The 64,494-nt window shown below is 45.5% G+C and overlaps 1 protein-coding gene across 3 annotated transcripts; it reads right to left on the bottom strand.

The window, feature by feature from the left end:
* Positions 1–5,785: 5,785 nt before the first annotated feature.
* On the bottom strand, positions 5,786–27,518 carry LOC311125441 (semaphorin-6D-like; the record flags this gene model as incomplete). 3 transcript variants are annotated; one of them, XM_084199489.1, is made up of 18 exons in its annotated part: positions 5,786–7,038; positions 11,472–11,740; positions 12,889–13,119; positions 13,752–13,808; positions 14,338–14,396; positions 15,440–15,517; positions 15,809–15,949; positions 16,994–17,167; positions 17,401–17,556; positions 18,661–18,792; positions 19,054–19,271; positions 22,805–22,893; positions 23,271–23,390; positions 23,570–23,660; positions 23,791–23,892; positions 24,398–24,460; positions 26,470–26,642; positions 27,407–27,518. In XM_084199489.1, the coding sequence occupies 18 exons, from the start codon at positions 27,516–27,518 to the stop codon at positions 5,836–5,838; spliced, it is 3,468 nt and encodes a 1,155-aa protein (XP_084055615.1). In that variant the 3' UTR covers positions 5,786–5,835. The 3 variants fall into 3 exon arrangements, with proteins under 3 accessions (XP_084055615.1, XP_084055614.1, XP_084055616.1); XM_084199488.1 differs by having other exon boundaries at positions 5,786–7,047; positions 11,496–11,740; XM_084199490.1 differs by lacking the exon at positions 12,889–13,119 and having other exon boundaries at positions 5,786–7,047; positions 11,496–11,740.
* Between the last annotated feature and the right edge of the window lie 36,976 nt (positions 27,519–64,494).

The raw sequence follows: 64,494 nt of genomic DNA, 5'->3' as shown, positions 1-64,494 counted from the left end.
CCCATTCTTCAAGGCAAAACTGCTCCAGCTCCTTAAAGTTGGATGGCTTCTGCTGGTGTACAGCAATCTTTAAATCATACCACAAATTCTCAATTGAATTGAGGTCTTGGTTTTGACTAGGCCATTCCAAAACATTTAAATGTTTCCCCTTAAACCACTTGAGTGTTGCTTTAGCAGTATGCTTAGGGTCATTGTCCTGCTGGAAGGTGAACCTCCGTCCCAGTCTCAAATCTCTGGAAGACTGAAACAGGTTTCCCTCATTAATTTCCCTGTATTTAGCGCCATCCATCATTCCTTCAATTCTGACCAGTTTCCCAGTCCCTGCCGATGAAAAATATCCCCACAGCATGATGCTGCCACCACCATGCTTCACTGTGGGGATGGTGATGAGAGGTGTTGGGTTTGCGCCAGACATAGCGTTTTCTTTGATGGCCAAAAAGCTCAATTTTAGTCTCATCTGACCAGAGTACCTTCTTCCATATGTTAGGGGAGTCTCCCACATGCCTTTGGCGAACACCAAACGTGTTTGCTTATTTTTTTCTTTAATCAATGGCTTTTTTCTGGCCACTCTTCTGTAAAGCCCAGCTCTGTGGAGTGTACGGCTTAAAGTGGTCCTATGGACAGATACTCCAATCTTCGCTGTGGAGCTTTGCAGCTCCTTCATGGTTATCTTTGGTCTCTTTGTTGCCTCTCTGATTAATGCCCTCCTTGCCTGGTCCGTGAGTTTTGGTGGGCGGCCCTCTCTTGGCAGGTTTGTTGTGGTGCCATATTCTTTCCATTTTTTAATAATGGATTTAATGGTGCTCCGTGGGATGTTCAACATTTCAGATATTTTTTTATAACCCAACCCTGATCTGTACTTCTCCACAACTTTGTCCCTGACCTGTTTGGAGAGCTCCTTGGTCTTCATGGTGCCGCTTGCTTGGTGGTGCCCCTTACTTAGTGGTGTTGCAGACTCTGGGGCCTTTCAGAACAGGTGTATATATACTGAGATCATGTGACAGATCATGTGACACTTAGATTGCACACAGGTGGACTTTATTTAACTAATTATGTGACTTCTGAAGGTAATTGGTTGCATCAGATCTTATTTAGGGGCTTCATAGCAAAGGGGGTGAATACATATGCACACACTACTTTTCCGTGATTTATTTTTTAGAATTGTTTTAAATAAGTGTGTGTGCCTGACATCAGAGCTTAACAGTAAGGGGGGATGTGTGTGTAGCAGCCAAGTAGAGGAGCCATTAAATAGCACCACGTCATGAATCACACACATAAGCAGAACCCCATTGTGTGTTAGTGTGTGTCTGTAAGACAGACAATGTCATTCTTCAGCATAATTATTGTTCATTCAGCGAATCAAGCGGGGTAAGAGTAGTCTCCTCATACTCCCACCCAGGCCTGGTCTGCTCTTCCATATCTCATCTCATCACTGTGACGGTACTGGGTTAGTGTGCATGTGTACAGTGTGTTAGTGTGTGTGTTAAATTGCCTGGCACTGTGCTGAGGCTCAGATCTGAAGCCCAGAGCAGGGAGGGACTTGGACCAGATGTTCATCTCTACATCAACAAACCACTCTGGAAACGTTCCCACATGACCATGCATGCACACACACACAAATACCCTCTGCTCTGCAACAGGTCTTCTCTCCTCTCAGATGGCAATCATCAACCCCGCCCTGCCGTGACCAAGAGGGAATCGAACCACGTCAGACCATGTAAGCCCACTAAGCTAAAGCCTATGCATGCAACAGCACCACTTTGCTTTGGAAATGCAACAACTTAACGTAGTTGTTGGCAAGACAACAGCACTATACCATTGGCAAGACAACAACACTATACCATTGGCAAGACAACAACACTATACCATTGGCAAGACAACAACACTATACCATTGGCAAGACAACAACACTATACCGTTGGCAAGACGCAACACTATACCGTTGGCAAGACGCAACACTATACCGTTGGCATGACAACAACACTATACCGTTGGCAAGACAACAACACTATACCATTGGCAAGACAACACTATACTGTTGGCAAGACAACAACACTATACTGTTGGCAAGACAAAAACACTATACCGTTGGCAAGACAACAACACTATACCGTTGGCAAGACAACAACACTATACCATTGGCAAGACAACAACACTATACCATTGGCAAGACAACAAAGACTTCTTGGCAACCCTAAGCAGAAACTGGCTAGCAACACCAAATCTTAACAAATCTCCATCCACGTTTTGAATTTCTATTTCTGAAACAACATTGTCCTACATGTGTAACTGTAGATATGTAGCGCACTCAGTGCCAGAGGAAAACAGGACATTGTTTAGTAGAGGTGTAAATAGTGTTTGATGTTAGCTAGTGGTTTGTGATGATAGCAGTGGTGCATGGAGGCCAATAGCCTGTTCTTCTGCTGTGGGATATGTTGAAGAAGGAACCCTTTAGGATAAATATAGGCATTAGTGTCCCAGTTAAGATTTCCCTCATGAAACTCTAATAAAACAAAAGCTTGAGGAGTGGCTTTGCTAAATCACTACAGTTGAACATGAACAGTATGTTGATATCTGACTTCTATAGTGAGTTCAGTGATTGCTGCATCTTGTGCTCACTAACTGGATTAGAGAGTCACTGGTCTAATCCGCTGTCTTCTCGAGAACCATAAAAAAACAAGGATATCTCTCAGAATCAGAATTCTGTGCAGTAATATTTTATTTCAACTATACATGCCGTGTTAAAAAAAAATTCAACAAAAAGTCCTGAAACAAAAGACCATCATTATGTACACATTCACAGTTCCAACTTTACAACATATCTACAAACATCAGGATGTCTACTGTCCAATCAGAACAGTATTAGAAAGGTAATGTCAACGAGTCTGGTTCATCTGCACACGGAGAGCATAGATAGACAGGAGGGTAGAAAGGCTTTAGACTGACACTGCAACACAGAGACACAGGTCAATATGGCAATGTACAAGACATTAGAGCACAGCCCGTCTGTCTGGAGGAAAGGAACAGAGGTGTGTGTGTGTGTGTTCCTGCATGTGTGTGTGTGTGTCTCTCTAAGCCCAACACCGGTTAGCAGAGGATGACTGATAGCCAAGACTTTAATTAATACAATCATCTCTTTTAAACAAAATGTGGCTTCGGGTTCCAAACAGGCAGACAAATTCATTCCCAAAATAAAGTAAACGTACCCAAATCATGAACCTCATTCACAATGTAAGATCGTACCCAAATCTTTTTTTAAAGATTAAAAACATTATCCTGTTTTACATCATGTCCCTGTCACATGACCACTGCTCACTCTAATGTAACAGTTTATTAAGACATTAGATCTATAATAATTACCCGGAGTGTTTACCTTAATACTGGGTTGGATGTTTTATTGAGTACTGTATTGACTGTTTACTGTATAGTGGCTGTATCGTGCCTTGTTGAGCTGAGTGTTTCAAAGCAAAGCGTTTAGAAGAGTCAGTCTACATCCCCATGCCATTATATTACATTCACTGCATGGAACCTCAGCTTGGTCTATCAGCAGCCTTCTTCTTCATGAGGTCATATACGGATACTGTAATCCCAGCATGCTTTGCTTCAGCCTGCATTCTGTATTGGAATGTTGGTGAATAAACCGGCTCTTAGTTCTAGAATCGAAATAACTGCAGTTTGGTAGATAAATAAAAACCAAAATTTCACGCTGAATTCAAATAATCAGAGTTGCTTAGGCTATATTGTAACAACAATGACATTCAAGACCAAATCACTTTTTTTTCTCAATATTACTGTATATCGATAATTCGTTGAATAAGGCACACGATGCACAGATTGGGCTTAACTGGCCTAAAAATATGTATACTCATATTTATAATATGTACAGTATCTTGTCATTACCAGCATGACTCGGTAGGACACATTGGTAGATGTTGGTGTGATTGTACACTTGTCACTCACTGGGAAACTGCACACACACAACACTGCCTCTGGAACCAAAATGGCCACCAGAGAGCCAAAGTTCCCCCTAGACACTGATCTAAGATCAGTTATGGGTTTACCCTCTAAATGGTTAAGATTAGGTTTGAGAGAGGGCAAGCTGATCCTGCATCTGTACCTTGGGGCAACTACCACACAGAGAGCAGTGTGTGAACTCCCACAGGAGCACAGAGACTAACACTAGTGACAGACATGCAGTTGGCAGGTGAGACAGGTGAGACAGACAGACAGACAGACATGTTACAGAACGCCATTTCAACCTCACAGAACAAAACCCATTGGTGTTGCATAAAATGTTTACATCTTTCATTTCTGAATAAAATAAAGAACATGTGAAAACCAAACCAAAACAACACCAGCATGTTGAAGTGGGTTGGATGAAATGTTTCTAAATACCACTCTGCTACATTGAAAGACTGGAGGAAAGGTCTCTGCAATTGCCACCAAACTAAAGCCAGTCTGTATCTGTATGTGACAGGAGAAGTGGAGTGTGTTATGTGCTATTTCAGTAACAGAGAGATACAGGACTCTGATGTCAGTGGAGCCTCTTCTAACAGTGCATTGACATGGTGGAGGACTGAATTGCATGGTCTGTGTACACACACACACACACACACACACACACACACACACACACACACACACACACACACACACACACACACACACACACGTCAGGAGACAACGGCAGCTGTAGAATACAGACGCATAAGAGGACAAAATACACACAGCATACAGTACTCATCATAAACCAATAGCAATATACATTACTCATCATAAACCAATAGCAATATACATTACTCATCATAAACCAATAGCAGCAAACGTGTTTAGTAGATATCCCAGTGAGTTACAGAGGGTCCCTGTTAGGGTACGTAGGCAGCCAAGCCTTTCACCTCCCCAAACAAAGTGTGTGTGTATGTGTTCACTGTACATTGGGTTTTGCCCTCCAACTGACACACACTGATGTTCTCTGTTGCCTGCCTTCCTTCCTTCCTTCCTTCCTTCCTTCCTTCCTCCCCAGTCGTTATAGTTTAGTGAAACACCTCTAAAGGGACACTATGTTTACTGTGTCTCTTCTCTGCTCTCCCCCATCAGTCAGACAGATAAGATACAAACATTTATATCGTATTCCTCTCCTTGTTCAGTTCAGTCCAGTTCACATTTATGGGAAGACAGAGGGTGTCCCCCAAATGGCACCCTTATTCCCCGTATAGTGCACTAGGTTCAACCAGTCCTATGGGTCGTGGTCAAAAGTAGTTCACAACAAAGGGAATAGGGTGCCATTTGTGACACAGACAGACAGACAGACAGTGCTCAGTGACAGTGAGACATCAGACCCATTCTTCAAGTAGTTCTCTGAGTTAGACCTCGTACCGTCCACAGTCTGGGTCATAGGGCCAGGCTACACACTGGGGGCCACACTAGTCCCCTACAGGACCCCTACACATACTGGAGAGCCACAGACACCCCATCTACCCCCACCCTGCCTTATGTCCTGGGGCTGGGCTGGGGTTAGTGAGTCAGGGTCAGGGGTCAGGGTTAGAGGAGACAGACCAGTGTGTTGTGAGATGGAGAGAAACATGGAGCCACAAGACAAGACATAGAACTCCACGTCACAATTTTCGCCACTGGTGTGATATTCCCTTTTTAGAGTGAAAGAATGAATGTGCCTATCATTCCATGGGGAACACACCCCGACACACACACACACCCGGTCCTACTCCCTCCCTAAGTCTTCTTACAACTAGTCTGGCCCTAGAGCACACTCAGTAGAGGCCCTGCCCTGTCCCAGTTAGTACACTTGGTAGTACACTCCATAGTGTCTATAGTGTCCTAGTAGCTGTACTTGTTGACCACCCTCATCTGAGGAGTCTGTGGGGTGAAGGCGTTGGGTTTAGGGGGGACGTCAGGCTTTAGGGACGGTGTCCGTTTAAGCCCCTGGCGGGGGAGCGAGCAGTGCCCACTGTAGCTGCTCTGGCGGGACAGGGAGGGGGGGTGGGGGTGTTGATGGGGGGAGTGGAGCCCCCCCTGGGAGTCCAGTCTGGAGGGAGGGGTGGGGGGCATGTACCCCCCTCTGTTCATACTGTGTTGGCGGGACAACGACACCCCCATACTGACCCCGTTAGGAGAGGTGGAGGTGAGGGAGTGTCTGTGGGAGGAGCTCCTGTGATGAGAGCCGTACCTCCTCTCCAGGGTGCCGCTCATGCTTCCTCCCATACCCAGGCTGCCTGTGGGGGAGCTGGGGGTGGAGGGCAGGGGGACGTCCACCCTCTTGGTGGGGCTGTGCCTGGGCAAGGAGGAGGAGGAGGAGGGGGAGTAGAGAGAGGCCTCTCGGCTGGGGACCTTGGGGGGAACCTCAGTGATGTCCCCTAGAGGCTCCAGCATCAGGTGTTGCCTGCTGGGTCGGGGCGCTGAGCCGGCCCCCTCCTGGAGGATAGCCTTAGAGCTAGCATTAGCCGTGTTAGCATCGTTCAGGTGTTTCAGCAAGTCGTTCAGAGTGTTCCTGGCATCCAGTGACCTCTTCTGCTCCTTCCTGCTTCCTTTAGAATGAGGGGGTGTGGCCTGCAGGTGTTCCATGTTCTGAGGCTTCCTGTCCAGGGTGCGAGGCGGCGTGACGTCATCGGCCGGGTTTCCATGATAACCACTGCGGTATTCGTGCGTGGCGTTGGGAAGGACGACGGCGCTAGGGATGTGGGGGTGTCCCAGCGCAGGGTGGGGGTGTGGCTGGGGGTGAGGAGGGGGGGAGGAACTGGGGTGGAATTGGGGACTCTTGGCGATGGAGGAGGAGGAGGTAGAGTTGGAGCTCTTCCTGGATCCATTGATCTTCCCGTGGTGATTGGCTCGCTCCCACTGGTTCCTGATTGGCTGCAGGCCTTTCTGCTGCAGCACAGGGGTAGACTCGGGGGTGGGCAGGGCGGCCAGCTCGGGGGGCTGACAGCCGTCCCGGAGGATCATGGTCTTGGTGTCTCCATTAGGCGTCAGGTCCTTACCACTGCTCAGCAGGTTGGTGTACAGCTTGGGACAGTCCAGACCTGGCTGGTACTCCTGGAGACAAGACAGGACAGGAAGACAGAAGAGAGGGCTTTGTTCATTTGGTTCCTCCAGCCAACACATACCGTACATACATACATATATACATACAGTGCCTTCGGAAAGTATTCAGACCCCTTTACTTTTTCCACATTTTGTTACGTTACAGCCTTATTCTAAAATTGATAAAATAAAATCCTCAGCAATCTACACACAATAACAAAGTGAAAACAGGTTTTTAGACAATTACAAATTAAAAACAGAAAAACCTTATTTACATAAGTATTCAGACCCTTTGCTATGAGACTTGAAATTGAGCTCAGGTGCATTGTTTCCATTGATCATCCTTGAGATGTTTCTACAACTTGATTGGAGTCTGTGGTAAATTTACCTGTGGTAAATTCAATTGATTGGACATGATTTGGAAAGGCACACACCTGTCTATATAAGATCCCACAGTTGACAGTGCATGTCAGAGCAAAAACCCAAGCCATGAGGTCGAAGGAATTGTCCGTAGAGCACCGAGACAGGATTGTGTCGAGGCACAGATCTGGGGAAGGGTACCAAAACATTTCTGCAGCATGGAAGGTCCCCAAGAACACAGTGGCCTCCATCATTCTTAAATGGAAGAAGTTTGGAACCACCAAGACTCTTACTAGAGCTGGCCGCCTGGCCAAACTGAGCAATCGGGGGTGAAGGGCCTTGATCAGGGAGGTGACCAAGAACCCGATGGTCACTCTGACAGAGCTCTAGAGTTCCTATGTGGAGATGGGAGAACCTTCCAGAAGGACAACTATCTCTGCAGCACTCCACCAATCAGGCCTTTATGGTAGAGTGGCCAGACGGAAGCCACTCCTCAGTAAAAGGCACATGACAGTCCGCTTGGAGTTTGCCAAAAGGCACCTAAAGACTCTCAGACCATGAGAAACAAGATTCTCTGGTCTGATGAAACCAAAATTGAACTCTTTGGCCTGAATGCCAAGCGTCACGTCTGGAGGAAACCTGGCACCATCCCTACGGAGAAGCATGGTGGTGGCAGAATCATGCTGTGGGGATGTTTTTCAGCGGCAGGGACTGGGAGACTAGTCAGGATCGAGGGAAAGATGAACGGAGCAAAGTACAGAGAGATCCTTGATGAAAACCTGCTCCAGAGCTCTCAGGACCTCAGACTGGGGTGAAGGTTCACCTTCCAACAGGACAACGACCCTAAGCACACAGCCAAGACAACGCAGGAGTGGCATAGGAAAAGTCTCTGAATGTCCTTGAGTGGCCCAGCCAGAGCCCGGACTTAAACCTGATCGAACATCTCTGGAGAGACCTGAAAATAGCTGTGCAGCGACACTCCCCATCCAACCTGACAGAGCTTGAGAGGATCTGCAGAGAAGAATGGGAGAAACTCCCCAAATACAGGTGTGCCAAGCTTGTAGCGTCATACCCAAGAAGACTTGAGGCTGTAATCGCTGCCAAATGTGCTTCAACAAAGTATATGAGTAAAGGGTCTGAATACTTATGTAAATGTAATATTTAAGTTTTTTATTTTTAATAAATAAGCAACCATTTCTAAAAACCCTTTTTTTTCTTTGTCATTATGGGGTATTGTGCATAGATTGATGTAAAAAAACGATGTAATCGATTTTAGAATAAGGCTGTAACCTAACAAAATGTGGTAAAAGCCAAGGGGTCTGAATACTTTCCGAAGGCACTGTAAATGTTCTATCCAGGTGTGAATTACAGGGGAGCCAGGGGGGGCTCAGCTACCATGAATGAGACATTAGCTCCCCTAAATGAAACAAAAGTCCAACTTTGGGGGGGGGTCTCTAAATAATGCTAATTTAACCATTCTCCTTTTTGTTTAAAATGCAGTGGTAAATATGTTTTACAGTGGTAAATATGAAAATAAAAGTTTACAAATTAATCGAACACCCCCACCTCTCTGTCGTGGTTTAAACCATTTATTTCTCCGTGGCTGCACAAACCGTGGCTGCACAAACTGTGGCTGCACAAACCGTCTCCCTGTCCACAGCACTGTCCACTCAGTAGTGCTGAATTTCAGCCTCAGCTGAGCTCCTTTAAACGCATAGATTTTTCTTTGTACTTGCTCATTTTCGCCATGTGTTTGCCATGTGCCCTTGATAAAAATAGCCTTTGCCTTTATTCCAATGCATTAAATGTATCTGTTCATTCATCATTGTTTGCTTTTGTCAGTCAGCTGTTTAGGTGCGCGCGGGTATTGGTGGTCTCTGTGCCGTCCGTGACCACAAGTAGACCATTTATTTAGCTTGATTATTTTCTATCAATATTTGTTTTCTTGCCTGGATCCACTGATGATTGTCTCCAATATCACTAGACAACTAGCCTACAGCTAAACACCAATGCGCATCCAATCCAGCCAACATGAATGACAGTAGGCCTATAGTAGAGTCTTTAGAAGCATTCGATTTGGCAATGGCATAGGACTACATTATTTTGGATAATGACAATTTACGTAGCCATGGTTACACTTACAGTGCTTTTTCAGAGATCTCCAAGATCCAGGAATAGTACAGGGTTTAAGTTCAATGTTCTAAATCAATTGTTAAATGCTGAAGAATTACAAATAGCACGGTCATAAATGTCATTAAATGTAAGGAAGGAAAGGTTGTGGTTTATTTCACACGATCTGTGAAGACTCCAAGCATTCATGTCTTGAATTATGGACAACTCATGAACTATGGTGTAACCATGTTTTGATTCAACTTGTGTATTATATTGAATGTAGGCTACCTGTTCTGTGTGTGTTCATGTGTGTAAAATGGCCTCGGTTGAGAGGGTAGGCATAGGCCTAGTGGAGGGTAAATGCAACTAAACGCAGTTTACCCTCCTTTTTCAGAAAAATGCATTGAAAGGATAGGGAGCGTAACTTTTTTCTCCGCGACCAGCAATCAGAGTTTACCCACCAATTGTTTTACCACTACATCACTGGCTACCGGTAGTCCTATTTGAAGTTCATGTTAATAGAGCCCCACAGTGGAGATGTCATAAATGTACCTACATTTTACAGACGCTCTTATCCAGAGCGACTTACAGTTAGTGAGTGCATACATTTTTCATACTGGCCCCCCGTGGGAATCGAACCCACAATCCTGGCGTTGCAAGCGCCATGCTCTACCAACTGAGCTACAGGAGGCTTAATACCCATAAAACCTAGCGGTCATACAGGGAAATGGTTCCAATCGTTTTTCCACCATTCATTTTTCCCATAGGGGATTTTAGAAACACGTGTCTCCCGAGTGGCGCAGTGGTCTAAGGCACTGCATCGCAGTGCTAGCTGTGCCACTAGAGATCCTGGTTCGAATCCAGGCTCTGTCGTAGCCGGCCGCGACCGAGAGACCCATGGGTCGGCGCACAAATTGGCCCAGCGTCGTCCAGGGTACGGGAGGGAAAGGCCAGCAGGGATGTAGCTCAGTTGGTAGAGCATGGCGCTTGCAACGCCAGGGTTGTGGGATCGTTTCCCACGGGGGGCCAGTATGAAAATGTATGCACTCACTAACTGTAAGTGCTCTGGATAAGAGCGTCTGCTAAATGACGTAAATGTTAAAGTAAGGGCTGTGTTTTGTGTAGGCTTACCCTGGCGTGACATTTTGATATCCATGTAAATCTCTCTCAGACAAGGTGACTTTTATCAATATATTCGGCTCTATTTACTCTTACATTCTAAAACGCTAATTAGCATAAACATAGACATCATGCAAGACTACAAATCCCTGCAAGCTCCTGCACATCATCTCTAGCTGACACCTTTGCTAACAGGTATTGTGTCAATTTAAAACGTGCACAAGACAGTTTACAGAATTGTCAATTTAAAGAAATGTAGCCAATTTATTAATTGCTACATTTAGCTAACATTAGATAGTTAATCCAGAGATTCTTACCTTTGCCTCTATTCGGCAGTCTCGTCCAGATCATGGCATTTGTAGTTCTTTATGATAGCCACATTAGCAGCTAATTAGCGTTTCATTTTGGGGGGATAAATACAGGCAACTATATTGATAAAAATCACCTTGTCCTAGAGAGATTTATACGGTTATCAAAACGTCACACCAGGATAAGCCTACACGAAACAAAGCCCTTATTTTAAGTGTTTCTAAAATCCCCTATCGGAAAAATGAATGGTGGAGTGGACGAACATGCACAGGTAGCCTACATTTTGAAGTGATTTGTTTGACAATCAGATGAAAGCATAATGACTGGTTGTGTTCATGCCACATTAAAATGTAGTTCATTTTTTACCCTAAAATGATGTCTTTATTATTAAGCCCCAAAAAAAAGTAGAGACCCCCCCCCCTCCCGAATGTCACAGTGTAATTCGCACTCTGCTTCTATCTATCTACATAAGACACAAGACAATGTCAATCAGTAACACTCTGTTACTGAATAATGTGTTGACTCTTAAATTGCACTCTGTATTCAGGTCTCCAGGTTACCTTGACAGGACTGTCGAAGAGCCCGTTGAGTTTAGCGAAGGATCCGGTGGAGTCGCTGCAGGAGGGGGCTGACTCTGCGTCTTTGTGGGCGTGCCGGGGCTTGTGGCGGAGGAAGGAGTCTCTGTAGCAGAAGACCACCAGGCCTGCCACTAGCGCCCCCAGGAGGAAGGCAGCCAACACACAGCTGATCAGGATATTCATGTGGACCATCTGATTGGCTTCTCCCGCCTGGATCTCCCACACACCTGAAGTCACACACCCCATTGGTTAACGAACACCCCGGCACAGCAAATCATAGCTCTACACCACACCTCTATAGCAGGTGAGTCTGTGTGTGTTTGTGGACACTCAGTCATGCATGGTTTCTCTGCTTTTCCCCTTAAAGGTATTCTGTCCGCTATCCAACAGGGATTTTAACGTTACCAAAACCATTCAGATTGGCTTCCACTCTCGTCATTCTTAAATTGTAAATACATGGTGAAAATGGTTAGGATCCCACAACCAGTCCGGTGATGTAAGCCAATCTAGAAGAAGTAGTGGTATGTTAGTTTGAAGAGGAAGAATTGAAGTGTTGCTTTTTTCCTACCAAATGTCAAACATTTGTCCAGATAAAAAGGAGGGTTAGTGCATTCCTAACTAGGACAGAGATAGACTTGTTCTCCCAATATCAGAAAGACAATGAACCATTGACTCTCCAGCGTTGTCAAAGGGAAGAGGATTGTAGTTTGTCCTTGGTGAGGCTGTTCTGTTTCTAGACTGCAGCTTTGTTAGTAACCACAGACATGGAATAGTTAGTCATCCACAGAGCAGGAGAGAGACAGAGAGATGTCCCTTGGAGCAGGAGGGGTTAATGGACAGGCCTGGGACATGCTCTAACTCCTAACTCCCAGGGTTAACCCTTTACACCCAGGAACAGGGTTAACCTTAAACTGTACCAGCCAGGGTTATAGGGTCTACTGGCAGAGAGAGAAACGAGGGTCAAAGAAAAGAGTCTGAAGAAAGAATATAGAAGTACAGAAGGTTTGAAGATAAGATTTGAAAGAATTGTTTAATATGGGAGAAAATATTTTCACCATGTAGAAAATCATTATAATCATGACAATAAACCAATGAATAAATCAAAATACATGAAGTTGGATGAAATATAAATCATAACAAAATCAGAGAAAGAAAAATGTAATCTGCTATATCAGCTGATGGTAATCTCAAATACCTGCCACTGTGTGTGTGTGAATACTGCCCCTGTGTCTGTGTGAATACTGCCCCTGTGTGTGTGTGTATGAAGTGTGTCTGTATGTATGAGTATGTGTGTGTATGGTGTAGCAGCTATGGGACAGTCAGGGTTCCATACAGCATGGTAGCAGCAGTTCTCTCTCTCTCTGCTAGGCCTTACCCTCTAGGCCCCCTGGGAGTGACTCTAGTGAATGGGAGGTGGCCGGGTCATCCTGCTGCACAAACCCTGAGCCATACAGATCTGGAGAACCAGCCCCAGGCCCCAACCCAGGCCCTTCCCCGGGACCAAGCCCAGGATGGGGGCTCAGGGTGGGGGTGAGTACTGGGGGTACTGGGGGGTGTATTGGCCCACTGGGCTGGTCTGTGACTGACGTAGATGACAACTCCATGTCTGTGGTGACAAACAAAGTGTTAACACGGTGTGTAGACATGAGGCCAGCAGGCTGTTAGCTTACATCCTGGTTAGTAGGCATGGGTTGGTATGTGTACGCACGTATGGGTTAGTTTACACAACATAATAGGTTTTATGTTTTATGATAATGCTGTTTGAAAAAAATAATACATATTTTCTGATTCAAGAGCTATTTTATTTATCATAAACAGTAATAGAAATACAATTGTAAGATTCATTTTGTTGAGACAGGATACAGTTTGAAAGGGGAAAAGGGTGAGAGTTGTCTTAGGAAGGTCTCTGGTACACAGCAGCGATGATGTCATAGCAGTGATGACGTCAGAAGAGGGAGGGGCCGAGTGAGCATGCAGGAAGTAAACAGGAAGTGATGCGTGAGGAAGAAGAAGTGAGGAAGTGAGTCAGTGCAGCGGTGAGATGGAGATCTCTGACGTGACCCAGTGATGTTGTTGTTTGTTGTGATGATGATGAAAGTGAAGATAAAAAGGTGTTGAAGATGAGGTGTGTTAAGAAGATGAAGAGTGAGTAGCGTTGAAGGAAGGAAGGAGAGAGGGGTTCGGAGAAGCTGAACTCAAGGAAAGAAAGAAACCAGCGGAGTAAAAGATCCAACTAACCAGAGGTCGGGTCACCAAATGATTTGTGATCTGGCGCTGATGTAGTGGCCAAAAACACTAAAACAATTAGAGGAACAAGAAATCAGTATAAAGGAACCCTAAAGTAAAGTCCCAAAACAAAAGAAGGCCCTGATAACTAAGACTGTAGTTCTTCTTAATCAAATGATAAAAAGCTAAAGGCTGAGTAGGCCTGTTGCTCCCAGTCTTGTCTAGACTGGAGTAGAGACAGGTATGTATGGCCTCTATCCCCTGTTCTAGTTCTATGGTTCAGCCTGGTGTGTCTCCTATAGCAGCACTGTCTTAGTACTGCTACTGCTACTGGTAGAGCACGTCTATGTTTCTTCCCTCCAGGTAGGTAGCGTTAGTAACAGGTGGCCTGGTGTGTACAGTATCTGGATGTACAGTAGATGTGTGTGTTAATATTGAACATAGAACCATGTAGGGAGGGTTACTGATTGGTGTGTTGGTATGGTGTGGTTACTGGTGTTAGTGGTAGTGTGTTACTGGTTGGTTGTGCAGACTGATGGTGTGTGACAGGGAGAGAGAGAGAGAAAGAGCTGGATTGGTATGAATGGGAGGGGCTCACCATGGCAGTCTCCCAGTTGAACCGTGTTCCCAAACTCTACATCCTGCTCATAACCAGACCTGAGAGAGAGAGAGAGAGAGAGAGAGAGAGAGAGAGAGAGAGAGAGAGAGAGAGAGAGAGAGAGAGAGAGAGAGAGAGAGAGAGAGAGAGAGAGAGAGAGAGAGAGAGAGATTAGAGCAGAGAACAAAACCCCTCTAAAATCAACATTTCCTTTTAAATGGATTGAGATGTAGCCTATATGAAGTCTAGCTACTTCTGAAGCCCGTGTTGTGCCCTGCAAATACATTTGTTTATTATAAAAACCTAAAATGTTGATACAAATACCTGTCATTGAAATGAAAAAGTCATTTTGTGGAATATAAGGTTTCTACATTATGTAAAAGCACTATTTTCGTATTGAGATGCATTACATTGAAAATTGTACACTGTCTCTTTAAGAGTGTTTGTGATGATGACATGCAAGACATCTCATTCAAATCATATAACATTTTATTGGTCGCATACACATATTTAGGAGGTGTTATTGCGGGTCTAGAGAAATGCTTGTGCAATTTATTGTGCCATTCATTCATTGATCATTGATTCCCTGAAGAAGCTATCCCTTTCTATGTTTGGATATACAGGTAAAGTTAGCAGGTTGTTAGCTAGCTAGCTAATGAGCTAACAAACATGACTGAACAAGGTGTAAAACAAATGCGGCCCGCGAGTAGTTTTAGAATGGCCCGCGACATGGTTTATGAATGTAAAATGCGGCCGCCAATCCATGACCGGAAGAAAAAAACGTTTTGCCAGTAATATGGGTCAAACCTTTTGAACTGTTTGGGCTAAAAACAAGCAGTTTTCGCTGTATTAATGGTGCAAGCATGATGCTAACTAATCTGCGCTCAGGAAACAACAGTACAGCGAAGCCTTATCATTACAAACATTATTATTAAAATGAATTAAAAAACAAATATTGGATTTGTTTTGGTCGCACTGGTGATCCCAAATTAAAAACTCCAGGTCGCACAGCAAAACATGTTGTTGCATATGCGACCAAATTGGTCACACTTTAGAGCCCTGAGTATCCATACTATTTAGTATTGTAATACTTGGTACTCACAGAACTCCAGGCAGTATCCTCTCACAGGCTCCATGAGGCATCCAGCCACAATAGGGGTCCCTGGACGCTATACAAGACCTAGGGGAGAAACACAACACAGGGTTAACATATATCTGTAAATATACAGTTCACCATACAGGGTTAAATAGGCAGCACCAGTTAACCTCTGTCTGGCTGTATATTAACCAGTGTGCTGCAGGTGTTCTCAATGTTTATAACATGTAGATAGAGAAAAACACATCAATAAACCTACAAATCTGTGACCAGGCACAGCATAAAGTAACCTTTGAGTGGAGTGTGTGCACGTTTCTGAATGTGTGTGTGAGTCTGAGTCTGAGTGCACGAGTGTGTGTCAGTGTGGTGACTCACTTGTGGCAGTTAGTGTGTCGCTCACAGCGGCTGAGAGGCATGCGAACCACACAGCTGGAGAAAGCTACGTACACACTGTGTGTGTCTCTGTCAACATGGAGCGACAAAATACGCCTGTCATCCTCACTGTTAGACAGACACCTGGGAGACAGAGAGAAAAGAAGAATGGGAGGAGAGGGGTTGGGAGAGGAGAGGGAGTAGGGGAGAGCGAGAAAGGGAGGGTGGTGGAGGGGGGAGATGGAGAGGAGAGTCAGAAATCAGATTACAGGTTACTTGAACAGTTGTTTATCAGATAGGCCTGTCTACTGTTTCACTCTCCAGATGTAATCACAGTGGCACTGTTTAGCCCTGATACCCTTACTGACAGGAGAGAACGAGAGACTGAGAGGAAGACAGAGGAGAGAGAGAGACAGAGGAAGATGGAGACAGAGAGAGAGACAGGGGAAGACAGAGGAGAGAGAGTTAGACAGAGGAGAGAGAGAGACAGAGGAAGATGGAGACAGAGAGAGAGACAGGGGAAGACAGAGGAGAGAGAGTTAGACAGAGGAGAGAGAGAGACAGAGGAAGATGGAGAGAGAGAGACAGAGGAAGACAGAGAGAGAGAGAGACAGAGGAGGAGAGCGAGAGAGAGAGGAAGAGAGAGGAGAGACTGAGACGGTGAGAGACAAACAGAGAGACATTGAGAGGCACACAGAGGGAAAGAGAAAGAAAACACAGAGTGAGAGATAAGAGACCAAAAAAAGAGAAAGACAGAGACTAAGAGAGAGACGCAAAGAGTAAGAGAGAGACAGTGAAAGACAGAGACTAAGAGAGAGAGACAGAGACTAACATAGAGAGACATAGACTAAGAGAGAGACAGTGAGAGACAGAGACTAAGAGAGAGAGACAGTGAGAGACAGAGACTAAGATAGAGAGACAGTGAGAGACAGAGACTAAGAGAGAGAGACAGTGAGAGACAGAGACTAAGAGAGAGAGACAGTGAGAGACAGAGACTAAGAGAGAGAGACAGTGAGAGACAGAGACTAAGATAGAGAGACAGTGAGAGACAGAGACTAAGAGAGAGAGACAGTGAGAGACAGAGACTAAGAGAGAGAGACAGTGAGAGACAGAGACTAAGAAAGAGACAGTGAGAGACAGAGACTAAGAGAGAGAGACAGTGAGAAACGTGTAGTGAGTGTTCCGTACTTGGCTCTGTTGAACAGGTCAATCTCCTCCAATAGGATGCTGTCGTCGAAGGACAGAGGGGAAGTCTTGGCTAGAACCTTCAGCACCACGCCCGCCTCTGAACCAATGAACAGCACCGTGTAGTTACCATGGGGACCAGCCGCGTTGTCCACCGCCAGGGCTGTCAGCCTGTACCTAGAGAGACAGGGACAAGACAGGAGTACAGTCAGACTTCAGTAGGAATTATCAAGCCGGTATTTAAAGGCCCTCCTGTTGATCTACAAATGTGCATTTTTACTTGTTTTTGTTGAGTGTATGAAACCAAATGATTGTCCTTACAGTAGAATGGTGTGTTTGTCTTACGGTAACCCGGGAATTCCGATCACTCAAGCAACTCTTATGGTGTGTGTGTGTTTGTGTGTCCTTACCTGACGCGTGTCTTGGTAAACCAGGGCTCGTCTCCTATGTTAGGCACGGAGGTGTCCATGAGGGGGTGGGACTTGATGAAGAGGAGAGTCTCATCAGGGAACTCTATAGTGGTCTTATAGGACTCAGCCTGGCCATGACCCGCACAGCAGCCTGGCCTGGAGACATAGGGGTCAGAGAGGGGTCAAAGGTCAACACAGGTCACACATGAGCCCAGCTACCATCACCCTGTAGGGACTAATAAAGTTTACTCTATTGAATTTAACTGAGGAGAGGGGTTAGGGAATGAGAGAGGAGCAGAAGCCTGTCAGGTCAACAAAGAGACGTGCTGCTGTATCATTGTAAACATGAAGTGATAATAGAGGACTATAATCAGACGTTTGTTAATTATTTACCACGATAATGAGCAGCTCTGTGGACTTTTTGTGGGGCCAGAGAGCTGAGCTACGTGTGTGTGTGAATGGCCGTATGCAGGTTAAATATGCAACGTGTCTAATTATCTAGATTAATTATTTACTGCTAATAACCACCAGCTGTGTGTGTGTGTGTGTGTGTGTGTGTGTGTGTGTGTGTGTGTGTGTGTGTGTGTGTGTGTGTGTGTGTGTGTGTGTGTGTGTGTGTGTGTGTGTGTGTGTGTGTGTGTGTGTGTGTGTGAGTGAGTGAGTGAGTGTGTGTGTGTGTGTGTGTGTGTGTGTGTGTGTGTGTGCGGTCATAGACCATGTCTCTCTTGTTAAAGAGGGTTTATCTCAATGAGACCTAAACTCAAGGATATAGTGACAATAAAGCTCTGCGCAGCCTGGCATCATAAACTGAAGGGAGGGGTCATGTACCTGTTGTTGTGCAGACTGACATACACTTACTGAGACATACTGGGTTAGGGTTAGAGGTAGGGTTAGACACTGACATACTGTAGGTATAGTACCTGGGATTGGGTTAGAGACTGACATACCTGGCTTGAAACTTGAGACTGACATACCTGGTTTTGGGTTATGGTTAGGGTAAAGGTACATACCTGGGTTAGGGTAAAGGTACAGGTACATACCTGGGTTTGGGTTAGGGTAAAGGTACATACCTGGGTTAGGGTAAAGGTACAGGTACATACCTGGGTTTGGGTTAGGGTAAAGGTACAGGTACAGTACATACCTGGGTTTGGGTTAGGGTAAAGGTACATACCTGGGTTATGGTTAGGGTAAAGGTACATACCTGGGTTAGGGTAAAGGTACAGTACATACCTGGGTTAGGGTAAAGGTACAGGTACATACCTGGGTTTGGGCAGTCTCTCCTCTGGGAAGGCGGTCCAGACAGAGTCAGGTGTTTTCTGTTCTTTAAATCGTCCTCTGAACACCTTCTCTATGTCATCCATGGAGAACGCACACACTGCAGACCCTGGGATACTGAAGAGAGGAACACAACCACACACTGTTACACAACTACTATTAACTAGATATGGAGAACCCCCCCCCCCCCCCCCAAGAGATTCACAATAACAACACATCTATTACACCAATATTACAAAGAGTGTATCCCAGATGGCACCTATTCCCCATAGAGTGCACCACTTTTGACCAGAGCCCTATGCTCCCTAGTCAAAAGTAGTGCACTATAAAGAGAACAGGGTGCCATTTGGGATACACTCTCAGTGTGTCCATCCTTACCTGTTCATCTGTGTAGTGAAGACTCCCACCACAGAAGGAACTCCGTTGATGTTGATGATGTCAGTGATGGACTGTAGAACATCGAAGTAGAAGAAGGATTCTCCGGGAACAGAACAGTTGAGTCTGGCCTTGACGAAGGACGTCCAGTGTTTCTCCAACACACGCTGGGACCCGCCTACGTCGTTCTTACAGATACGAGCCACTCTGGAGTAGACCGCCTGGAGAGGAAAGGGGGAGCAGGGGAGGGAGAGATGAGAAAAAGTGAGACTCTGGAATCAACATCACTAAAACACTTCCACCCTCTAAATAATACATCTTCCTCATCCGGTGGCCTCACAGTGTGACGCACACTGACGCTTATCCAGGACCTTGTGTCAGAGAGGACATTTGTTTGAAGCGCTCCGATTGAACAAACGCCTCACACACACACACACACCTCTTGACCCTAAACCTGATTCACACACACCTCTTGACCCTAAACCTGATTCACACACACCTCTTGACCCTAAACCTGATTCACACACACCTCTTGACCCTAAACCTTGACCCTAAACCTGATTCACACACACCTCTTGACCCAGTCTGATTAACCTAGAACTAGGAAAGAGCTGGGCTATAGGACTGGGCTATATGATAGGGGTTGGGCTATAGGACTGGACTATATGATAGAGTCTGGGCTATAGGACTGGACTATATGATAGGGGTTGGGCTATAGGGCTGGACTATATGATAGGGGCTGGGCTATAGGACTGGGCTATATGATAGGGGCTGGGCTATAGGAGTGGACTATATGATAGGGGCTGGGCTATAGGAGTGGACTATATGATAGGGGCTGGGCTATAGGACTGGGCTATATGATAGGGGTTGGGCTATAGGGCTGGACTATATGATAGAGGCTGGGCTATAGGACTGGGACTGGGCTATATGATAGGGGCTGGGCTATAGGACTGGACTATATGATAGGGGCTGGGCTATAGGACTGGGACTGGGCTATATGAGAGGGGCTGGGCTATAGGACTGGACTATATGATAGGGGTTGGGCTATAGGACTAGACTATATGATAGGGGCTGGGCTATAGGACTAGACTATATGATAGGGGCTGGGCTATAGGACTGGACTATATGATAGGGGCTGGGCTATAGGACTGGGCTATATGATAGGGGTTGGGCTATAGGACTGGACTATATGATAGGGGTTGGGCTATAGGACTGGACTATATGATAGAGACTGGGCTATAGGACTAGACTATATGATAGGGGTTGGGCTATAGGACTGGACTATATGATAGGGGTTGGGCTATAGGACTAGACTATATGATAGGGGTTGGGCTATAGGACTGGACTATATGATAGGGGTTGGGCTATAGGACTGGACTATATGATAGGGGCTGGGCTATAGGACTGGACTATATGATAGGGGCTGGGCTATAGGACTGGGCTATATGATAGGGGCTGGGCTATAGGACTGGACTATATGATAGGGGCTGGGCTATAAGACTGGACTATATGATAGGGGCTGGGCTATAGGACTGGACTATATGATAGGGGCTGGGCTATAGGACTGGACTATATGATAGAGTCTGGGCTATAGGACTGGACTATATGATAGGGGTGGGCTATAGGAGTGGACTATATGATAGGGGCTGGGCTATAGGACTGGACTATATGATAGAGGCTGGGCTATAGGACTGGACTATATGATAGGGGCTGGGCTATAGGACTGGACTATATGATAGGGGCTGGGCTATAGGACTGGGACTGGGCTATATGATAGAGGCTGGGCTATAGGACTGGACTATATGATAGGGGTTGGGCTATAGGACTAGACTATATGATAGGGGCTGGGCTATAGGACTGGACTATATGATAGGGGCTGGGCTATAGGACTGGACTATATGATAGGGGCTGGGCTATAGGACTAGACTATATGATAGAGGCTGGGCTATAGGACTGGACTATATGATAGGGGCTGGGCTATAGGACTGGACTATATGATAGGGGCTGGGCTATAGGACTGGGACTGGGCTATATGATAGAGGCTGGGCTATAGGACTGGACTATATGATAGGGGCTGGGCTATAGGACTGGACTATATGATAGGGGCTGGGCTATAGGACTAGACTATATGATAGGGGCTGGCTATAGGACTGGACTATATGATAGGGGCTGGGCTATAGGACTGGACTATATGATAGGGGCTGGGCTATAGGACTGGACTATATGATAGGGGCTGGGCTATAGGACTGGACTATATGATAGGGGCTGGGCTATAGGACTGGACTATATGATAGGCGCTGGGCTATAGGACTGGGCTATATGATAGGGGCTGGGCTATAGGACTGGACTATATGATAGGGGTTGGGCTATAGGACTAGCCTATATGATAGAGACTGGGCTATAGGACTAGACTATATGATAGAGGCTGGGCTATAGGACTGGACTATATGATAGAGTCTGGGCTATAGGACTAGACTATATGATAGGGGCTGGGCTATAGGACTGGACTATATGATAGGGGCTGGGCTATAGGACTGGACTATATGATAGGGGCTGGGCTATAGGACTGGACTATATGATAGAGGCTGGGCTATAGGACTAGACTATATGATAGAGGCTGGGCTATAGGACTGGACTATATGATAGGGGTTGGGCTATAGGGCTGGACTGTATGATAGAGGCTGGGCTATAGGACTGGGCTATATGATAGAGGCTGGGCTATAGGACTGGGACTGGGCTATATGATAGAGGCTGGGCTATAGGACTGGACTATATGATAGGGGCTGGGCTATAGGACTGGGACTGGGCTATATGATAGAGGCTAGGAGGTGAGTTATAGGTTTTACCGTGTTGCGGTAAATGAGGCTAGGACCAGGTAGACGTCTAAGAGTAGAAGTCTAGGGTAGAAGTCTATGGTAGAAGTCTATGGTAGAAGTCTATGGTAGAAGTCTAGGGTAGAAGTCTATGGTAGAAGTCTAGGGTAGAAGTCTAGGGTAGAAGTCTAGGGTAGAAGTCTAGGGTAGAAGTCTAGGGTAGAAGTCTAGGGTAGAAGTCCAGGGCTGGGCTATAGGACAGGGTTGTGGGGGACTAGGGGTAGAGCTCGGTGTTGGACTAGGGCTAGAGCTCTGGGTGAGTATTGTGGTTTAAATGAAGTGTGTGAAGCAGTCAGCAGAAACAGCTTTAATAATTGACCAGTGCAAAGCTCCATCTGCCCAGGTGTCATCCCAGGCCCATCAGCATTGACACACACACACACGTACGCCACGCACACACAGGGACATACACAAACACACACGCCAGCATTACTAGCGCTAAAATATTTATCAGCCCGCGGTTTCAGCCTGGCCGCCCATTCTCTGAATGATGCATCATGGGTAAATCTGAGGCCCGCGGCGGCTAAATCATACTAATAACTGCAGAAAACATCCATTACCACCAAGGTGTGTGTGTGTGTGTGTGTGTGTGTGTGTGTGTGTGTGTGTGTGTGTGTGTGTGTGTGTGTGTGTGTGTGTGTGTGTGTGTGTGTGAATCCTCTCCATGGGTAAAGGGTTTACATGTAAAGTAGTTTGACCTACAGTTCAGTCACTACCTTCTGCTGTACTCAGCACTTTTCTACAACACTATCTGTTGTCTGGTAATATAGTGTTTACTATTTATAATAAATACATATTTATAATACACAATGTTGTCTAGTAAACTGTGTGTGCACATATGTGTGCGTGTTTGCGTGTGTACGTATGTGTGTGCGTCTTACCTTGCCCAGGTTGTTGTGTTCCGCTGCGATCTCTCTGTAGAAGAAGTAGACGTAGTTCCCATAATCCACTGCATGCAGGAAATGGGGCTCTGGAAGAGAGAGGGGACAGAGGTTTTACATTGTCACGTCTCTTTTGTCTCTCCCTCTATTTCTACTTGTACCTCTTTCTATACATAACTACCTCTGTCCTCCCTTCAGACTCTCTCTGTCTCTCTCCTAACCATTTCTCCCTCTCTCTCTGTTCTCCTCCCCTCTCCCTCCTTCCCCACTTCTCTTTCTCTCTCCCTATTTCCCTCTCTCCCTCCATCCTGAATATTTCAGTGTTCCTGTAACAGCTGTGTGTGACAGAGTTGACCTAGATAGTCTGACAGAGTAGAGCTACAGGACGTCTTCACAGGACAGGGACATGGACAGAGACGGCTGCCACCACACACACACACACACACACACACACTGCTGTGTTTACCTTTCAGCCATTTGGAGTCGTATTTGATGGTCCTGAGGGCCGAGCCGTCACCCATACTACGGTAGATCACTGCGTCGCTCGCCAGGAAGTCAGCAACCGTCGCCGAGTACAGCTTCCCATCTGAAACAACACACACACACAGGTCAGACAAACACATTGCATTCTGTCATACTGGACATGTCGATCTAGCACCCTAGTTCAAACTGTTTGTTTACACACTGACAATGTGGCACCTTATGAACCCTAGTTGCTATGGCCACAGTATGTGTGTGTGTGTGTGTGTGTGTATGTGGTCATACCAGCGAACAGAGCGACGTTGGTCTGCTTGGCGTCGAACGGGCATCGTGCCAGTCCGCTGATTTCCTCCCCGTCAAACTCCAGGTTATCCAGCTACACACAAAGACACACGCGTCGTTAACAAAGACACACAGACTGCATAGTAAACAATTGGTGCTTATCGAGGCAGAGCAGGAGGGAGAGAGAACGTTTCTCACACACACACACTCTGCTGTTGTCTTACCCTGTAGTATCGGCACATGGGGTTGAAGCCATTAGTTCCACAGATGAACACCAGGTCATCATTTCTGGGAACCAGAACCTTGATGTAGTTATGACACTCATCCTGGAGGAGAAAGAGAGGGGGAGGGAGAGAGATGGGAAGGGAGAGAGAGAGAGAGATGGGAAGGGAGAGAGAGAGCGAGAGAGAGAGCGAGAGAGAGATAGCGAGAGCGAGAGAGAGATAGCGAGAGAGAGAGAGAGAGAGAGATATGGGAAGGGAGAGAGAGATGGGAAGAGAGAGAGAGAGATGGGAAGGGAAAGAGATGGGAAGGGAGAGAGAGAGAGAGAGAGAGAGAGAGAGAGAGAGAGAGAGAGAGAGAGAGAGAGAGAGAGAGAGAGAGAGAGAGAGAGAGAGATAATATTACAAGGATGCCTGCTAAACCCATTTATCTATAATGGTAGGTATAGCCAGTAATTGAAATGGTAGCTATAGCCAGTAGCTATAATGATAAGACATTATGAGGTGAGAGGTAAAGCCAAGGGTAGAGAGAGTCTATAGTAGACAGTAGAAAGGCAGTGTATAGTAATTATAGAAACATAGTATAATAATAAGTATAGTAAAGTCTTACTCTGTGTTTCCCCTTCATGGCACAGTTCTTTCTGTCTGCCTCGCCTGACCTCCATGTTAACTTCTGTAAACATGAACACACACACACACACACACACACACACATTTAGAAACACACACACATTGTGGCATGCACATTCAGGCAAGCACACACATACACTTTAGTATATGGGATTTCCTACACTGGACAACTTGTTACAGTTGTTGATAAGTCATTGATAATAATCTGCCCATTTTCTTTCATGTCATTACATGAAGATATAAGGGGGGGATCATAGCTATATTCAATCAAATTCACAAGTTGATTTAAAACCTGTTTAACCCTTTATCATGGTTGGCGTCTTGACGGATCTGTCCAAAATCATGTGACATAAAACATTACTTTTCTGTCCTTGCATTTATGGCAGTGTAAGTGTCGTTATATCATATATTAAGCATGAATCTGTTAAATTAGACATTGAACTTTAACCCTGTAAGAATCCTGGATCTAGCTGTTGGACAGTTTTTTTGTATAGTGATCTCAGAAATGCAGTGTAACTACGTAACATTTCGTGTCTCCTTATGTTACGTGTTGAAAACAGTTTTTATGGGCACACAAATCCCAAATGATGTATGCGATTGCAAAATCGAATGCTTCTAACCGAAAGAGTCACCTTACCTTGATACTTAAAACCTAAATTGATACTGTCATTAACGTGGTTCTTCAATAATTATGCATAATACTTGTTGGATGCGCATTTGGTGTCCAGTTGATTAGTTACGCCGTGATATTGTCTTACATCATCTGATCCAGGAAGGAATTTTCATCAAGTGATGAACAAACATCTGTTGTGATAGCGCATGCGATGCAACAAGAGCCCAAGTGCTGGAAAACAGGTGTTTGCGAGAAATGTCAAGAATATTTTGGTGTCTCATTTGTTACACCGGTGAAGACAGTTGTTCCTGGATCCACGTTGGATCTAATATCCCTAGTGAATTGATGTTGATCACCTGTTGTTATCTGCTTGATTTACAGCAGGGTCTCATTAGATTTTAACAAAGAAAACATTAAAGATAATGAGTTCATGTTTTCATATGTTTTTGTGCCGCGGATTGGACACTGAGTCTACTGTGCGCAACACCTAACGCTATTCCTATTCATTATTCCGGATATAATGACAACAAATGACATTCACAGTAGGATCTGGTAATGAAATAACATGACAAATACATTTTGTTTTCCATGTTATACCTGCAATTTTAAACAATACAAGGGGCTTGAAGTAACCTACTTGAACTTGAATTTGGAGCTCAGAAATTCAAGACCTGGAATAGGCCTACCTTGAAAATCAGACATTTCCTCAATCTGGTGCTTGAAAAGTACTTGTAATTATTGTAGCCAATTTATAAGTTCTCCTGCTCCCTTATAATTATCTGTGATTTCATTTTGATCCGTTTTTGTGAGAGATGTGGTCACTTTCATTTGTTTCCCGCCGCTTCAATTGAAGGGTGTTGCTCTACTCTGTTGTGGAAAAACCATGTGCGGTTATTATGAGGCTCAGTTGGTAGAGCATGGCGCTTGCAGCACCAGGGTTGTGGGTTCGATTCCCACGGGGGACCAGTACAAGAAAAGTATGAAAATGTATGAACTCACTACTGTAAGTCGCTCTGGATAAGAGCGCCTGTTAAATGACTAAAATGTAAACGACAACATCTGTTAGCTTCCCATACAAATTCTTCCATTAAAAAAGGAACCTGGTTTTTGGTCACTTTCTCATTATAAAAACAGCGATGGTGAGATTCAAATGGTGAGATTAAAGCTACCGCTATTCATGGCTTTATTATGTATCCCTGCGTAAGCCACATAGGCTACAGAAAAATGGCCATGCATGCATCCAATCTATTTACACATGAGGAACTGCATGAAACCATTTTGAAATGTTGATCCCAATGTCACACATTGGCCCCATTATTTTAGAAAGACCCATTTCCACTCTCATTTATAGCCTGTTAATTGTGTGATTGATGAGGTAGTGTTTTCTACAGAGGAATTGTGTGTAACTCTGTGATTAACTTGTGGTTAGACAGACTTACCCTGTAGGGAATGATCTCATTCCTGTAGGATTCTCGGAGACTCACTAGATACACCTGGTCTCTGCCAGCGATGAACAGTGTATCCTGTATCTTGGTCATCAGTTGGAAGTCCAGTCTGTGCTGTGACTCGTTCCCCGACAGACGACCTCGGAACACTGGGTACTGCCGCGAGACTGAAATACACATACACACACGTTAGTCAGAGATCACACACACACACACACACACACGTAAGCTTTCAGAGTGCTACACACACACACACACACTTCTCTGTTTCTCAGAGGGCCACACACTAGCAATCAGGTTATTGATTAAGCGTAAACATGTCGTGTGTTACAGCTTTATAGAAATCTTTCAGTAATGTAATGCAGGCTGCTGATACAGCACGGTGGTGTGTGTGTGTGTGGACATGTTTAACTATACTTGTGGGGACCAGAAGTCCCCACAAGTATAGTACACAGAATGTTTTTTGACCAACAAGGTCAAATGCTATTTCTAAGGGGGTTTAGGGTTAAGGTTAGAATTAGGTTTAGGGTTAGGAGCTAGGGTTAGGTTTAGGGAAAATAGGATTTTGAATGGGACTGAATTGTATGTCCCTACAAGGTTAGTTGTACAAGACTCTGTGTGTGTGTGTGTGTGTGTGTGTTTGTGAGAGTTACGGTAGGCCAGCTCAGCAGTCTTTGTATTCCCTGTGTACATCACAGAGGAAGGGAATCTAGTTAATGCCTGAGCTGACGATGGACAGGATTGATTTTATACGGGGCATACAATGTCTGATCAGTCAGCACATTACATTACCATGAAGACCTTAACCATCAATACACTTCACTGATACATGCAGGACAATGGGACACATAATTCATGACAACAGGGTGCGTGCAAGCGTGCGTGCATGTGTGTGCAGTATGTCTGTGTGTGTGTGTGTGTGTGTACTCACAGTGTGCGTCGACAATGTCCAGGGGTATACTATCCTCTGGGAAGCTGGCAGACAGGGTGTGTGTGGCTGTAGCTAGCAGTATGCTGAATAGAAGGCCTGCTCTCCAAACCATGACTGCTGCTTCTGGTCTGAGACCACTCCTTCCTGCCTGGTTCTCACCCAACAAGATGTTACCTGGAAACACAGAGACGATCAGTCATGAAATACAGAAATGGTCAGGAAAGTCTAGAACTAACAGAAGCTAACAGAATTCAGTATTGACACCAAATGTATATTCTAAAATAATATATTTCACTGTCATTTTCTGTAATCGCTCTCTATATCTCTCTCACACATACACACACACTCCATTTCTCTCTCCTTCTCACTCTCTGGACCCCTTTTACATGTAAACTGTTTTTACCAGGGACTATTGTACCAGGGTGTATTGTAGATCCGTTTGAATGTTTAGTGGTTTTAAGTTGAGATCATTTATGACATGAGCAGTACCTCGGATGACCTGATCAGCTACTGTGTGTCTGTCTGTGTGTGTGTGTATGTGGGAGTGGCAGCAGCCCTTTAGAGATGGCGTGTGTGTGCATTTTAATGAACGTCCAGTCAAATATTTATAAGACAAACAAATTATTAATGTGGACAGTCTGAATGGATATACACAATTTACCACTAAACAACACACACACACACACACACACACAGGGGGATGGATTAGCCAGCAGCACACAGACACACACACACAAAAGTGTGCACACAAGCAGAATATCCCAGTGTACCACTGATAAGCACGCCATCTCTGTGCGCACACGGCCACACGCACACAAACCAGTATTGACACGTTTTCAATTAGCCCTAGGTCCACCTGCTTCAGAGCAGAGCTAGCTGGCAGCAGCCGGTGTGTCTGTCTGGCCAGCCCATTAGTATCTGATTGATCCAGTCAGGATGTACGCCTCACTAGGTTTATATACATGTTTACCTATATTAACTATTATACTAACTACAGCAGCCTCTATAGGTTAACACACCACAGCAGTTTACCTAAGGAACATTATATTACATCGACTTTAGATGTAAGGAATATCAGATGTCATCGTTAGAGCAGCACAGTTGACCAATGAGAATGATGATGTCTGCTGGGGGATCGGATGGAACAATCAACACACTGCAGGCTAAATCTACTCTTCCTGTCTGATACTGTTAGCTGGCTGAATACACACAGCCTTAGATCTATGGTATCTATCTGTCTGTTAGAGTGGCCTGAGGAGGGTTATATCACTGTGGTGATGACAGAGAGACAGAGAGAGAGAGACAGAGAGAGAGAGACAGAGAGAGAGAGAGAGAGAGAGAGAGAGAGAGAGAGAGAGAGAGACAGCGAGAGAGACAGAGAGAGAGACAGAGAGAGAGACAGAGAGAGAGAAACAGAGAGTGAGAGACAGAGAGTGAGAGACAGAGAGTGAGAGACAGAGAGTGAGACAGAGAGAGAGTCACACCAAGCAGTATGACTGGCAGTGATGCATCGCCAGCCACTATGGAAGTACGGATGCACTACTGCTGGGAGGAACAAGCCCAGCGCCAGCTGGCTGAGCAGAACTGCTCTTCTCTTCAATTAGTGGTGTTAGTGGAGAAATTAGAGTTCTGATGTTTCAGCAATCAGAGCATCAGAGCAGAAAGATCTCTCTGGTGATCTAACACACATAGATGAGGCTGGCTACAGGATATCCCATACACAAACGATTAACTGATCCATACCGAACAATTCATATATCTATACCGAACGATTCACAGGTCTATACCGAACAATTCACTGATCTGCAACTGCGAGCAATTTCATCCCTCACCCTAACCAGGGGAGAAGAGGAATCGATAGAGAGGAGAGGAGAAAGAGAGAAAAGTAGAGACAACAACATGGGGACATGCCGCTTTAGCTACTTAAAGGGATAATGTGAGATAGTGGCATTTAAAACATTTTTCTACTTACCCAGAGTCAGATGAACTTATGGATACAAATGTTATGTCTCTGCATGCAGTTTGAAGGAAGTTAAAGGTACAGTGCCTTCAAAAACTATCCACACCCCTTTTTCCACGTTGTTGTGTTACAAAGTGGAATTAAAATGGATTGAATTGTCATTTTTTTTATCAACAAATCTACACAAAGTACTCTGTAATGTCAAAGTGGAAGAAAAATGTGAACATCATATTTTTTTTTATATGGAAAATATAACACTAATGAATATACAGTATGTTGATTAGATAAGTATTCAACCCCCTGGGTCATTACATGTTAGAATCACCTTTGGCAGCGATTACAGCTGTGAGTCTTCCTGGGTAAGTCTCTAAGAGCTTTGCTCACCTGGATTGTACAATATTTGCCCATTATTCTGTCAAGTTGGTTCATGATCATTGCTAGACAGACATTTTCAAGTCTTACCATAGATTTTCAAGCCGATTTAAGTCAAAACTGTAACTAGGCCACTCAACAACATTCCATGTCGTCTTAGTAACAACTCCAGTGTATATTTGGCCTTTAGGTAATTGTCCTGCTAAAAGGTACATTTGTCTCCCAGTGTCTGTTGGAAAACAGACTGAACCAAGTTTTCCTCTCGGATTTTGCCTGTGGTTAGCTCTATTCGGTTTATTTTTATCCTAAAAAACTCCCTAGTCCTTGCCGATGACAAGCATACCCATAACATGATGCAGCCACCACCATGCTTAAAAATATGAAGAGTGGTACTCAGTGATGTGTTGTGTTGGATTTGCCCCAAACATAACATTTTTACATTTACATTTTAGTCATTTAGCAGACGCTCTTATCCAGAGCGACTATCAGTTAGTGACTGCATACATTTTTCATACTGGCCCCACGTGGGAATCCAACCCACAACCCTGGCATTGCAAGCGCCATGCTCTACCAACTGAGCTACACGGGAGGCTAACGCTTTGTATTCAGGACAAAAAACATTTTTAACAGTTTTACTTCAGTGCCTTATTGCAAACAGGATCCATGTTTGGGAATATTTTTATTCTGTACAGGCTTCCTTCTTTTCACTCTGTAATTTATGTTAGTATTGTGGAGTAACTACAATGTTGTTGATCCATCCTCCGTTTTCTCATATCACAGACATTCAACTCTGTAACTGTTTTAAAGTCACCATTGGCCTCATGGTGAAATCCCTGAGCGGTTTCCTTCCCTGGTCTTTGTGGTTGAATCTGTGCTTGATATTCACTGCTCGACTGAGGGACCTTACAGATAATTGTATGTGTGGGGTACAGAGATGGGGTAGTCATTTAAACACTATTATTGCACACAGAGTGAGTCCATGCAACTTATTATGTGACTTGTAAGCACATTTTTACTCCTGAACTTATTTAGGCTTGCCATAACAAAAAGGTTGAATACTTATGGGCTCCCGAGTGGCGCAGTGGTCTAAGGCACTGCATCTCAGTGCTTTGAGGCGTCACTACAGACCCCCTGGTTCGAGTCCAGGCTTTATCACAACCGGCCGTGATTGGGAGTCCCATAGGGCGGCGCACAATTGGCCGGTGTAGGCCTTCATTGTCAATAAGAATTTGTTCTTAACTGACTTTTCAGTTTTCATTTCTAAAAACATAACTCCACTTTGACATTATGGGGTATTGTGTGTAGATCAGTGAAACCAAATCTCAATTTAACCCATTTTAAAATGTAGGCTGTAACAAATCAAAATGTGGAAAAGGTCTAGGGCTGTGAATACTCTCTGAAGGCACTGTAGTTTCGCGAGCCATTGCTAACTAGCATTAGTGCATTGACTGGAAGTCTACCAGAACAGCTAGCATGCTAGCTTAATTGCCAAAATCTGGCACTATCCCTGCTGCTGTTACTCTCCCTACAATCCAGATCATCATATCAATTCCAAAAAGTTGCCCTAGATAAAACGTCTTCTTTTCGAAACAGTTCTCGAGACAACAACTGATAATTAAATAGCTAAGAAGAAAACAATGAATACAGATACAATCAATAAAAGTATAAACCATGGGAAATGATATGATCATTATAGAGCATTACTATACAGCCTCAAGGCTGCTTCAAGAGACGACAAGGCTCCTTTCACAGGTTAATCATTTATTCACAGGTAAATCATTAACCTCCCTTCTTAAGGATTCTCTCCCTCTCTAACTCTCTGTTTCTTCCTTTCTTCCTTCCTTCCTTCCTTCCTTCCTTCCTTCCTTCCTTCCTTCCTTCCTTCCTTCCTACTCTCTCTCATTCTTTTTAAAACTCCCTCTCTCTGTTATTGTGGCTCTCTAAACTGTTCCAGAGAAAAACACTTGGGCTGTAACTTCCCATGATGCCTAGTGGTGGAGTAGCAGTCTTTCTTGAGCAGCTCTAATGTAAAACAGAACAGAGAGGGAGAGGAAGGGGAGACATGGAGGGGTCAGCCTGCTAAAATTACCCTCAATCTGAGGCCAACCTAACATGTTCCCTATTCACTATCCTATTCCTGCCCTGCAGAGTGTGTGTGTGTGTGTGTGCACGTGTGCGTGTCCGTAGGCCTCGACAGGCCCTGAGACGCAGGAATAGAGCTAGTCACGCAACTCTGTCCTGTTCAGCCTTCCCCTCCTCCTCTCTCCTCTCTCTGTCTGTTATTACAGGCTTTTCAGTATCCTACAATCACTCTCCCACTGCTGATGTTGTTGGCTCAGACTCACTCTGTTTAAACACCAAGAGGAGGGTGTGTGTGTGTGTGTGTGTGTGTGTGGCGGGGGTTGTTGGCTGGTTGTTTCTCATTGGCAGGCTCTGCACCAAGTTGACTTATGAAGCTTGTTCTAGTTACAGTGTTTCAATCACAGAACCTGACCAACACCTATATTGTCGTAACGTTTTAACTAGCACAAGGATAACAAAGAACTTACAGATTGGGAGCAGCAATCAGTGTGGACATGACTTCCTCTCTGCATATATATATATATATATATATATATATATATATATATATATATATATATATATATATATATATATATATTTAGTCCAGCTTCTGTGATTGTTGGACATAGTGTATGTATAGTTATTTCTCTCTCTCTCTCTCTCTCTCTCCGCAGTCTGCCTGTAGAAACAACACCAGAGCAGTCTCCTCTCCTGCAGGTCAGTACAACTGGTGCTGTGGAGGAATCAGCCCAATCAACTGTGGTACACAATAAGATTATAGTAATGTGACCCCCCTCATTCCACCCTGTGTGTTGTTGTAAATACCCCTCCATCAGTGTGACCAGGGTGAATACAACACCACTGAACACCACTGAACAATAGATGCTGCTCCAGGGGCAACTCTGTTTGTCATCCAGCCCTATGTTACACACACACACACGTTTGTTTTACTATACCTGTGGGGACCAAACAATTTATTCCCATTCAGAATCCTATTTTCCATAACCTCTAACCGTAAACCTAACCTACAAACCCTTAACCCTAATCCCAAACCCTAATTCTAATCCTAAACCTAACCCCTAAGCCTAAAATTTACTTTTTTCTTGTGGGGACCATCGAATTGTCCCCACTTGTCAAAATTGTTCTTGTTTTATAGTATCCTCGTGAGGACTTCTGGTCCCCACAAGGATAGTAAAACCAAAAACACACAGTCACACACACAACGTAGAGGAAATCAAATAACTGAAGTTTAGTTTCAGACCTCACGTTTACCTCAGTAAAAGCTGATAGTATTACTTTTACTGGATTTCACTGAATAAAATTAAGATATTCCTTGTAGCATTCCCAGTGTGTGTGCAAGTGTGTGCTTGACTACGTGCGTGCATGTGCATGTGTGTGCTTGACTACATGCATACGTGTGTGTGCGGCCATGCCAAATTGGATGTACTAAATAACTTTGTTGTCCTCATCAGGGCTTTGGGAAAGTAATCAGTGTGTGACCGAGCAGCCAGACAATTAGCAGACCTCCATCAGACCAGACTAGAGAAACCATTACTGCTCCCTCTCCTGATCTTCAATAACAACACCAGCCAGTCATCTCAGTGTTTACTGAGGATTACATCTGAAGAGTCTGACTTGTTGCTACAGAGAGAGTTGGCAGAGAAAGAAGGCTGTGCCACCTCACACCCTCCCTCCCTCCCTCCTCTCTTCATGGCCTCCTTTCCTCCCTCTTTCTTTCCCTTCGTGTGTAGAGGGGTGTAAGAGGAGAAAGGCTGTTCTCTCTCTTTCCCTCCTTTTCCATATACCTTCGTGAGAGGTGGATTGTAAGAGGAGAAAGGCTGTTCTCCATGGTAGTTCAGCTGTAGTGAAGCACAAAGGCCAGAGCTGCAGGTGTGACGGGAACAATAGAGGCTTTTGGTTGGGCTGTACAATGGAGCTACTGCCCCTAACACTGTCCAACTCTCTGGGGGTTAGGGATAGTAGTAGTGGCCCTTCACTGACTCAACTCTCTGGGGGTTAGGGTTAGTACTAGTGGCTCTTCACTTACCCAACTCTCTGGGGGTTAGGGTTAGTAGTAGTGGCCCTTCACTTACCCAACTCTCTGGGGGTTAGGGTTAGTAGTAGTGGCTCTTCACTGACTCAACTCTCTGGGGGTTAGGGTTAGTAGTAGTGGCCCTTCACTTACCCAACTCTCTGGGGGTTAGGGTTAGTAGTAGTGGCCCTTCACTTACCCAACTCTCTGGGGGTTAGGGTTAGTAGTAGTGGCCCTTCACTTACCCAACTCTCTGGGGATTAGGGTTAGTAGTAGTGGCCCTTCACTGACTCAACTCTCTGGGGGTTAGGGTTAGTAGTAGTGGCCCTTCACTTACCCAACTCTCTGGGGGTTAGGGTTAGTAGTAGTGGCCCTTCACTGACTCAACTCTCTGGGGATTAGGGTTAGTAGTAGTGGCCCTTCACTGACCCAACTCTCTGGGGGTTAGGGTTAGTAGTAGTGGCTCTTCACTGACCCAACTCTCTGGGGATTAGGGTTAGTAGTAGTGGCCCTTCACTTACCCAACTCTCTGGGGATTAGGGTTAGTAGTAGTGGCCCTTCACTGACTCAACTCTCTGGGGGTTAGGGTTAGTAGTAGTGGCCCTTCACTTACCCAACTCTCTGGGGGTTAGGGTTAGTAGTAGTGGCTCTTCACTTACCCAACTCTCTGGGGGTTAGGGTTAGTAGTAGTGGCCCTTCACTTACCCAACTCTCTGGGGGTTAGGGTTAGTAGTAGTGGCCCTTCACTTACCCAACTCTCTGGGGATTAGGGTTAGTAGTAGTGGTTAAGAGCGTTGTGCCAGTAACCGAAAGGTCGCTGGTTCTAATCCCCGAGCCGACTAGGTGAAAAATCTGTCTGTGCCCTTGAGCAAGGCACTTAACCCTAATTGCTCCTGTAAGTCGCTCTGGATAAGAGCGTCTGCTAAATGACCAATTTATTTTATTTATTTACTTACCCAACTCTCTGGGGATTAGGGTTAGTAGTAGTGGCCCTTCACTTACCCAACTCTCTGGGGGTTAGGGATAGTACTAGTGGCCCTTCACTGACCCAACTCTCTGGGGGTTAGGGATAGTACTATTGGAATTAACAAACCTGATTAAAGGAGTTAAAGTTGGTTAATTTCCCATTCAGCACAATATGACTTTGTAGGGGTTGGCCAGTGAGATGGAAGAACCAACAGAGGTCAGCTGCTGTTCACAGATCTGTTATAGTTACGCTGCCAGTTACACAGCTGCTATTGGGGCTGGCAACACAATAGTTGTGGGGTTTGGTACTGGCACAACACCAGAGTTGTGGGTTTGGTACTGGCACAACACCAGAGTTGTGGGTTTGGTACTGGCGCAACACCAGAGTTGTGGGTTTGGTACTGGCGCAACACCAGAGTTGTGGGTTTGGTACTAGCACAACACCAGAGTTGTGGATTTGGTACTGGCAACACCAGAGTTGTGGGTTTGGTACTGGCGCAACACCAGAGTTGTGGATTTGGTACTGGCAACACCAGAGTTGTGGGTTTGGTACTGGCGCAACACCAGAGTTGTGGGTTTGGTACTAGCACAACACCAGAGTTGTGGGTTTGGTACTAGCACAACACCAGAGTTGTGGGTTTGATTCCAGCATAGGCCATATACTGAATATGTGTTAACTGTAAGTCACTTAATGTAAGTCAACTGTTCAAGTTGCTGCTATATGATAAATGACCACCTACATATTCATGAATATATTCATACAGTGAGGAAAAAAAGTATTTGATCCCCTGCTGATTTTGTACGTTTGCCCACTGACAATGAAATTATCAGTCTATAATTTTAATGGTAGGTTTATTTGAACAGTGAGAGACAGAATAACAACAAAGAAATCCAGAAAAACGCATGTAAAAAAAGTTATAAATTGATTTGCATTTTAATAAGGGAAATAAGTATTTGACCCCCTCTCAATCAGAAAGATTTCTGGCTCCCAGGTGTCTTTTATACAGGTAACGAGCTGAGATTAGGAGCACACTCTTAAAGGGAGTGCTCCTAATCTCAGTTTGTTACCTGTATAAAAGACACCTGTCCACAGAAGCAATCAATCAATCAGATTCCAAACTCTCCACAATGGCCAAGACCAAAGAGCTCTCCAAGGATGTAAGGGACAAGATTGTAGACCTACACAAGGCTGGAATGGGCTACAAGACCATCGCCATGCAGCTTGGTGAGAAGGTGACAACAGTTGGTGCGATTATTCTCAAATGGAAGAAACACAAAATAACTGTCAATCTCCCTCGGCCTGGGGCTCCATGCAAGATCTCACCTCATGGAGTTGCAATGATCATGAGAACGGTGAGGAATCAGCCCAGAACTACACGGGAGGATCTTGTCAATGATCTCAAGGCAGCTGGGACCATAGTAACCAAGAAAGCACACTACGCCGTGAAGGACACACTACGCCGTCTGAAGTTTGCCAATGAACATCTGAATGATTCAGAGGAGAAATGGGTGAAAGTGTTGTGGTCAGATGAGACCAAAATCGAGCTCTTTGGCATTTTACATTTTAGCCATTTAGCAGACGCTCTTATCTAGAGCGACTTACAGTTAGTGAGTGCATACATTCTTTTTTTTTTTCATACTGGCCCCCCGTGGGAATCGAACCCACAACCCTGGCATTGCAAACGCCTTGGAATCAACTCAACTCGCCGTGTTTGGAGGAGGAGGAATGCTGCCTATGACCCCAAGAACACCATCCCCACCGTCAAACATGGAGGTGGAAACATTATGCTTTGGGGGTGTTTTTCTGCTAAGGGGACAGGACAACTTCACCGCATCAAAGGGACGATGGACGGGGCCATGTACCGTCAAATCTTGGGTGAGAACCTCCTTCCCTCAGCCAGGGCATTGAAAATGGGTCGTGGATGGGTATTCCAGCATGACAATGACCCAAAACACACGGCTAAGGCAACAATTATATGTTATTCTGCCTCTCACTGTTCAAATAAACCTACCATTAAAATTATAGACTGATCATGTCTTTGTCAGTGGGCAAACATACAAAATCAGCAGGGGATCAAATACTTTTTTCCCTCACTGTATTTTGATGGATTTGAGCCTGGAGACCATGTAGACATGCTACTACTGTCCAGGGTGAATGGAGGTTACTGGATTACTTTTACCCTTAAAACATGGGTTTAAAATAAAATTAAACTTTCCATATAATTTCAGACACAAAGAAATCTAGGACTTGTGATATTATATATGTCACATAATAATCAGAAGGGCATAAATTATTTGCTAATTTTACCAAAAGCATTTATCTAACTGAACTAAATGGAGCACGGCCCTCCTAAACACTACATACAGCGTGTGAATATTGACTTGAATAACTTATCTTCCGACACAGTCCTTCCACGGCTGTCATTCAATTAACTGACTCTATTGCGCCGTTTCATTCATTCTCCCACGTTAACCCCTACACTACCCCACCCCAACTCCCCCTAACCTTAACCCATTCATCCTATCACTGGAGTAGAACACAGATGTTTAGGGATCCAGAGCTGCGGGACAATCTGTCTATTTACCGTAGCGGACAGGGCAGTCCAGGGAGAGTGCGTGGGGGGAAGCTTTCTAGTGCCCGTGGACCCAAGCCACATCCCGGCTCCACAACACCTATTGTCCCGGCTGGGAGGGAACGCATTCAAAATGGATCTGTGCTAACCTTTATACTCCACATGAAATGCGAAAGACAACAAAGAAGGGAGGGAGAGCAGAGGAGTGACACACCAGTAATGGGGATAGGAGAGAATTGATTGCGCCGCTAATGCAGGGATGGGCTCGGCGCTAAAAGCTCCCTGCCATCGCGGAACATTGGCTGCTTAGTTCACAGGCAACACTGATTTATTTAGGCTAATCAACCATCCCTATTTGCCAACATGTTTAGACCTGTATCTTACTAAAATACAATCTAACAACAAATGAAATTAAGCATTGGATAACGCGTAAAGTAGTCGCCTACCTATCCAACCTAACGCCAATAACTGTTGGACAAGCCCTAATAAAATAGCCCGTTTCACAATCACAATGAAGGTGCAATTTCGCTGGTCATGTTCTGTTGATCAGTACCAAAGTCCACTGTGTGAGAATGTAAAAGTTCACATCTTATTCCCATTTCCTACATGCCTGTACACCGTAACGACCCCCAACACAATGTGAGAAAAGCTTTTCCCCCCTGCGCTTTAAATCAACAATCAGGGCTCATCAATTTGATCTTATATCTATCTATCTTATCTGCGCCACAGTATTAGAAAAATAGCAAACTCTTATCTTCTCTGTAAATATCATGTTTACCTGACCATCTATCCATTAAAGAATAATAATCTAATTAGACTATTACTTTATTCACTCCAACAATAAAGTGCTGTTATATGAAAGTGGCGTCAGCAAACATCTATTCTGAATTCTGTACCAATCTCTATAGGACGAAAACTATAGCCAAACGAATGTTAAGGAAAAAAAACATTTAACAAACCCATTTAAGCACTTTTCAAACGGTTTAATATGAACACCAACAACCTACCTTGTGGTTCCAAAATGATTCATGAAAGCGTATGGCAGATCTCTTTACAATCCCAATGAAGGCTATATCCCTATAATGTTAATCCATTATAATAATTCCATTTGGTGGAGTTATAAACGTATATAATTCCTTATTCCCAGGGCCATAAGGTCTCCACACTTCTCTTTTCCAGTCGCGGACCGCGGACATTAATTCAGAGACGCGGACTCCTCTCTCTCTCTCTCTGCGTCCTTGGGCCCGGCTCACTGCTTACTGATCTTCAAAGCTCAACCGTGATCAAATAGCGCTACAGTCCCCTCGTACATTCATTACCGCCCCCATTCATACCCCTTGATTATTAACTTTAAAACCAGAGGGAAAACGTAAATAAGAGAAGTACGCTTTCCGTTCAGCACTGAGCGCGCATAGAGAACAAATCAGGCATAAGAGATACAAGCAGAATGATAATGTTTCATAAACTATGAGAATATAGGCTGCAGCCAATACGAAGAAAGCCCATGTATAAATAGCCTGGTCGACAACTATTTCTGTAGCATTCACCACTTGTGCAGGGCAGCCCTACAAGCCGACTCAGGCTGCAACAAATACAACCTTTCCCCTTCAGTTTGCAAGGACACTTTCGCTGCTCGTTGCGGGTTTAAAGAATAAACTCACCTCATCGGGGTAGATATTTTTTTATCCTTTTTAGTTGCTATACAATCACAAAATCACGAATAGTCCAACTTGTCGTTGTTAGCTTGCAGTGGGCAGCCAGAAAAACAATCTAATGCACGGCAAATGGTGTAACTCGATCCATACTGAGTCAATCCATCACACAGCGCTCTGCCTGTCTTCCAATAGGCCGCGCTCTCGCTTCAGTCCCTCCCCCATCTCTGGCGACTCTCCCTCCCCGACCGCTTTCTTTCCTGCCAGAGAGAAAGAGAAAAGAAAGAGAGGAGAGAGGCCCCCACCTTCCCCCATGACCCTGCCTTGCCCCCCCTATCCTTCCTCCCATCCCCCAAAGCCAGTAAGTGAAGCCCGTTGGTAAATCTTTTCAGCAGAATTGTTTTCGGAGGGGGAAAGGGCGACTTGCTGAGAAAGGAACTATCTTTAAAACCCTTTAACTCCATGTCTGCTATACTATACTACAGCTAGCCTAATGCTATGACTTTTCTACACCACCTTGCAGTTGTTGAACGCAATAGACCAAATGCATTTGTATGTATGAAACTTAGACATAATTTTCCATGCACTTTATCCATTTGTACCCATTCTGCCATTCCACAAATGGATCCCACAGTAAATCTGTGCATCACGCAATGATGCTGATGGATTTAAACGTGTTTCTTTAACAAACCAGTAAGTAATGCCCTGATCTAACAACAATGCACACACAAATGCAGAGCCCAGCGCTGAACAGAACAATTGGTATGGCCTTTGGTAATACATTCTTACAATTTGTTCCATTAACCCAGTTTGTCAGTGAGAATCACATCAGAGGGATAACGGTGGTCTGCTGAGGGCTAGCTAGGCAGAGACGAGGGGTGAGGAGGGTTGTGGATGGGTAGAGGAAGGGAGAGATACAGACAGAGAGATGTACTGGAAGTACACACAAATACAGTTACATTCTATCAGAACTGAAGGAAATCCCCCACAAGCCCCTTACATTACTCAGACCCCAGGATTCACTGACTCAATGTCTGTAACATGGCTCACACATTCCTATAAGATGCTTCAGTCACTCCTATAACTTTTTTTAGTGATCCAATTGACATTTTAGTCATTTAGCAGACGCTCTTATCCAGAGCGACTTACAATTAGTGAGTGCATACATTTTTCATACTGGCCCCCGTGCTTCAGTCACTCCTATAACATGCCTCACACACTCCTATAACATGCTTCAGTCACTCCTATAACATGCTCCAGTCACTCCTATAACATGCCTCACACACTCCTATAACATGCTTCAGTCACTCCTATAACATATTTCAGTCACTCCTGTAACATGCTTCATTCACTCCTATGACATGCTTCAGTCACTCCTGTAAAATGCTTCAGTCACTCATAACATGCTTCAGTCACTCCTATAACATGCCTCACACACTCCTATAACATGCTTCAGTCACTCCTATAACATATTTCAGTCACTCCTGTAACATGCTTCATACACTAAGGTAACCTGTTTAAATGACTACCGACCCGTAATACTCATGTATGTAGCCATGAAGTACTTTGAAAGGCAAGTCATGGCTCACAACACCATTATCCCAGAAACACTAGACCCACACCAATTTGCATACCGCCCCAACAGATCCACAGATGATGCAATCTCTATTTCGCTCCACACTACCCTTTCACACCTGGACAAAAGGAACACCAATGTGAGAATGCTATTCATTGACTACAGCTCAGCGTTCAACACCACAGTGCCCTCAAAGCTCATCACTAAGCTAAGGACCCTGGGACTAAACACCTCCCTTTGCAACTGGATCCTGGACTTCCTGACTGGCCTCCCCCAGGTGGTAAGGGTAGGTAACAACACATCCGCCACGCTGATCCTCAACACGGGGGCCCCTCAGGTTGCGTGCTCAGTCCCCTCCTGTACTCCCTGTTCACTCATGACTGCATGGCCAGGCACGACTCCAACACCATCATTAAGTTTGCTGACGACACAACAGTGGTAGGCCTGATCACAGAGAACGACGAGACAGCCTATAGGGAGGAGGTCAGAGACCTGGCTGTGTGGTGCCAGGACAACAACCTCTCCCTCAACGTGATCAAGACAAAGGAGATGATTGTGGACTACAGGAAAAAGAAGAGGACCGAGCACGCCCCCATTCTCATCGACGGGGCTGTAGTGGAGCAGGTTGAGAGCTTCAAGTTCCTTGGTGTCCACATCATCAACAAACAAACATGGTCCAAGCACACCAAGACAGTCGTGAAGAGGGCACAACAAAACCTATTCCCCCTAAGGAGACTGAAAAGATTTGGCATGGGGTCCTTAGATCCTCAAAAGGTTCTACAGCTGCACCATCGAGAGCATCCTGACTGGTTGCATCACTGCCTGGTATAGCAACTGCTCGGCCTCCGACCGCAAGGCACTACAGAGGGTAGTGTGTACGGCCCAGTACATCACTGGGGCCAAGCTTCCTGCCATCCAGGACCTCTATACCAGGTGGTGTCAGAGGAAAGCCCTAAAAAATTGTCAAAGACTCCAGCCACCCTAGTCATAGACTGTTCTCTCTGCTACCACACGGCAAGCGGTACCGGAGCGCCAAGTCTAGGTCAAAGAGGCTTCTAAACAGCTTCTACCCCCAAGCCATAAGACTCCTGAACGTCTAATCAAATGGCTACCCAGACTATTTGCATTGCCCCCCCCCCCTCTTTTACGCTGCTGCTACTCTCTGTTTATTATCTATGCATTGTCACTTTAATAACCTACATGTACATATTACATTTACATTACATTTTAGTCATTTAGCAGACGCTCTTATCCAGAGCGACTTACAGTTAGTGAGTGCATGCATTTTTTTTCATACTGGTCCCCCGTGGGAAAAGAACCCACAACCCTGGCGTTGCAAACGCCATGCTCTACCAACTGAGCTACACGGGACTATACCTCAATTACCTCGACTAACCGATGCCCCCGCACATTGACTCGGTACCGGTACCCCCTGTATATAGCCTCGCTATTGTTATTTTTACTGCTGCTCTTTAATTATTTGTTACTTTTATTTCATATTATTTTATATAGTATTTTTTAGTGTGTTTAAAAAATAATAATTTGGTATTCTTTCTTAAAACTGCATTGTTGGTTAAGGGCTTGTAAGTAAGCATTTCACTGTAAGGTCTACACCTGTTGTATTCGGCGCATGTGACAAATACAATTTGATTTGATTTTATTTTGATTTTACATGCTTCAGTCACTCCTGTAAAATGTTTCAGTCACTCATACAACATGCTTCAGTCACTCCCATAACGTGCTTCAGTCACTCATCAAATCTGCAATACCGTGTTCAAGCAGCGGATGATTCTCGATGCACATTTGGAGAATCAGAATGTATGTGTTTGTTTGAGTGTGTGGGTCTCTCCCTCGCTCTCTCTCTATGTGTGTACAGTGTGTGTGTGAGAGAGAGAGAGGGAGAGAGACAGACAAAGAGAGATAGGGGTTGGGAAGGGAGTGAAAGTCCTTATTGACCGTGTCAAGTCGTTCTAGGGCCACTTACCCAAACAGTGGCCGTCCATTTGCAACCCGTTAGTAGGGAGGGTTAGCAGATGTATGTGAACCCCCCCCCACACACACACTCTCTGCCCCCCCACCTCTCCCCTCACACACACTCTATCCCCCCACACACACTCTGCCCCCCCACCTCCCCCCTCACACACACTCTATCCCCCCACCTCCCCCCTCACACACACTCTATCCCCCCACCCCCCCTCCACACACACTCTGCCCCCCCACCTCCCCCCTCACACACACTCTATCCCCCGACCCCCCCTCCACACACACTCTGCCCCCCCACCTCCCCCCTCACACACACTCTATCCCCCGACCCCCCCTCCACACACACTCTATCCCCCCACCCCCCCTCCACACACACTCTGCCCCCCCACCTCCCCCCTCACACACACTCTATCCCCCGACCCCCCCTCCACACACACTCTATCCCCCCACCTCCCCACACACACACACTCTGCCCCCCCAACACACACATACTCACACACTCCGGCCCCCATTAGTAACTGTGAAAGTGGTATTTCCATGTGAATGGTTCTACAAGAAGAGCTAATTTACACTATTGATCTGTCTGATCCCATACTGTCTCTCTGGCCACTGATTCACTCTCTCCACTGTTTCACTCTCTGGCCACTGTTTCACTCTCTCCACTGTTTCACTCTCTCCACTGTTTCACTCCCGCTACTGTTTCACCCTCTACTGTTTCACTCTCTCCACTGTTTCACTCTCTCCACTGTTTCACTCCCGCTACTGTTTCACCCTCTACTGTTTTACTCTCTCCACTGTTTCACTCACTCTCCCCTGTCTGTCTCTCTACCAGTTCCATGTCTGTCTCTACCAGTCAGTCTCCTGTCTGTCTCTACCAGTCAGTCTCCTGTCTGTCTCTACCAGTCAGTCTCCTGTCTGTCTAGTACACTGTCTGTTCCCCAGATTGCTGTGTCAGCATGGAGGAAGGAGAGGCATCTGTCGTTATTGTGAAGATGGAAATAGGGATGGATCAATGTGTCCAATATTGGCGGAATGGAGAAATCAACGTATTGATGGTGCTAGATGGACAGCAGTATGTCGGGTGGGAATGGATGGATGGATGGTGGGGGAGGATGGACAGATGACAAAGGAGAAAGTGGTGCTTCCAAGCCCTTGTGTGTCCGAGAGGAGGGAGAGACTTGCGGGGTGACCGTCGGGGGTGTGCAGGGGCCTGAGGCTTAGGGGGTGTGTGGGATGACCTTAGGGGGTATATAGGGCTGGGCCAGGGGCCAGAGGGCCAACATTGCGACCAGATTTATAGACAGAATATGCCTCCACAGATGTCCCAGGGCTAGGGCTCATTCCTGGGGGTCTTGATGTAGAGACTGGGGTATGGAGATGGGGCTCTGAGGTAGGGTCTGGAAGCAAGGCTGGGGCTGAGCTGTGGCTTGATGCTGGGGCTGGGGTTGGGGTATAGGGCTGCTGGGGTATATGGCTGGGGCTAGGCCTTGATGCTGGGGCCTGAGGTAGAGGCTGAGAATGAGTTAGTGGCTGGATGATACAAGGCTGGGGATACAGAAATGATATTAACTATTAATCCATTCAAAAGGCTACATGTTGCAGAACACTCAAAGGATATCCCAAAATCTGAGAGGAATTAAGCTGACAGAATAGCAGATGGAAGTTATAGGTTTGGCAGTTGAGATATGACATGGGAAATATGGCCATTTACCTAGCAGATGCTTCTATCCAAAGCTATTACAGCACCAACTAACTGAGCGACAGAACCACATCATTACCCCCCAAAATAAACATAGAATCACATGGTTTATCCATCTCTCTGTGACCACCAATAAATTCAGAACAAAGTTGACTACAAATTCAAAGTTGTCAATGTCTTTACAATTGATACAAACAAGCGACATATAAAAAGATGCTTCAAATGAAAACCGGGATGACTGCATTAAAATATATAGAGTAGGCTATAGGCCCGTTTCAGTCATATCGAAATACATTTCATATTCAATCAATTCTGTTATATTTTTCTACTTGTAGGCTGCTGTCTGTAATTTGTCTCAATATATTTCATGATGTGTAGCCTAACGTGCGCATTGATGTGCCAAATCTGTGATTTAGTGCATTTTTATTGGGTAAGCATTAGAATAAGCTGCCTCAATATTTGCAGCCGTAGGTGGAAATATCTCTCTAGGAGCTGATCCGTTGTCAGTATTGTGAAATAATTATAACGTTAAGGAAAGATTTGAATGGAGAAAGCTGATCCGAGAGCAGCACTCCCTTTCTTTCGATCCTATCAGAATCGACACATGCTCTAATGACGCACTTAGCGACCGTTCTCTCTGCGTGGTGTTTTGGGAGACGCATGTTACGACCGTTCTCTCTGCGTGGTGTTTTGGGTGACGCATGTTACGACCGTTCTCTCTGCGTGGTGTTTTGGGAGACGCATGTTACGACCGTTCTCTCTGCGTGGTGTTTTGGGAGACGCATGTTACGACCGTTCTCTCTGCGTGGTGTTTTGGGAGACGCATGTTACGACCGTTCTCTCTGCGTGGTGTTTTGGGTGACGCATGTTACGACCGTTCTCTCTGCGTGGTGTTTTGGGAGACGCATGTTACGACCGTTCTCTCTGCGTGGTGTTTTGGGAGACGCATGTTACGACCGTTCTCTCTGCGTGGTGTTTTGGGTGACGCATGTTACGACCGTTCTCTCTGCGTGGTGTTTTGGGAGACGCATGTTACGGCCGTTCTCTCTGCGTGGTGTTTTGGGAGACGCATGTTACGGTCGTTCTCTCTGCGTGGTGTTTTGGGAGACGCATGTTACGACCGTTCTCTCTGCGTGGTGTTTTGGGAGACGCATGTTACGACCGTTCTCTCTGCGTGGTGTTTTGGGAGACGCATGTTACGACCGTTGTAGGAAAGAGGCATAGTTAAAACACTCGTAAGCCAAAGTTCCATCACTATCGGGAAATTGGGCCCAGGTCACCATTTGTCACTCTCAAATGGCACCCTATATAGTGCACTACTTTTGACCAGGGCCCATGCACATTTGGGACACACCCTGGTGTTTAGTGCTCCTGAGACCCCCTTATCCCCCCACCCTCATGCTCAACCAGTCATTTTGTAACGAAGTCATAATTTCCTTCACCTTATTTGGCTATACAACTACTGCACACCCTGTGAGCTGAGGTTCAAATGAAATGCTACCTACAGTATGTTGTGGATTTCCCCTACTCGTGGTGGTGGTTGGAAACCGGCAGTATGTGTTGTTGTCACTACGTGGGTTAGAGTTTAGAGAGCAAAGGGAAAGTTCAACAGGTTAGGTTGCACTTGCACCTACACACCGGTACACTGCCCCATGCAGCCCTGTTTGTTTTGAAGAGGATACTGTGGTTAAACTTGTAATAAGCATAGGTGCTCAAATGACAGTCATCTACTCCTAGACATGAGGTGAGCAATGGGAATACCTTTCTAAACTAAAACTAGAATACACCATTGTGACAGGTAGGGGTGTAACGATCCATCTCCTACATCGATGTATCGATTTATATTCCTATGATCCAACTACATCGATCTGTGCTCGGCGAGTTGGCCTTTTGGACAACATATATCAATCTAACATCGTTTTAAAATGTAATAAATCGATTGTATCGATACTAGGAAATAACCCATTGGATTTAAGCACGTCAGACTTTATATGGATGTTTTTTCTTAGCACTTTTAATGATAAAGGCTTTAAACATTACTCGATTCAGTCTGCCTATCCGTGACGTCATCGCCCGCGCCAGCAGCAGCGCAAAGGCGCAAAGACAACAAAACATAGCATGGCGGACGATAGAGGAGAAGCCGACGAGCGAGAAATTATCAAGCCACCATTGCGGTCCTTACAAGAAACAGGAATCTAGGAAACTTCACCTGCATTGTCCAGTATCCAGGTATTTATTTCAGTCACACTGGTGAATTTTTGGCTAAAAGGTTACTGAATCGATTTCAAGTCACTGAATCGTTTCGGATCGTATCGTTCTAAATGAACCAATATCGTCCTTGAATCGTATCGACAACCACGAATCGTGATACAAATCGAATCGTTGTTAAAACGAATCGTTACACCCCTAGTGACAGGGCATCACACTCGCGCTCAAGTCCAAGCCTCATGCCCGTTACAGACGGTAAGCAGCCAAGGTCTCATACAGTGGGTTTTCACCAACAACAAATTTGTCAGGAGAAGTTCCGCCCCCATTCATTTTCAACGAGGGCACGCAGAGTGGTAGTAAAAGTTGAGCTCTTCTCTACTTTCTGCACATTTTAAGCGACTTGAAGCGTTGGAGCAAAACGTTAGAGCGAAGCGTTGTCAAGAGGAGGCACCACCTCTGGTCAAAACCCCACAGATAGACTTCAAAGGGAGAGGGTTGGTGCCAAAATATGAAAAAGCTGAAGTCTTGAGCGGCCGCCACGCATGATTTACAAATGAGCAGAGTTAATCTTTCAACCAATCAAATAAACTCATGGAAACCATTTTTATGTATCTGCATCCACTATGAAGGAAGTTAGAGGTAGTTGCTAGCAGTTACCATAGACTTCCAGTCATTGTGCTAAAGTATCCCTGACTTCAACTGTCCTATTTCGACCTGACTTTGCTTGTTGTCTGTAAGCATTTGTGAGAGACAGCCTACCATGTTGGTAGGCTGTCTGTGATGTTACACTGTCCATGTGGGAAGGGGATACCTAGTCAGTTGCCCAACTGAATGTATTCAACTGAAATGTGTCTTCTGCATTTAACCCAACCCCTCTGAATCAGAGAGCTGCAGGGGGCTGTTACAGGAGGGGGTCGCAGTTCCGGAGCGAGCCACTAGGTGTCCACCTCCAACAACCTTAGGCACCTCCTCACTCACAGTCTGGACTAATCAGTATCCTATTGGTGTCACCTGTGTCTACCTGTTCACCTGTGTATTTATGCCCTCACTTCCCTGTGTTCCCTTGCTCAGTTTTCTCTGCTAGTTTCTCTATGTCCAGCAGTACTACTCAGTGTCTGATCGGAGACCTATGTACAGGTACTTGAGAAGTGTTCTCCCTGTTTCGTTATTTGTTTCAGCCTTAGGTAGTATTTCGTATTTTGGCTGTCAGCTGGTTTTTGGAGACTTATTTGCTCCACCTTTCTTTTATCGTGATAAACGACAGGACATAGAAAATCAATCCACTACCACCAAAATGGTGGTGAAACCATCAAAGGAGGGGAGATCGGTTACAAAGTCAATGGATAGATGTTACCAGGGTCGCTGAGGCATGGGAAGTGGCAGGAACTTCCCTGCTGGAGCATTCTGGGGGGACTTGGTTTGAGCACATATGGAACAGGAGTTGACATAGCGAGTGACGTCCTGCGCTAAAGTGGGCCACCAGTATTTCCCAGAGATGGATTGGGTAGTGCGAGAAACCACCAGTAAAGATCCTTGTTTCACCATCTCTGCCTACTGCCTACTGTATATCCTGCACACCTCACCCCAACCCTTACAGGGGGCTGCCTTAATCAACGTCCACGGTCCCCAGGGAGCAGTTGTTGTTGGGGTTTAACTGCCTTGCTAAAGGGCAGAACGGCAGATTTTTCAAACCAGCTACCAGTACCCTGTCTGACTCTCTACCAGTCCCCTGTCTGTCTCTACCAGTCCCCTGTCTGTCCCTACCAGTCCCCTGTCTGTCTCTCTACCAGTCCCCTGTCTGTCTCTCTACCAGTCCCCTGTCTGTCTCTCCACCAGTCCCCCGTCTGTCTCTACCAGTCAGTCCCCTGTCTGTCTCTACCAGTCAGTCTCCTGTCTGTCTCTACCAGTCAGTCTCCTGTCTGTCTCTACTTGTCAGTCTCCCGTCTATCTCGACCAGTCAGTCTCCTGTCTGTCTCTACCAGTCAGTCTCCTGTCTGTCTCTACCAGTCAGTCTCCTGTCTGTCTCTACTAGTCAGTCTCCTGTCTGTCTCTACCAGTCAGTCTCCTGTCTGTCTCTACCAGTCAGTCTCCTGTCTGTCTCTACCAGTCAGTCTCCTGTCTGTCTCTACCAGTCAGTCTCCTGTCTGTCTCTACCAGTCAGTCTCCTGTCTGTCTCTACCAGTCAGTCTCCTGTCTGTCTAGTACACTGTCTGTTCCCCAGATTGCTGTGTCAGCATGGAGGAAGGAGAGGCATCTGTCGTTATTGTGAAGATGGATATAGGGATGGATCAATGTGTCCAATATTGGCGGAATGGAGAAATCAACGTATTGATGGTGCTAGATGGACAGCAGTATGTCGGGTGGGAATGGATGGATGGATGGTGGGGGAGGATGGACAGATGACAAAGGAGAAAGTGGTGCTTCCAAGCCCTTGTGTGTCCGAGAGGAGGGAGAGACTTGCGGGGTGACCGTCGGGGGTGTGCAGGGGCCTGAGGCTTAGGGGGTGTGTGGGATGACCTTAGGGGGTATATAGGGCTGGGCCAGGGGCCAGAGGGCCAACATTGCGACCAGATTTATAGACAGAATATGCCTCCACAGATGTCCCAGGGCTAGGGCTCATTCCTGGGGGTCTTGATGTAGAGACTGGGGTATGGAGATGGGGCTCTGAGGTAGGGTCTGGAAGCAAGGCTGGGGCTGAGCTGTGGCTTGATGCTGGGGCTGGGGTTGGGGTATAGGGCTAATGGGGTATATGGCTGGGGCTAGGCCTTGATGCTGGGGCCTGAGGTAGAGGCTGAGAATGAGTTAGTGGCTGGATGATACAAGGCTGGGGATACAGAAATGATATTAGCTATTAATCCATTCAAAAAGTCATGTGTTGACCAGGTTACGTTAAGGACGAGGTTACAGTGAGGTTAATTCCCAGCCAGCAGGGTGAGGCTGTATACCTGTCTGAACTGTGGTCTCTCTCTGACTCATGAGTCACTGTCTGAATCAGCTGTATCTTACCCAACAACACAGGTGGAGGCACAATAAATGTTCCAGAACACTCAAAGGATATCCCAAAATCTGAGAGGAATTAAGATGACAGAATGGCAGATGGAAGGTTTGGCAGTTGAGATATGACATGGGAAATATGGCCATTTACCTAGCAGATGCTTCTATCCAAATCTATTACAGCACCAACTAACTGAGCGACAGAACCACATCATTACCCCCCAAGAATAAATAGTATTTTTACCGTATTGTGTATTGTACAGTGAGGGAAAAAAGTATTTGATCCCTTGCTGATTTTGTACGTTTGCCCACTGACAAAGACATGATCAGTCTATCATTTCACCATTTGTCACTTAGGCTGTGTCCCAAATGGCACCCTATATAGTGCACTACTTTTGACCAGGGCCCATGCACATTTGGGACACACCCTAGTGTTTAGTGCTCCTGAGACCCCCTTATCCCCCCACCCTCATGCTCAACCAGTCATTTTGTACCGAAGTCATAATTTCCTTCACCTTATTTGGCTATACAACTACTGCACACCCTGTGAGCTGAGGTTCAAATGAAATGCTACCTACAGTATGTTGTGGATTTCCCCTACTCGTGGTGGTGGTTGGAAACCGGCAGTATGTGTTGTTGTCACTACGTGGGTTAGAGTTTAGAGAGCAAAGGGAAAGTTCAACAGGCTTTAAGGTATTTCAACCTGGCTTTGCTTGTTTTATGTAAGCATTTGTGAGTGTCCGTGTGGGTAGGTTGTCTGTGATGTTACAGTGCCTGTAGCCTGATCCTAGGCCAGATCCAGTTCGGATTGATTTCAGAACCTGTTTATTTCTGTTAAGCATTTGTAATTTTAGCCTATTCTACCAAACCATTGCTATCATCATCACTACCATGATTTTGTTAATTAAACCACTTTTGCACCATATAGTTTGCCTCCTGCTTGCCTAATAAATCAGTGTGATACCAGCTTTCTGGTAATACAGTCTGAATTAAAGCACTGCAAAAACTTGGAAGGTTTCCTTACAAGCCAGAATGTTGAATAAAATTACATTTGAACTTACTTGACCGGTTGTTTGTGCGGTTGGTCCTTATTCGGGTCGAAATTTGAGAAAAAACATTATTATTATTAAACCAACTTTCACAACGCTGGTACTGCCGTTGAGATTTCTATCACCTGGCACATGAGCAAAACACCTGCAAGACTTTAAATCAAAATAAAATAAAATACAATTGTATTCGTTTAAAGTAGGTATTAATTAAAGGTGCAGCGAAATTCAAAATTCAGTTAGTATGCGTGCATCGCGTGCATGTACTCACGTCTTGTGCGAGTGCCTTCCCACTGGGCACACACTGGTTGAATCAATGTTTCCCCGTTGAACCAACGTGGAATAAACGTTGAATTGATGTCTGTGCCCAGTGGGTTAGGTGATTAACAAACAAATCGTGATAGCCACACACAGAGACACGCGTTTTGAAGTTGGGTTAATAACACTTTCCTGTGGATATTTTGTCTCATATATCCACCCGAATCAGGACGAAATCAGCAGACAACAGGTAGAGTAAGTTCAAATGAAGTTTATTCAACGTTCTGAATTGTAAAGGGACTTTTTTGAATATTTGACCGTAAATGTTATAGACGAGTGAAGAAGGGCATTCCACACTCGGATTTGAAAGGTGCAAGCCTCCTACCTGCCTGCATGCAGGTTGACGTTTATTGTCATGAGTCTTGTCCTGGAGGCAGAACTGAGCGATTTCCCCTTAAATAGGCCAGCTACAAAGTAAATATTGGCTGGGTTTATACAGTATATCCCATAACTAACCTGTTTAGTTATATCTGGGTTTATACAGTATATTCCAAAACTAACCTGTTTAGTTATATCTGGGTTTATACAGTATATTCCATAACTAACCTGTTTAGTTATATCTGGGTTTATACAGTATATTCCATAACTAACCTGTTTAGTTATATCTGGGTTTATACAGTATATTCCATAACTAACCTGTTTAGTTATATCTGGGTTTATACAGTATATTCCATAACTAACCTGTTTAGTTATATCTGGGTTTATACAGTATATTCCATAACTAACCTGTTTAGTTATATCTGGGTTTATACAGTATATCCCATAACTAACCAGTTTAGATCATATCTGGGTTTATACAGTATATCCCATAACTAACCTGTTTAGTTATATCTGGGTTTATACAGTATATTCCATAACTAACCAGGAAATGACCCAGTCTGCTGTAATGTGATGTACCAGATGACTGTCACAATGTGACAACAGAGGAACGGCCTGTAAAGGTAGAATATCATCTGGGACAGCTGATGATAGTGGTTATTATAGTTGCCCTGCTGGGAATGGGATACATAATCATATTCATAGACCAGCGACTGACTGACTCGTGACAGTATACACACACACCCACACACACACACACACACACACACACACACACACACACACACACACACACACGTTGATTGAGGAAAGTAGATGACATTCTGAGCTCATGATGTATTGATCCCTCTAGCTCCTATCATAATGTTGTCATCTGCTGCCCAACATTAGGCCTCACAGGGGAGCTGCTGTTTCTACTGTTTAGTGTTTGTGGAGGTTGATGCTTTGAATGTTGAAATGTTTTCAAATGAGGCCTCTGTCTTAGACTAGGATAAACAACTCCAAACACATCTCATAATATCCCGTGTTCTGTGACCTTGACACTGTTAGATAATGTTGTTTACTCCTCTCAAGGTCTCTGCTCTAACCTGCAAGGCCTTCTGGCTGTGTGGGTGTTGCTTCATTATTATCATTATGAAGGAGGAGAGGTTCATTATTATAGCAAATGATAATGAGTGTTTCCTCCCACACACACACACACGCACACACACATTAACACATTAACACACACTCTGCCCTTCGCTTTGTTAGGCCATCGATCCCGTTAAAGGTTCTTGCTAAGTCTATCATCATAACTCCTGTAATGATGGTTCTACATTCTCATCCAAACAGCCCACCACTCAGGTCAGAGCAGGGCTCTCTACACAGGTAGACAAATTCTGATATTTTGCCACTAATAGGTATTCTGACCAATCAGATCAAATCTTTTGCCAATAATTGGGCAAAATATCATAATTGGGCTGATGGGTTAGTTAGAGAGGTGTGATCAAGCCCTCTGACCTGAGTGGTGGGCTATTTGGTTTAGAACCATCATTACAGGAGTTATTTACATTTAAGTCATTTAGCAGACACTCTTATCCAGAGAGACTTACAGTTAGCGAGTGCATACATTATTATTTTATTTTTTTCATACTGGCCCCCCGTGGGAAACGAACCCACAACCCTGGCTTTGCAAACGCCATGCTCTACCAACTGAGCTACATCCCTGCCGGCCATTCCCTCCCCTACCCTGGACAACGCTGGGCCAATTGTGCGCCGTCCCATGGGTCTCCCGGTCACGGCCGGCTACGACAGAGCCTGGATTCGAACCAGGATCTCTAGTGGCACAGCTAACACTGCGATGCAGTGCCATAGACCACTGCGTCACTCGGGAGTACACTGCGCCACTCGGGAGTAAATGATGAGTCTTAACAAAAAACTTTAATGGGATCAATGTCCTAACGAAGCAAAGGGCAGAGTGTGTGTGTGTGTGTAAACATAGCCTTAATTATATAGAGAAGTGTTCTAGAGCTTATAGATGCATGGAGAAGTGTTCTAGAGGTTCAATGGCTTTATTATTGGGGAGATATTTGGCTGGTTGTATCTCAGAGTAAATCTATTTTCTGAGCTTCCACAAGGTGTGTGTGTGTGTGTGTGTGTGTGTGTGTGTGTGCGTGTGCGTTCTGTTCACACACTCTTTGGGTGTTATCTATTCCTGTGTCTGTGTGTGGGGCCATGGGGAAAGAGAGAGAGAGACACACACACACGGGGGTATTCAGACAGGTGTTGTGGAGATGTGCTGACTGGACAGCAGTTGTGTGGAGAAGCGTCAGTGGCGCTTTGGGAGGTAATGGTTCTACATTCTCAGACTGACCCACCGGACACAGAGCCCCCACCACCCCCCACACATACTCCCACAGATATGCATGCCCAGACAGCTGTGGGGTGGCATTCACAAGCCCTGAAATGGAGAAAGCTCTCAGTCCCTGGGCGCCTCTGTCCACCTCCAACCTCCAGACCTCCAGCCTTTAGCTCAGTGTTTCCCAATCCTGGTCCTGTGGACCCAAAGGGGTGCAATGTTGTTTTTGCCCTAGTACTAACATACCTGATTCAACTTAAGGCTTGATGATGAGTTGATTAGTTGAATTAGGTGTGAATCACTTTGGGTCACGAGGACCAGAATTGGAAAACACTGCTCTAGCTTCTCTTGACCCAGCCCCAGCCCTATACTCAAACTAAGCCTTCAGACAGTTTAATCTACCGATGTCCCAGCCACAGCCCCAGGCACAGCCCCAGACCCATACCTCAGCCCCAGCCTAGCCACATACCTCAGCCCCAGCCTAGCCACATATCTCAGCCCCAGCCTAGCCACATATCTCAGCCCCAGCCCCAGCCTAGCCCCATACCTCAGCCCCAGCGCCAGCCTAGCCCCATACCTCAGCCCCAGCCCCAGCCTAGCCCCATACCTCAGCCCCAGCCTAGCCACATATCTCAGCCCCAGCCCCAGCCTAGCCCCATACCTCAGCCCCAGCCTCATACCTCAGCCCCAGCCCCAGCCTCATACCTCAGCCTCAGCCGCAGCCCCAGCCTAGCCCCATATCTCAGCCCCAGCCCCAGCCTAGCCCCATACCTCAGCCCCAGCCTAGCCCCATACCTCAGCCTCAGCTCCAGCCCCAGCCTAGCCCCATACCTCAGCCCCAGCCACAGCCCCAGCCTCATACCTCAGCCTCAGCCCCAGCCCCAGCCTAGCCCCATACCTCAGCCTCAGCCCCAGCCCCAGCCTCATACCTCAGCCCCAGCCTCATCCCTAGCCCCAGCTACAGTCCCACACCTCAGCCTAACCTGCCTGTATAACCTGCTAGCCCTGTGAACTGTGAGGCTATCAGGGGTTTAAGAGAAAAGCTGTTTATCCCGGGACTTTCACTGGCACAGCCTCTACTACAGACCACTCAGCAGAACCGTATCAGAGCTGTAAATAGTTTATCTCTCTCTGCCTGTCTGAAGCTGTGAAGCTTTTTAGAAGAGAGGTCTGTATTAGCTATCTATTATGTTATATGGGGACCCTGAGAGGATGGGAATGTCCCCCCAAAGAATCCACATTTAACTGGTATCCTCTTTAACAACAACTGTAAAGCTACTGCTTATACCCCTGTTCTGTAATTCCACTCCCTCAGTGTCTAGTACATTAATTTCTGCACACCCCATAGCGTGTTGCTAGGTGAGTCTAAAGAGGCCTGTGACTGCTCCATAGTGAGTAGTAGTGAGTTGTAGTCCCAGTGCTGCCTTGGTATGGTCTTGGCACAGCCTCCCCCAGTATTCTCAGGCTGACAGACAGACAGACAGACAGACAGGACACTGGGCTAATCTAAGGATTAAGGTTCCTGTCTTTAGGAATGTCTACGGCTGACCAGGTGTCAACCCAGCTGGAGGTGTGTGTGTGTGTGTGTGTGTGTGTGTGTGTGTGTGTGTGTGTGTGTAAAAAAAGGGTTGGACCCGGTTTCCCTGCATGACAATAGCAAGTGCTGGGCTTTACAAGAGGGGGCAGTATGTCAAAGTATTACACACATACAGTTTAAGTGTAACTCAATACGTTTAAATAGACAACTCATGGAATGGGTGTTGGTTTACCACTCTGTCCTCTCTCACCCCATCCCTCATACTGGATGCATGGTACTGCTTTCTACCATTTCTTAACTTTTACATGTCTCCACCAAGCCCTTACAGATCATTCCCCTATTGCCAAACAATTGCTCATAGATCATGTTGTTTCCTGAAGGATCTGCTCCTGAACTATTCCTCATTCTATTCCAGGACGTTTCCAGAGACCGTCCTAATTCCACGTCATTATTAGTAATACGACTGACACACTGAGCTGGGATCCTAGCCGATCCTTACGTTTTATTAGCCTATACCTTTAATGACGCTTATCCCCTTTAATGACGTGTAACGCCATGCCTTTATAAAGGCTGTAACGAGGGGTGGGGTGGGGTGTGGTGGGACAGGAAGTGTGTGTGTGTGGAGATCAGAGAGAGAGCAGCTGGAGATGTAATCCCATCCCATCCCGTCTCTACAGGTCACACACTGACAAGCTGCAGCAGGCTCAGCCTTTATCTGCTCTGTACTAATTAACACACACCAACAGGGAAATCTCTCTCTCTCTCTCTCTCTCTCTCTCTCTCTCTCTCTCTCTCTCTCCCCCTCCCTCCCTCCCAGGCCCCAGTCAACCGTCAAGGGGTTAATATATATTAATGTTTTCCACTGTATCCACGTGAGGCTTTGACCAGCTAGAACATACTTCAGCTAGACTCCACTGCTCCACTTCTGTAGCCAAGCCCCTAGATATGTAGGTATGTAGGTAGATCTGTGATATTCTACTTTACTGAGCTGTTGAACAATAGTCAATAGGACTATCAGGTGTTTATCAAAGCAGATACAAGTGAACTCAACAGTCAGCATTTTATTTTCCAAACCATCACTTCAATAATGCTGAGGCATGGACCTGGCTTCCACCCATCAGCATAGAGCTTTCTATCACCTCAAATCACCAACCGTAATGGCAGTAAGAGACAACATAAAAACCCACAGGAATAGACAGTAAAACTAATGGTACATTCTGTATATTCCTATACTCTATTCCTGGCTGGAAGCCCTGGTAGAACCCTGGTAGAACCCTGATAGAACCCTGATAGAGCCCTGATAGAACCCTGATAGAGCCCTGATAGAGCCCTGATAGATCCTTGATAGAGCCCTGATAGAAACCTGATAGAGCCCTGATAGAACCCTGATAGAGCCCTGATAGAACCCTGATACAGCCCTGATACAGCCCTGATAGAGCCCTGATAGAGCCCTGATTGCACCCTGATAGAGACCTGATATAGCCCTGATAGAGCCCTGACACAGCCCTGATACAGCCCTGATAGAGCCCTGATTGCACCCTGATAGAACCCTGATAGAACCCTGATAGAGCCCTGATAGAGCCCTAATAGAACCCTGACACAGCCCTGATACAGCCCTGATACAGCCCTGATAGAGCCCTGATTGCACCCTGATAGAACCCTGATAGAACCCTGATAGAGCCCTGACACAGCCCTGATCCAGCCCTGATAGAGCCCTGATAGAACGCTGATAGAGCCCTGATAGAGCCCTGATAAAACACTGACACAGCCCTGATACAGCCCTGATAGAGCCCTGATTGCACCCTGATAGAGCCCTGATAGAGCCCTGATAGAGCCCTGATTGCACCCTGAAAGAACCCTGATAGAGCAGCGTACCTGTGTATTTGTGTTCTGTAGCCCTGTGTCTGACCCTAACCCTAAACAGACAAGTGTAAAGCACCTGTTTATTTGTGACAATGCAGAGTAGAGGGTATAATCTCAACATTATGGCCTAACTCTCACCCTGGCCTGGGCTGCCTCCTGTTAGTTGAACTGTGCTAACACCGTGAGAGTGAGTATAGATACTACTGGAGCTACCAGAGCTACCGCTGTTACTGAGCTACTGCTGTGGGATTGAGATGTGTCTCTCCCCCCTCCTTCCCTTCTCTCCCCTCCCCTCCTCCCTCCCCCTCTCTCCAGTGTGTCGCTAGCAGAGCCTAGCAGTGCCGGGGTATCGGGTGTCATTTAAAAGTGCAGTTGTCAGGGCTGGCTGAAAATGGAGCATGACTCTGTTCAACCCAAATTGTAGCCTGGTGAAAACTGTCTCTCTCTGTCTACTCTCTGGCTGCATCCCAAATGGCACCATAGTCCCTATATAGTTTTGACCAGGGCCCAAGTAGTGCACTAAATAGGGAATATGGTGCCATTTGGGGGACAGATTCTGATTCCTCTGAAAACTCTGTGCCTCTGCTTCTGCTTTCCTCTATAGTAGCAGAGCAGCCCTCTCTGCTCCGCCATAGCAGCCCTCTCTGCTCCGCCATAGCAGCCCTCTCTGCTCCGCCATAGCAGCCCTCTCTGCCCCGCCATAGAAGCCATATCTGAGAGCAAATCTCACGTTACACCCTATTCTACAGAGAGTAGTGCACTACTTTTGGCCAGAGCTCTATTTGGCAGCCCTATGTTGCTCTGGTCTAAAGTAGTGCACTTTATAGGGAATAGGGTGCCATTTGAGACACATCCACAATATAACAGTCCCCTCTATTACTCCATAGCATCATTGCGGTCCTGTCTACAGCCCCTCTGAGGTGGGTTAATGGAGCGCTATTAAGCACTGTATCTCTGCAGCATTGATTTGTTGCACCAAATAAATATCTTTATAGATTTCTCTGAGTGAGGTGTGGATGCCAAGTACCCTGGAAGTTCAGAACAGCCATATATTTCTCACAGCCACGGTACATTACATTATTAATGAAGCTAACGCAACACATCTACCTTGAAGGAATAAGCTCACTTCAATTCAACACGCATATACACTACCAGTCAAACGTTTGGACACACCTACTCATTCAAGGGTTTTTCTTTATTTGTAAAAATTTTTACATTATAGAATAATAGTGAAGACATCAAAACTATGAAATAACACATATGGAATCATGTAGTAACCAAAAAAGTGTTAAACAAATCAAAATATATTTTATATTTGAGATTCTTTAAATAGCCACCCTTTGCCTTGATGACAGCTTTGCACACTCTTGGCATTCTCTCAACCAGCTTCATGAGGTAGTCACCTGGAATGCATTTCAATTAACAGGTGTGCCTTCTTAGAAGTTAATTTGTGGAATGCATTTCCTTCTTAATGCGTTTGAGCCAATCAGTTGTGTAATGACAAGGTAGGGGGGGTATACAGAAGATAACCCTATTTGGTAAAAGACCAAGTCCATATTATGGCAAGAACAGCTCAAATAAGCAAAGAGAAATGACAGTCCATCATTACTTTAAGACATGAAGGTCAGTCAATACAGAACATTTCAAGAACTTTGAAAGTTTCTTCAAGTGCAGTCGCAAAAACCATCAAGCGCTATGATGAAACTGACTCTCACGAGGACCACCACATGAATGGAAGACCCAGAGTTACCTCTGCTGCAGAGGATAAGTTCATTAGAGTTACCAGCCTCAGAAATTGCAGCCCAAATAAATGCTTCACAGAGTTCAAGTCACAGACACATCTCAACATCAACTGTTCAGAGGGGACTGTGTGAATCAGGCCTTCATGGTCGAATTGCTGCAAAGAAACCACTACTAAAGGACACCAATAAGAAGAAGAGACCTGCTTGGGCCAAGAAACACGAGCAATAGACATTCGACCGGTTGAAATTTGTCCTTTGGTCTGGAGTCCAAATTGGAGATTTTTGGTTCCAACCGCCGTGTCTTTGTGAGATGCGGTGTGGGTGAACGGATGATCTCTGCATGTGTAGTTCTCACCGTAAAGCATGGAGGAGGAGGTGTTATGGTGTGGGTGTGCTTTGCTGGTGACACTGTCTGTGATTTATTTAGAATTCAAGGCACACTTAACCAGCATGGCTACCACAGCATTCTGCAGCGATACGCCATCTCATCTGGTTTGGGCTTAGTGGGACTATCATTTGTTTTTCAACAGGACAATGACCCAACACACCTCCAGGCTGTGTTAGGGCTATTTTACCAAGAAGGAGAGTGATGGAGTGCTGCATCAGATGACCTGGCCTCCACAATCCCCCGACCTCAACCCAATTGAGATGGTTTGGGATGAGTTGGACGGCAGAGTGAAGGAAAAGCAGCCAACAAGTGCTCAGCATATGTGGGAACTCCTTCAAGATGGTTGGAAAAGCATACCAAGTGAAGCTAGTTGAGAGAATGCCAAGAGTGTGCAAAGCTGTCATAAAGGCAAAGGGTGGCTATTTGAAGAATCTCAAATATAAAATATATTTTGATTTGTTCAACACTTTTTTGGTTACTACATGATTCCACATGTGTTATTTCATAGTTTTGATGTATTCACTATTATTCTACAATGTAGAAAATAGTAAAAATAAAGAAAAACCCTTGAATGAGTAGGTGTCCAAACTTTTGACTGGTACTGTATGTATGCACATGCACACACAGGCGAGCTCGCACACACACGCACACACACACACACACACACACACACACACACAATCAGAGGGGATTAGTGTAGGAAGCAGCTTGAGCCATTTCAGAGACAGATTGACAGCAGCAGAGCCAGACTTGACCTGTAGTGTCTGACCTGATCTACTGCTGATAACATCTCACCAGGCTGGTCTGGATCCAAAATGGCATCCTATTCCCCATAAAGTAAGAGTAAGTAGCCTTGGGTTGTGCGAGCCAGAACGACTCATAGGAGCAGGAGCCTGTCTCCTGTTTCTTAATTGTTGAGGCAGCTTGATGTACAAGTACATCCCCTGGACAGGAAACTAGTCAATGGCAGGGCCTTACCCCCAATATATCTCCTGAATACGGCGTGCCAAGCAGAGACGGACCTTCCAATCTCAGGGTGGACACTCTAACCACAAAACCACTGAGTTGGTTATTGGCCCTGGTCAAAAGTAGTGCACTACAGAGGAATAGGGTGCCATTTGGGACACAACGAGGGAACTTCTCAGTAGAGATTCAGTCTCCACAGTGGTCGTTGCTAGTCCTGCCGGTCTCTGCAGTATACTTAGCTTTACTGTTGTGCCGTTAATGACGTCTTCTCAGACTGTGTTAAACTTATCTGGAGAGACTGTATAGGCCCCTGTACACTATGTAAAGATGACTATAAAATACACTATTATAAGATTTTACAATATAAGATATCTTATTCTGGAGAGACTGTATAGGCCCCTGTACACTATGTAAAGATGACTATAAAATATACTATTATAAGATTATACAATATAAGATATATTATTCTGGAGAGACTGTATAGGCCCCTGTACAGTATGTAAAGATTACTATAAAATATACTATTATAAGATTTGACAATATAAGATATTATCTTATTCTGGAGAGGCTGTATAGGCCCCTGTATGTGATGATGACTATAAAATATAAGATGTTATCTATGATAATTAATTACTTCCGTTCCAGAGAAACTCCTTTCTCAGCAGTTTTCCTGCAAGCTGGAGCAGAGAAGTAGCTTAGCTGTGTTCCTCTATTACCTGGGGCTACAACTGTCTTCCTACATCTAAAACAAAGTTAAATAAAGTCTTCCCTCGGTTTCTCTTCCTCCATTTCTCTCCTCCTCCTCCTCTCATCTCAGATTAAGTGTCGTAAACAAGGTTCTTTCTTCCATTAGAGCATCAGAGTAATTCACATTATTTCACTTTCTCTCTCTCTCTCTCTCTCTCTCTCTGTCAAGTAAGGAGAAAAGCTATGAATATGAAGTTGATGATTCAGTAAAGAGAATCGGATTGTGCGAATGTGTGTGTGGGTGCACGTGTGCGTGTGTCTGTGCGTGCTTGTGTGTGTGCATGTGTGTGCACGCGTGTGCTCACGTGTGTATGGCTGCGGGGTGTTAATGATATCCTATTGTGCTGGGTGTTCTCTCTCAGACTAAGTGGAATAATTTACTAGAGGTTAGGCCAGAGACATGGATGCCAGAGTAATTAAAGAGATTAGGCCAGAGACATTGATACCAGAGTTGCCATGGGGCGGAGAGAAAATGTTGCCCATTTTATAACCAATTTCATGCAATTCTATTCATTTTGTCATGCGGCTGATATTTTTTGTGCAATTTTAAAGCTAATTTCCTGCAATTCTACCAATTTTGCCATGGGATAGAGAGATATTTTTGCAGTTTTAAAGCTAATTTCCTGCAATTCTACACATTTTGCCATGACTTAATAATGATATCTGAGTGAGAGTGACTAACAAAATCAATGGGTCACCCTGAAAGTCAGGGCCCCTGGGCACGTGCCCTGCGTGCCAGTCAGTATTCGGCCGTGATTACTACAAGTTTAGATAACTGACTAGACTAACTTACCAATCTAAAAATAGTTAGCCAACGTGGCTAATTGAGTGACTGTCAGTGACTGACAAAACAAAGAGAAAAACTGCTGATGCACAAAGACATTTCGAATTTGCACCTTGTGTATTCTACTATTCTAACTCTCAACAGTAAGTTAAAACCCCAACTGAGTTCCCCGAAAAAATATATATGGGGGTTGGGGGCCCACTAGCGGCCGGGGGCCCTAAGCGACCGCTTATGTCCCTAATGCCTGTAGCCGGCCCTGGTCATCCATTAATACAGAACCTAATATGAGATCTGTGTCTGCTGTGCTTCGGGCTCTCAGCTAGCTCTACAATGGACCGTTCGCAAAGCATCAGCATCAGCAATACACAGCTGTGAAAATGAGTGAGTCAAAAACCTTCAATAGAAGCTCTCAAACAATTACCTACTTCATATCCAGCTAGCTATATGTGCTATTGGCTGTTCTGTTAGCAGTGAGTGAATGGATGGCCCTCCACCTCCATATCTTTTCTCATTTCATCTCTGTGAGAGGTGAAAGCTGCTGACTCTGTTCTTGTCACAGCGAGGGTTGGCTAGCTAGCTGGCCTACAAGTTGCCCTTGTTGTGCTGAGGGTGAATAAAGGCCTTTATCCTGCCTGTCCTTGTTGTTGAGCCAAGCAGCAAGCACAACGTGCTCTGTGCTGAGTGGATGGGATGGCTGGCGTGGTGGGAGAGGGACAGAGAGATGTGGGGGATGGAGGGATGAAAAGGCAGAATGTGTTATGACGAGAGCCCATCCACTTGAAGTTTAATCAAATATGTGTGTGTATGTGTGCATACTGTACGTTTGTGTGTGTGTGTGTGTGCATACTGTACATGTGTGTGTGTGTGTGTGCATACTGTACATGGGTGTGTGTGTGTGCATACTGTACATGTGTGTGTGTGTGTGTGTGCATACTGTACGTGTGTGTGTGTGTGCATACTGTACATGTGTGTGTGTGTGCATACTGTACATGGGTGTGTGTGTCCATACTGTACATAGGTGTGTGTGTGTGCATACTGTACATGGGTGTGTGTGTGTGTGCATACTGTACATGGGTGTGTGTGTGTGTGTGCATACTGTACATGGGTGTGTGTGTGTGTGTGTGTGCATACTGTACATGGGTGTGTGTGTGTGTGTGTGTGTGTGTGTGTGTGCATACTGTACATGGGTGTGTGTGTGCATACTGTACATGGGTGTGTGTGTGTGTGCATACTGTACATACGTGTGTGTGTGCATACTGTACATGGGTGTGTGTGTGTGCATACTGTACATGGGTGTGTGTGTGCATACTGTACATGTGTGTGTGTGTGCATACTGTACATGGGTGTGTGTGTGTGTGCATACTGTACATGGGTGTGTGTGTGTGCATACTGTACATGGGTGTGTGTGTGCATACTGTACATGGGTGTGTGTGTGTGCATACTGTACATGGGTGTGTGTGTGTGCATACTGTACATGTGTGTGTGTGTGTGCATACTGTACATGGGTGTGTGTGTGTGTGTGTGCATACTGTACATGTGTGTGTGTGTGTGTGTGCATACTGTACATGTGTGTGTGTGTGTGTGTGCATACTGTACATGGGTGTGTGTGTGCATACTGTACATGGGTGTGTGTGTGTGCATACTGTACGTAGGTGTGTGTGTGTGCATACTGTACATGGGTGTGTGTGTGTGCATACTGTACATGGGTGTGTGTGTGCATACTGTACATGTGTGTGTGTGCATACTGTACATGGGTGTGTGTGTGTGTGCATACTGTACATGGGTGTGTGTGTGTGTGCATACTGTACATGGGTGTGTGTGTGTGCATACTGTACATGGGTGTGTGTGTGTGCATACTGTACATATGTGTGTGTGTGTGTGCATACTGTACGTGTGTGTGTGTGCATACTGTACATGTGTGTGTGTGTGCGTGTGCATACTGTACATGGGTGTGTGTGTCCATACTGTACATAGGTGTGTGTGTGTGCATACTGTACATGGGTGTGTGTGTGTGCATACTGTACATGGGTGTGTGTGTGTGTGCATACTGTACATGGGTGTGTGTGTGCGTGTGCATACTGTACATGTGTGTGTGTGTGCATACTGTACATGGGTGTGTGTGTGTGTGTGTGCATACTGTACATGTGTGTGTGTGTGTGTGCATACTGTACATGTGTGTGTGTGTGTGTGCATACTGTACATGGGTGTGTGTGTGTGCATACTGTACGTAGGTGTGTGTGTGTGCATACTGTACATGGGTGTGTGTGTGTGCATACTGTACATGGGTGTGTGTGTGCATACTGTACATGTGTGTGTGTGTGTGCATACTGTACATGGGTGTTTGTGTGTGTGCATACTGTACATGGGTGTGTGTGTGTGCATACTGTACATGGGTGTTTGTGTGTGTGCATACTGTACATGGGTGTGTGTGTGTGCATACTGTACATGGGTGTGTGCGCATACTGTACATGTGTGTGTGTGTGTGTGTGTGCATACTGTACATGGGTGTTTGTGTGTGTGCATACTGTACATGGATGTGTGTGTGTGTGCATACTGTACATGGGTGTGTGTGTGTGCATACTGTACATGGGTGTGTGTGTGTGCATACTGTACATGGGAGTGTGTGTGCCATAGCAGCCGTATGTTCCAGCTATTGGCTTTGTACTCTCCATCTTTATTTCTCCACATAATATCATTCCCCTATAGAGGTTCACACACACACACACACACACACACACACACACACACACACACACACACACACACACACACTCTCTCGCTCTCTCTCTCCGTGACTCAGACCCTTTCTGGCATCTTTGTTCTCTAATCTCAGCCATTTGAAAAGGGATATTTTAGGATGCTATTTGAGTGTTTGCCAGCTGTGTACTGCGTTGTCTTTGATCATTGCAGCAGGCATATCTTCAAGAAGAGAAAACATTGTGAGAAACTCTGGAACTCAGAA

The sequence above is a fragment of the Coregonus lavaretus genome, assembly GCF_964263955.1.
Source record: "Coregonus lavaretus genome assembly, contig: HAP1_SCAFFOLD_783, whole genome shotgun sequence".
Lineage (NCBI taxonomy): Eukaryota > Metazoa > Chordata > Actinopteri > Salmoniformes > Salmonidae > Coregonus > Coregonus lavaretus.
Note: the sequence above shows the minus strand (reverse complement) of the source record. Positions and strands in the feature narration are given on the sequence as shown.